Source organism: Hippocampus bargibanti, linkage group LG06, assembly GCF_051943395.1.
Source record: "Hippocampus bargibanti isolate YZ-2025 linkage group LG06, ASM5194339v1, whole genome shotgun sequence".
Lineage (NCBI taxonomy): Eukaryota > Metazoa > Chordata > Actinopteri > Syngnathiformes > Syngnathidae > Hippocampus > Hippocampus bargibanti.
This window is the reverse complement of record NC_142739.1, coordinates 25826644-25887627: the sequence shown is the minus strand read 5'-3', so window position 1 is coordinate 25887627 and position 60984 is coordinate 25826644. Positions and strand designations below refer to the sequence as shown.

The 60984-nt window shown below is 39.1% G+C and overlaps 3 protein-coding genes across 3 annotated transcripts in view; 1 reads left to right on the top strand and 2 right to left on the bottom strand.

Annotated features, from left to right (window-relative positions):
• Positions 1 to 2685: 2685 nt before the first annotated feature.
• Positions 2686 to 18319, bottom strand: otud7b (OTU deubiquitinase 7B). Its single transcript, XM_088998996.1, has 11 exons — positions 18138 to 18319; positions 13714 to 13795; positions 12607 to 12819; positions 11552 to 11653; positions 10451 to 10578; positions 9542 to 9648; positions 9339 to 9466; positions 8620 to 8769; positions 8160 to 8274; positions 6312 to 6390; positions 2686 to 5122 (listed from the first exon to the last, which is right to left on the bottom strand). Exons 1-11 carry the CDS (start codon positions 18162 to 18164, stop codon positions 3785 to 3787), a joined length of 2469 nt encoding a protein of 822 aa, XP_088855122.1. The 5' UTR covers positions 18165 to 18319; the 3' UTR covers positions 2686 to 3784.
• Positions 18320 to 19423: 1104 nt separating this feature from the next.
• rbm8a (RNA binding motif protein 8A) lies at positions 19424 to 22324 on the bottom strand. The gene is made up of 6 exons (XM_088998407.1): positions 22207 to 22324; positions 21813 to 21872; positions 21666 to 21743; positions 21322 to 21458; positions 19755 to 19891; positions 19424 to 19673 (listed from the first exon to the last, which is right to left on the bottom strand). Exons 1-6 carry the CDS (start codon positions 22307 to 22309, stop codon positions 19625 to 19627), a joined length of 564 nt encoding a protein of 187 aa, XP_088854533.1. The 5' UTR covers positions 22310 to 22324; the 3' UTR covers positions 19424 to 19624.
• Positions 22325 to 54345: 32021 nt separating this feature from the next.
• ntrk1 (neurotrophic tyrosine kinase, receptor, type 1) overlaps positions 54346 to 60984 on the top strand; it is a 37604-nt gene continuing 30965 nt past the window's right edge. Inside the window, exons 1-2 of the mRNA XM_088998979.1 lie at positions 54346 to 54539; positions 60407 to 60481. Of these exons, the coding sequence (XP_088855105.1) occupies positions 54346 to 54539; positions 60407 to 60481 (269 nt within the window). The remainder of the gene's footprint in view (positions 54540 to 60406; positions 60482 to 60984) is intronic.

The following is a 60984-nucleotide window of genomic DNA, read 5'->3' as shown; positions in this document are numbered from 1 at the left end:
ATGTACATCATTATGTTGTGTTGTGCAACATATGCGCTTATATATCAACATAAGTTGTATGAATCCTCAATATATTTCTTAATACATATAATGGGTCAATCATTTTGACTTGGTCATTTCAAAAGTAGCAAAAAAGTGTAAGCGCTCCTCGCTTTGGCCATACCACACTCGAAGGTACACACAGCATATTTTAAATACAATGAGAATTTATTCAAATGGTGCAAAACAAACAAACCAAAAATAAAAAGAATGTCAGAATTACAATAACAACCTCTTCAAAAATAATTAATCATTATTATACCAAATCAAATGCTCTTTCTGTTAACATTGCAAAGTCAAAAGCTTTTCGGGGACTTTGAAAAGCAGTAAAAATAATAACATTACACAAAAAAGGAAACGTAATAATGCATACATTTGGTTTCAGATGGGTCGTTTTCATGCACAGTCCCATGCGGTTTGTCCATTCTGCTGTAGAAAAATAAAGTATAAACAATTATTAGGCGGTTTTTTTTGTGGGGTTGTAGAAAAGAAGCAATAGACAAGTTGGGAAGGCGAGGCAGGGCAGGGGTAGCGACGTATTTGACTGGCTAACTTCGGTGGAGCATTCCAAGCAAACATTTGGGACTTTTAACAAAAGTATAAAAAATAACTCTACAATCTCTGTTTTGCCATTTTAGCTTGAAATCCAAAACAAGAGCATCGTCATGGCGACACCCCTGCTTTATCGTTCAAACGTCAGTTCGTTCTTAGGAGGATTCACAAAAGATAACAGCTGGGATCACTTTTATGGGAAGTGACTGGTCGCATAGATTTGTTTTCATACGCTAAAGCGGGCATAAGAAACATACACAAGGAGCTAATGCTAATGTTAGTTTTTTTAAAGCAAAATATATGTACCGTTGACCCTGCACACTGGTAGATTGGCACCCACATTCGTAGACTTTTGTCCAATTTTTGATTTTTAATATTTTTGGGATAGGGGGGGTCTCAATTGTTTTTTGGGTGGCATATAAATTGATTTTTTTTTGTGTTTTTGGAAGAATTGGTTTGCATCCATTTTCTGATTACTCATTAGTGTTGCGCGTATGTTGAAGACTATCGCAGCCATCTTTGGGCAGTAGGCGAAGGACACCCTGAACCGGTTACCAGCTAATCATAGGACACATAGACAAACATTTCGTGTTCCAAGGGGAATTTTTGGAGCGTTCAATCAGCCTCAATCGTGAGTTCATGACCCGGTTCGGCCTCCCTGTGTGGAGTTTGTATGTTCTTCCTGGGCCCCGCGTGGGTTTTCTCCAGGTCCTCCGGTCCAAATTGGACCGAGGTGTGAGTGTGAGAGTGAATGGTTGCTTGTGCTCTGCGATTGGCTGGCAACCAATTTAGACCACGACCCCAATAAGGATGAAGCAGTCTGGAAAATGGATGGATGGGAGGGAGGGAGGAAACCACAGTACCCGAAGAAAACCCACGCAGGGATGGGGTGAATTTGCAAACTGCGTACAGGAAGCCCGGAACCGGAATAAAATCCTTCACAGCTCGGGTCTGTGAGGCGGATTTGCGAACCAGTCACCAAAGTGTCTACCTCAATGTATTTCAATGGTGGGGGTCCATTGTACTGTCCCTTTAAAAAATAAAACAGTAGTCATCCACCCCTGATGGTACTCTTCTGCTCTTTGTCCACACTTGTCGGACATGTTTTGGCATACTAGTACTGTTTTTTTTTTTCACTTTGGAGAATTGATTTATCATCCAGCATAGACTCCCAAATACAGTGAGACCTCAACTTACAAACTTTTTGTCTTACAAACGTCAAATTTATGAAAATTAAACCTTATAATAAGCACTATTTTCATAATACACACCCACCACGGCTCGCGGAGTGATCTTCGGCGGAAGCACACGACCGAACAGCACCAGAGGTTAAGTTACCAACAGTCCTTATCGAAGGTGACTCTCCTTCCATAAGCCATCAACGACCATCAAAAAGGTAAATTAAACTATTTTACAGCACAGTTTATTTCTTTAATTACAGTCCTTATGGAATGTGACTCTTTCCAAACAGCAATTCCCTTTGACCTCGGACCTCCAACGCCATTCCATCAAGCCATAAATGACCATCACAAATGTAAATAAAGTGACTTTATGATACAATGCAGTGTATTTCTTTCATTACAATACAATAGCACATTTATTATACACAGAATAAGGTATGTTGTGTGTAGTTTTAAGGCTTATTCAGTTGAAAAGTATATTTTATGGAAACCCGGGAACGGATTATTCCCATTTTAATGGTTTCCTATGGGAAAAATATTTTTGAGATACACACTTTTCGCCTTACACACTCTGTCTGGGAACCAATTAAGTTCGTAAGTTGAGGTCTCACTGTATCGTCTTTGGGGTCACGATCAAGACATTTGAACGCCCAAAGACATTAATAGTAAGACAGTTGTGCTACGGGTGTGGTGACTTGTCTTAATCGTGATGAAAAGAGCATATTAGTATAAGGAGCTTACGCTGGATATAACACGGAAGTATGAAACGGAACGCTAGGGTGTGGGGGAATCCCATTTGAGACGAGCACCAAAGCCTTGGGGAGGAGGTCCTGACCAAAAAGTGCTTGGATTTGTGCAGAGAAGACGGGAAAGTGGCCATGGTGCCTTTAGAACTTTCCGAATGAAGCAGGACAAAAGACACACACACACACACACACACACACACACACACACACACACACACACACACACACACACACACACACACACACACACACACACACACACACACACACACACACACACGAAAACAAAAATAAAATTAAACAAAACCCTGGTGAGCCTTGGAGGAGGTCATGGTCCTCAAGAGTTGAGACACTGTCAGTGCTTAGATGTTAGTTGGAGCCTCATTTCCATCAAGTGGTATGGTTTCACTTGGGTAACCCATTTGGACTTATTCTTGACCCCCCCTTATACACACATACAATCACACTCAATCACGTACACACACACACACACACATTCCTGTTTCAATGGTTTTGTGAGGTGCGGATAACTCCAGATAAGGAGGACCACGGATTGCTGATAAGTTTAGAGAAGAACTAGGGTTACATTTGAACACTAAATGTCACCCCATTTCCCACGTCAACTTCTTTAAAGACAAAGAAATAAAAAAATCGACTTGAAACTGAAATTACAGCTGGAGTGAGGTTTCTGAATGGGTACATTCAAAGTCCTCACCCCTGTATAATTTGGTTAAAATAACGTTTTACTTCTTGTGGTATGAACTTTTTCCTCTCATTAACCACGCACACACACACACACACAGACACAAACACACATAAACACACACAGTGAGTCAAAAGTGTGTGTATTCAAGTGAACTGAAAATACACACCAAAAAAAAAATCATTTTGGGTGAATTTGTGAGGACCTCTCTGAAACTTTAACAGATGCATATATAGAGCCTCGAGAAGCCTTTAGAATGAAAAACCTATGAAGACTGGCCAAAAGGTCCTCACTTGTCAAAAATGTCCTCACTACGTATGGTATAAAATGTTAGTGGTCCTCACAAGAATAGTCATACAAACCCACACACACACACACACACACACGGACAACCGCATTAGAGCCGCAGCAAAAAAAGATTGTAACATAAGTGCAGTTTTCCAGGGATGAGAGACCACCCGGTTTGAGTCTAGGGACCATGTCTCTTCCCCGAACTAGGACCCCGAAGCCAATCGTGCTCAAACTGAACTAAAGAAGGCCACTCATTACGAGGGAAAATCGGGTCAGAACCTCTGGATGACCGACTCCGTGTCCTTGTTATTGCGATAGCAGGACGAGCAGTAGTTCCCTGTCTCGGGTAGTCCGTAGTACACACAGTTGGGGGTCCGACAAAGACTGGAAGGCAGGCTGGGAAGAGCGCCCATGCTGCCCAGGGAGTAGTGGCGCTCCGTTGGAAGCGCACGACCCGGTTCCAGGAAACCGTTGGTGGGGCAGAATCTGGTATAGTCCGGCGGGATGAGCTCTGGGCGGTACGAGGACACCGCGTGGTTAGGGTACTGAGAGTTCGGTGTGTGAGGGGTGCCGCCCTGCGCACCGGCGGAGCAGTGCCTCGGGAGGGTGATGTACGACGGGTAGGAGGGCGCCGGCGAACCGCCGGCCAATTGCCGTCGGGTGTCAACATAGTGCATGCGGAGGTGCGCCGTAGAGGGCGTGTCGTCCGTCAGGGAGGGTCTGGGGATGGGCACCGCGCTGGAGTACATGTTTGGGCTAAGGAGCGACGTCTTGAGCTGGTTGAACGACGGCGACGAATTGTCACCAGGGTTAACCGTCAGCGGTCCGTTTTTGGGTGGGGCTACAGCGTAGGCCACGCCCTTGCGTTCGGCCTCGCGTCGTTGCTCCTGTTCAGCCCGGGAGCGTTCTTCTACCTCGGTGAGGTAGCGCTGAATCCTCTGCTTCCGTAGCGGGTGCTGGTTGTCGGTGGTTAGCATGCCGGCGAAAACGAACTTCCTTTCGCCGTGCATGGCCGCCTTGATGATGCCCAGGCTGACTTTGACGTCGGCGCCGTACTTGTAGGTCTCGCCTTCCGTGACGCTTCCGCTGCTGCCCGTACCGTTCAGACGCTCGCTGCCCGATGAGGGCGAACCTTTGGCGGAATCTTCCGACGCGTTGGGGGTAGCCGGCGAACCGTCCTTAAAGTTCTTCTCTGCTTCCGTCGAGCCCTTCTTTTTATGTCCGCTCTCCTTCTTGCTTTGTCCGACACCCCCGTTTTTTCCCGTCATGAGACCGCCCACGTTGCGCTTGAACTTACTGCCTAGCGTCTTCCCGAAGCTACCCAGTTTATTAGCGACCGACTCCGCCCTCTTTTTCTCCTTCTCCTTCTTCGCTTTATCTTTTTGTCCCATCGTGGGCGTACCTCCGTTGGAGGACGAGGACGAAGCGGACGAGTTGTTCTTGGCCGAGGCGCCGCCGCCGTTCACCGTGGATCCCACGGGGGCAGCGTCTCCGTTGCCGTTGGAACTACTGCTGACGGATTCCTTGTCCGACTCGCCCGAGTCCGGAGGCGTGCGGACGTCGTCTCCGGCTGACGCGGTGGGCGACTCCGGTTGGGCCAGCGGCGCTTGCTAGAATGAAAGCAAATACCGTTAAGGGCCAGAATACACGCGGAGGACCCCAGAGCAATCAATAAACAATGACACCAAACTCTCGTATGTCCTATGTAGTAAGACTGACTGCAGGCTCTGCCTATACCACTTCCTGCTTCCGTGGCTATTTTATTGCTCTGGTGTAACATCACGGCAGCGTGACCTTTGAGTAGGGTTGGACCGTCAGGGCCTGCAAGACCTTCTCCGCTTACCTAAAAATATCTGAATCACAGACTGATGTTAATTATATTTTGTCCATGAATTCTTGTGAGATAATTTCAAATTGTCTTTCAGCTTCCTGTCATTAGTTTTCCTCTGTTGCGCTGCTTCCTGATGCGTGTTTTCGTATTTAAGCATATAACCAATCACATTTTAGCCATTATTTGTTAACACGGTCAGAAATCGACCTGGACGCCTTCACAATCAGTTCTGCAGGCCGTGGAGCATAAAATAAGAGTCGATGAATCTGTTGCTTTAACCGATTCGAACAGATTCGAGTTGCACTGGCAAAGTCAAATTTTGATTGGTGACTAAAATGATTGGCTAGTCACTAACCAATAATAGTATCACGAGCTCCTCGTGATAAGCGCATACTGGCCAGAACTAGCACAATGTATCTGAAGCGAGCTGCATCAGCAAATATATTATTGTGTTGATTTAATAGCAGTTTTGTCAACCCATAATGGCTGAAGGAGGAGAAGAAATAGATTTGGAGTTGGAGATTTACTGTCAATTTTCAAGACAAACTTTTCAAGAAAAAATGGCCATCATTAACAAAGGTCGGATAGTTATTTCCAGGCTAATGGTCCCCTAGAGTGGACTAGTACTAAATCACACCACACTTTTTTCAATCGCAGCTATGGATTGATTCAGACATAGCACTAGTGAAGGCCTAGCGATGAAATCCACAGCTCGCCACTGCCGTCTAGTAGATTCCGCCGTAACCCTTTCCAAACCCATAGAGATTTTAATTGATGTTTAAATCTATTTGAACTTTGGATGTGTATAATCTGTTATTAAAAGTCATTAAGCGTCTACTCCTGTGGTTTGGTGTACTCCAATTGGGTTTCATTCACTCCCTCTGATTCTATTATGTTTGTTGATTATCTTCAAGTATCTCAACAAGAACTGGTGTAAATTGGAAGAGTGTCCTGCAAGTTGTCCTCACCTCGCAGGGCAGCGGCAGCCAGTTGACAGTCATGTAGCTGTGAAGCATCTGGAGCTTCGCTTCCAACGAGAGAGTCACACTAAGAGGAGGAATGGTTTGTTGTTATATACACTGAGACCTCAACTTACGAACTTAATTGGTTCCCAGACAGAGTGTGTAAGGCGAAAAGTGTGTATCTCAAAAATATTTTTCCCATAGGAAACCATTAAAATGGGAATAATCTGTTCCCGGGTTACCATAAAATATACTTTTCAACTAAATAAGCCTTAAAACTACACACAACATACCTTAATCTATGTATAATAAATATGCTATTGCATTGCAAAGAAAGAAATACACTGCATTGTATCATAAAGTCACTTTATTTACATTTGTGATGGTCATTTATGGCTTGATGGAATGGCGTTGGAGGTCGAAGGTCAAAGGGAATTGCATGAGGACTGTAATTAAAGAAATAAACTGTGCTGTAAAATAAGGGTTTATTTATCTTTTTGATGGTCGTTGATGGCTTATGGAAGGAGAGTCACCTTCCATAAGGACTGTTGGTGCTGTTCGGTCGTGTGCTTCCGCCGAAGATCACTCCACCAGCCGTGGTGGGTGTGTATTATGAAAATAGTGCTTATTATAAGGTTTAATTTTCATAAATTTGACGTTTGTAAGACGAAAAGTTTGTAAATTAAGGTGTTTGTAAGTTGAGGTCTCACTGTATTGCTTTGAATTGTGTGGTCAAGCCAGCGGCTTGTGTCATTCAATTGAAAACGCATGCTTTCAAAATTGAGCGAGATGGGCGGCCTACTCCATTTTTAGGGAAACAAAATCAATCGAATAAATGCGGGCAATAAATAAATCAAAACCAATTACAGTAAAAAATAAAAAATAATCATAAAAATCATCAGAATAAAAACTGCTTTGGCCCCGTCTTGTTTAAACTTTACCAAAACAATACTAATACTAATACTAATACTAATACTAATACTTTCTAAAACCCAACGAGGGTGGTCTCAGGAACAGGAAAAAAGTCAGTTTCTCCACTCCATTCATAGAAACTACTTAGAGCTAATCACTGTTGAGCAAATGTTGCTAATCTGGAGTCACGGCTCAATCCCGAAATAGAGACACAGTACGTAAATACTTAAAAGGGCGGCGCGGAAGCTACATGTTTACGTTTTCCAACCAGAATATGGAAAGCTAGAGAAATGAAGACATATATTTTGCAGCCACAAAAATAAATACAGAAATAAATAAATGGGTGAATAAAGAAGTGAACAAATAAATGCACAAATAAATAAATATATATACATAAATAAATACACTATACTATAGATGAAGACAGAGTGACAGAGACAGCTAGCTATCTGTCTCTATCTCTCTAGCTAGATAGTAGCTATAAAGTAGCTAGATAGATAGTAGCTAGAAGGTAGCAAGCTAGATAGCTAGCCAGCTCTCTGTCTCTCTAGCTAGAAAGTAGCTAGCTAGATAGTAGCTAGTAGCTAGACGGCAGCTTGCTAGCTCGCTAGAGAGCTAGATAGCTAGCTAGATAGCTGGATAGATATGTTAACTGTCTATAAGAGTTGTGAATAGTGCTTACAAATTAAATGTATTATTTTTATTATAAATCAATAGATAAATAAATAAAGTATGCATTCCAAATAACTACATCAAAGGTAGTAAAATAAAGTTACATTAAAAAAAATGATTGTGATCATCATGGAAAAATAACATGGACGCGAACATGGCTCACTGAGGTGAAACCTGTATACTTTTTAGGTTATAAAAAGCAAAAAAAAAGAGGGATAATTTGAAAGAGATAATGATGAACAAAATATAAAATGAGAGTAAAGTCAGCACCTGCCAAGCTTTTTGTTGTTGGTGTCATCCTTCCCCCATTCCCAGTCTTGTCCTGGATCCACGGCAAAGTGCAAAGGCAGCATTTTGTGCTCTGAGTCAGTCAGCGGGATGACCACTGCCAAAAAAAAAACAACAAAAAAAAAAAAGCAAATTCAACACAAAAGACACAGATAATCCAATCTTTAGCATTTTCTGCACCCTCTTTGTTGTATGAAGCAATTCTAGATGAAAAAGGAGATGATCCAAGCGTCCTTTTCACCAGTGGATCAGGGACGTCATGGTGAAAGGTGCACGTTTGCTACAAACTAAATGTTGAAAGCAAACATGAACCAGTAGTATCCATTAACAAAAAGAGATTGTCTCATATCTCCTGTCCTACGTAAATCCGCTTCAATTCCAAGCCGCGAAATGGAATGCTAAATAAATAAATACTAAATAAATAAATAAATAAATGAGCCACCTTGCTCGACCACGCCGTCCTTCTGCTCCATGGGCACCAGCGCCGAAAAGTGAGCCTGGTCGTAGGCCAGCACCAGCGGCGAGCGATGACACACGGTGGACGCCACCTCCAAGGGGAGGAAGATGCCCCCGAACGGAATGGGGGCAAAGGCTGTGATGGGACAAACGAGGATGTGACTTTAAGAACACGAAAAAGTGGCCATAACATTCCATAACAATCCGTAAGAATCGAATTATCCAATCGTTGGTGAGAAAAATGGAGTAATAATAATAATACATTTCATTTTGAAGCGCTTTTCAAAACTCTCAAGGTCACGTTACAGTCACAGGATATGTTTTTCTGTGGTTGAGCAGCGCGCTCAACCACGGCTACGTTCACTCAACCCAGAAGTAACTCAAATAGATATAGAGCTAGCTAGCTAATATATAGCTATCTATATAGCTAATCGATAGCTAGCTAGATAGCCAGCACGCCAGCTAGATAGCTAATAGATAGCAAACAGGTAGCTAATAGATGGGAAATAGATAGATAGCTAGTTAGATAGCTAGCGAGATAGCTAGCTAGCTAGATCGCTATCGAGTAAGCCATTATGGCGTCACTTGTCAGTGTTTAAGACTGACACAACTTGATGGGCAAGACCAGGGTAAAATATGAACCAATCTTTGATCTTTTCTTCGCATTTTGTGTCGCTAAAATAAACAAAAAAAAATATTGCCAACCTTCTCCCCCAGAGTCCCTCAGCATGGTGTCGGCCACCACCACGATGGGTCGCTTCAGAATGTGGGCCAAGACAAACACATGGAACTCCTCCAGGCTCTCATACACGGGCTCGTCCGAGGATTCCCCCCTGGAGGGGGACATTGTAAGTTAGTGTCAAGCCGTGCCATAAAACGTCATGGAGATTCCGCTCGTCCTTGCTCACCTGCTGTTGACGTGGTTATTGTAGTTGACCCTGGGCTCGCTGGAGGCCAGTTTCAGCAGCTCGTTCCACTCCTTCTGCCATTCCTCCTCGCTATAGACCAGGCCCGACTGCAAAAGAGACATTTGCGTTTTTCCAGCATACATTAGCGTTTGTAGTGCTGTTACCTGCGTGTGCTAATCGCTGCCATCTAATAAGTGAGTAAGATTTATTCATATAGCACTTTTCACAGGTAAAACCACAAAGTGCTTCACAAAATTTAAAACAGTCATAATAAAAACAATACACAAAAAAAGCATGAAAAGTACAGTGATACCTTGGCTTACGAACTTAATTGGTTCAGGCGAAAAGTGTGTATCCCAAAAATTAAATTCCCATAGGAAACCATTATTAATTATTATTATTATTATTATTATTATTATTATTATTATTATTATAACCATCTATTTGAGTGTGACGCTCATAAAATGTTGTAATATTGAAATCACATTTTAGGAAACAACATTTCCTTTTTACCTCATTCGCAGCCAGACAATGTGCAATAATCTGTCCCCTCCAGTGCCAGGGTTTTTGTCATTTTCACCCAAATTCCAGAACCCACGGAATATTGAGTTTTGGGACTACATAAACATTCAATTCAGCGTAAGAAACCTTAGATTCTCTTCTTTCATCAGAAAAAAAAGTTAATTCCTAAGTTATATGGATCTGGAGTTATATGAGCTTGAAATGAGGGCGGTTGTCCAAAATACAATACAATACAATACAATACAATACAATACAATACAATACAATACAATACATCTTGATTTATATGGCGCCTTAACAACAGCTGAAGCTGTAACAAAGCGCTAACATGGTAAAAAAAAAAAAGGCAAATGCTACCCCTATGCATGGTGGACAGGTTGGACTGACCTCTTTGTTCTGCTGGGTCAGCTGCCACCTCCAGCGACGCATGAGGGCCTCCTGTTTGTCGCCGTGATCCATCTGCTCGTGCAGCGCCTTGCGTAGTGAAAGGTCACGGTCGTGACAGCCCCACATGCCTGTGCCCACCCCCAAAAAAAAAAAAAAAAAAAGAAAGAAAAAGTGCTCACTCAGACATGCAGCTGTTGCAGAGGATGAGGACAAATGTGCAACTATGTCGAGTGGGCCTTTGAGATAACAAGCATATTGGGGGTGGTGCGTAATTATACGATCAAGCAGACACAAACAAAGTTACACAACTACTGTGATCGACTCTGTGCACTGCAATAATAGTTGTCTAGAGGATAAAAAAAATATCTCTATATCTACCTGTAGATATTGCTATGTTGTCTATCTACGTGTGTTGCTCTACCATTTGTGTTCAAACACCCACGACTAACACAAGTGTCATTACTTATGATCTTTGTTTCAACTCATTCGCTGCCATTTCCGAATTTATTCGGGAATTGAAAAGCATGATGTGAAGTGCCGTTCCCCAATTTGTTTGGGTTTTGGTTTTTCTTGCGGGGGGTGCCGATAAAGCGCTGGGCGGACCTCTGGCAATATTTTTCCATTCCACGAGGGTGAAGCATTTGCCTTTTGTCCATGATAGCTTTGTTACAGTTTGAGCTGTTGTTCACGCGCTATATAAATCAATATGTATTGTATTCTGTACAGCTGCCCCCATTTCAAGATCAGATAACCCCCAACCCATATAGCTTAGGAATTAACTGTTTTTATCTGATGAATGAAGAAAGTCTTAAGTTTCTTACACTCAATTGAATGTTTATGTAGTCCTAAAACTAAAAGTATTCTGTGGGTCCTGCAATTTGAGTGAAAAATGACAAAAACCCTGGCACTGGAGTGGACACATTTTTGCACATCGACGAGCATTGAACGAGTTAAGTAAAATATGAGGCAACCTCATCTAGGAGTGTGAAAAAAATAAACAGATTGAAGACTTTAACCTTTACAGGGGCAGCAAATGAATCGAATGTGCAATATGTGCAATGTATGCCAAATTTGGACTGTAAGGTTACAATGAGAGCTGACCTAGCGAGGCGGCGTGCAACAGGCAGTTTCCGTCTCCGGTTGTTGTCAAGGGAAGCAAGCTCTGACAGTTTGGAACTACTTTGGTCCACCAGTTTAGGCGTCCTGCGGAAAATATATGTATATATAAATAAACACATCTTATAATAATAATAATAATTATAATATATTTCATTTATAAGAGCGTTTCAAAACTCTCAAGGACACTTTACAGTCACGGGATATTTTTTCTGCAGGTGAGCAGCGGTAGCCACACGTACCAGCGTACACTCAACCTGGAAGTAATGTGGTCATTACAAGAAAACCTTTATTTGTCTTACCCAATGACACAGTTTACAGCAGCAAAATAATCCACATATAAAATTTTGAAAATTAGAAAAATCCCTGAAAAATGATTTGCCAAAATTTTGAACATTAGAAAAATCCCTGAAAAATTATTAGCCAAAATTGTGACAATTAGAAAAATGCCTGGAAAAATATTTGCCAAAATTTAGAAAATTAGAAAAATCCCTGAAAAATGATTTGCCAAAATTTTGAACATTAGAAAAATCCTGAAAAAAATATTTATCAAAATTTTGAAAATTAGAAAAATCCCAGAAAAATTATTTATCAAAATTTTGAAAATTACAAAAATCCCTGAAAAATTATTTGCCAAAATTGTGACAATTAGAAAAATGCCTGGAAAAATATTTGTCAAAATTTTCAAAATTAGAAAAATCCCTGAAAAATTATTTTTCAAAATGTTGAAAATTAGAAAAATCCCAGAAAAATGATTTGCCAAAATTTTGAAAATTTGAAAAATTCCTGAAAAATTATTTGCCAAAATGTTGACAATTACAAAAATCCCAGACAAAATATTTGCCAACATTTAGAACATTTGAAAAATCCCTAATAACAACAGCAATAATAATAATCATCATCATAATCATAATAATAGTAATGAAAAAAGTATTTAGTAGTAGTGAGGCAAAATGATAATCGTACAATCATACATCTTACGTGTAGTTGTGCCGGATACATTTCCGGTCAGCATGAAACGTTCGCGTAGGCGTTATTACCGGCATGTTCCAGGGCGACCATCATGGACTTCTCGATCAGGTCCCTCTCGCTGACCTGGAAGTCGTCCTGGTACATACTGAGGTCGGGCAGCTGGAAGGTGAACTCGGGCGTATTCAGGAGTTGCTCGTCACTGCCCCCCGCGGGGCCGGAGGCGTGCGCTAGGGAAGTTGCTGCGGGCGAGGCATCGCGGGCTGCTTGACGCCCTTCGGCAGCTGAAGAAAATTTTGAAAAACACACACATAGTGGTTTAATAGAAATAATAATAATAATAATAATAATAATAATAATAAATTTCATTTATAAGCACCTTTCAAAACTCTCAAGGTCACTTTACAGTCACAGGATAAGTTTTTCTGTGGGTGAGAAGCGGTTGCCACACGCGCCAGCGTTCACTCAACCCAGAAGTAATTCAAATACATAGAAAGCTAGCTAGCTAATAGATAGGCAGCTAAACAACTTGATGATGATACTCGTACAGCGTGTTCGACCGGAAACAAATTCCTTGTGTGTTCTACATACTTGGCAATAAAGATGATTCAGATTCTGAAATACCCAGCCAGATAGTTAGCTAGCCGGACTGTTAGCTAATAGATAGCAAATAGATCGCTAAAAGACAGTTAATGGATAGCAAATAGATAGCCAGCTAAATGAACTCTAGCATATGAAAAAAACAAACTTATTAACTTGTTAGTTCCTGTTTTCCAAATAGGAGGCACCGTGTGCTTGTTTTGAGCCATTTGTCTCTCCCAATTGAGGTTCAGTGTAAATTGGCACATTCTGTAAAACAATGATTTTGCAAGCTATATTTTTTATTTTTTGGCCGATTGTCACGGTAGGTTATTTGAATACCCGAAATTGTTCCTAGGTGTAAGCAGATTATGTCTAGATGTCTGTTTAATGTGTTTTTTTTTTTATTTTACATTGGACATGCCAGACTTCAGAGGTGTAGTACCACATTCCGCCACAACATCCCAGGCAGCACTGAGCTAGAATGGGAGTTATGCTGTGTAAATTAACAAAGGAAGTCATTCCGTCAACACCGATGGAAGCCTTTTAATCTATGGTGGTAAAATGTACCACATTTCTGAAATTAGCCATTTCCTCACCTTGGGTCACGTCGTCTTGTCTCTGAAGTACAGGCCGTCCGAGTCGGGCCATTTCTTTATCCGGGGGCAGGTATGTTCTCTCCTGGGGCGAGAAAGACATCGGGTTTAAGTCAGGTTATCAAGTGTGATTGCGATTGTGTTGCAGATAATATAAAACTTAACTTATTCGCTGCCATTCCCGAATTTATTTGGGAATTGAATTCCCCAATTTGTTCGGGTTTTGTTTTTTCTTGCGGGAGGTACCGATAAAGCGCTGATCAGACCTCTGGTAATGTTTTTTCCTTCCACGAGGGGGCAGAATTTGCCTTTCGTCCATCTTAGCGCTTTGTTACAGCTTTAGCTGTTGTTAAAGCTCTATATAAATCAATATGTATGTATTGTATTTGTATAGCTTCCCCATTTCAAGATCAGATAACTCCAGACCCATATAACTTAGGAATTAATTTTTTTTCTGATGAAAGAAGAATTTCTAAGGTTTGTAACGCTGCATTGAATAGTTATGTAATCCTAAAACTCAATATTCTGCAGGTTCTGGTATTCGAGGACAATGACAAAAACCCTGGCACTGGAGTGGACCACCTTTTTTTGCACATAGTCTGGCAGTGAACGAGTTAAATAAGGTCAACATGACAATTCATCGATTGTTGATGAAATAAATATATGTAATGCTTTAAAAAAGGGGGTGGCTATTTGCTGGGAATGGAACAATATCATTTCAATCTAAAAACTTGCACATTAATTGAGTTTTGAGCATGAGGGTGGAACCAACTAAAGTCGTATATATATATTTTTTTGTCTTTAATATTTTATATCGGTAGACAGACAGACAGACAGACAGACAGATAGATAGATAGATAGATAGATAGATAGATAGATAGATAGATAGATAGATAGATAGATAGATAGATAGATAGATAGATAGATAGATAGATAGATAGATAGAGATATTTTTTTAATTTTAGTTTATTTCCTATTTTTTTTCAATTTTGTGTATTATATTTAGATACATATTTTTTATTATTTTTTTTTAATCTGAGGTGACATGCTAACAAGCTAGTGGACTGTGGCAATCAATCCATTGACATAGCCCAACAAAGAATCAATTTGCAGTCCACGCGTCATTCCCCTCCGCCTATCTTGATGAATCACATTTTCTGTCTGTGGCGATGTGACCGAGAGAGCGTGGAGAATTCCTCCTCTGGCAAATACACACACTCGCCTAACCGGGCTGATGTCAGATATTCCGCACACACCCACCCGCCGCATGCCAGCGAGGCTTCGCCGCATGCCAGAGAGGCTTCATTTGGGTCACAACACAACAATTTGCCAAGCGACACTTTTCTCTACAAGTATAGCCGCCCCCATTTCAAGCTCAGATAATGCCATATAAATTAAGAATTACGATTTTATCTGATGAAAGAAGAGAGTCCAAGGTTTCTTTCAATAAGTTTAATGTTTATGTCGTCGTTTACGCGGTGTTTAAATTTATCTCCATGGACGGAGCGGGCAGCCGCAAACAGCTGCTGGCCCGGCGATCCTGTTAGCGTTGTCGTCCGAGGTTTGCAGCGTCACTTGCAGAGTTGGGGCCTATTCCGTCAAACGCGGTCACATTAATAAGTAAGCGGCCAAGTCGCTCGGGTTAGTGGGACACACACACGTGTAGCTCCTGTGTGTGTACTGTAAACACCCCTTGCGAGTCGCAAAGGCAATAAACCAAACCGCAAGTCTGCAAGGCGCAGAAAAGTTGCACCTGACAAACAAGGGCTTTCCCGTAATTTTTCTATTTTCTTCATTAAAGGTCATGGGTGCGGTCACATTTGGGTGTGACTTCATTATCAGCATGGCAGCAAAAATATCCAGTTGAACGTGTGGAAATTACCTGACGCGGCGAGGAAAGTAGATGACGTGATGAGCGACGGATTAATGTGTTCATACAGACGCTCCCCAATTTACGAACGAGATATGTGCCGAACAGTCGTTCGTAAGGTGAATTTGTTTGTAAGTTGCTTCAGTAACAAATACAAAGTGCCTCGTGATGTCATGTTTTGTTAGCATGCCAGTCATTTCACCCGCGCATTCTGTTCCCGGTACTAGTTGCATTTGTTGTGAGAATGTCAATGACAAAAGATCTGTTTTTTTTTTTAGTTTTTTTTTTTACATTTTTACACACATTCAAAAATAGGACACATTTCACATAATCAGGGCAGAAAATAGAGAATCATGATATCATTATGATTCAATTACTGGCGCTTTGGTCTGTAACGTGTAAAAAAAAAAATGGACAAAAATTCTTCCAGACAGCCAATGCAGAATTCTACAGCCCGGATCATCACCAGAACCTCATCCTTTCACCACGTCATCCCTGTCCTTCAAGATCTCCACTGGCTTCCGGTCAAATATAGAATCAACTTTAAAATTCTTCTTCATACATTTAAAGCTATCCATAACCTTACCCCCATACCTTTCAGACCATCTTCAAATTTCTATTCCATCTCGTTTGATCAGATCCTTTTCCTCCCTCCACCTCTGTGTACCTCCCTGCCCGTCTCAGCACGATGGGGGACAGAGCTTTCAGCTGCTCTGCCTCCAAACTCTGGAACTCACTTCCTCCCAACATGCGTAACAACAATTCTCTTCCCACCTTCAAATCCCATCTCAAAACCCACCTATTTAAAATTGCATTTTCTGTGTAGCTCACTGGTGTCAGAGTCAAGGCCCGCGGGCCAAATCCGGCCCGCCACATCATTTTTTTCGGCCCGCGAAAGCAAATCAAACTTGTTAAATTCCATGATGATTGCTAAAATCTGAGCCGAAATTTCATATTTTTGGATGTCAACCACAATAAAAGTCATTATTCTTCATTTCATATTTGAAAACTAGTTATTCATTAATTTGCTGTGTGCTCTATATGTAATATTTGAAGGGATTTAAACATTCTAATGTGTTCCCCAAATTCATAACGGCCCTCGAGAGGAAACCATAACTACAATGTGGCCCGTGGCAAAAAATGACTTTGACACCCCTGGTGTAGCTCTTTCCCTTGTTTCTATTTTTAATTGCATTTTATTTATTGGATTATATTTGGGATTGTATTTTATTTATTGTAGTACCTATGCTTGTCTGTGACTGTAAAGTGTCCTTGAGAGCTTTGAAAGGTGTTTGACACAAAATGTATATTATTATAAAAACAATCAAATAGGATATGAAAACAAATGTTTCAAACCTGTCAAATTGGGCTCATCGCTGCCCTTATAAATGGTTGCAATTCCCGTATCAAAGTTGTACTATGCCGTACATTATTTGAAATGATAAAAAAATGCTAACAGGCGGAAATGCAGACAGTTTACCGCACATGTGCACGTGATGCTTTTATCAATCCAATCGTACGCAGCGATTAAAAACATATGCGATTGAGGATTACTTTTGTTGGTTTGCCGTGTCAATAGTAGCTCGGCGGCAGCATTATCGTGAGCTACTGGCAGTTGAGAGCAACTGAATTTGGTCTTAGTAAACAGATGTAGTATGCTGTACATTATTTGAAATGATAAAAAAGCGTATAAAATACGGGTAAAATGTATAAGTTGTTTTGTTGTTTAATTTTAGTATATGACGACAACAGAATGGGAGAGGGTGATTAGAATGTGTTCTCGATTATCGACATTTTTGATGACTTGATTAACTATCAGCAAACTCAATGTTAACCCCAAACACACACATACACGCACTCACGCACGCAGGGATCCAACTTGTCAATAATTTAAGAGTGTAACACGGCCTTGATAAGCAAAGAAGGCTGCACTTGTTTTTAATTGCTTGGAGCCGAAAAACAAACAGCTAAGACGTCAAAAAAAAAGAGCGTTAAGACAAGTGAAGCTTCGACGGTCGCCTCCTTAAATCTGGATTACATCACCGGCAGACTTGTGTGTGTCTGTCCACTCATGGTGACATATCCCAGTCAGACCAGTCCACTTGGATTTAGGGGACATTTTTAAAAACACCACTACAGCTGATACACACGGAAGACAATTGAGCGCAAACACAAGCGGTTATCGTCTAAAGTACCGCAACGTGCGATGTGTTTACATTGTGTCTTTGCGGATAAGTTCTTGTTGGAAGAGTAGTTGGAAAGAATCAACATGCTTACATAAAAAGAGGCGTTGGGGCGCATGTGCTGCATGCGGCTTTTCCCAGACGAGTCGTACAACTTTACCAACGCGCGGTAAACACCGCTGAACACGTCAATAAGCCCCGATAATTTTTTAACCAATATTTTTTTATCCTGGATATTGAACATGGCTGTTTTGGTGGCTAGTTGAAGATGAAGCGAATAGGCAGCTAGCCTTTAGCTGTTAGCTAAAAGAGAGCTTGTGCTCCACCCACCCCCAACCCTCCCGCTTTACCGCTTCCATCAAATTGCTTCTTACCTTGAGCAGCCCCGCGGATGTTTTCATCCTTCCCGTCCTCCGACTTTCGCCCACTCGGTGAAAATGGACAGCGGTTAACTTTGGAGCATCTTTCTCGTGGCGTAACTAAACGTCAAATCCTCAAGCCGGACCATCAGCCACAAAGTAATTTCCACTCCACTTTCGACAACAACGTCAACCGAGTGTAAAAGCCCACCCATGTCGCAAAAGGACAAATCAAAAACGAGAATAACTTCCGGGGACACCGATTTGAACCAGTCATGATAACTAGTGTTTTGACGGGCATTGCAGTTGTCCAATGGAGGTGGGACTAACCCGAAGAAGTGCCAGCTGATTGGCTTGCAGCGAAAAAGAGGGCAAGAGGGCGTTTCTTCCGGGGCAGCCTATGAACCCGTTCCTTCGGGCAGAGTGACAGATGCGTCACAGCATTTGAATGATGAGATCATCCTGTCCTGCTAGATGAAAATTGGACTAAAAAAAAAACGACGAAAGAAAATGTATCCTCCACAAAACCTTTATATTTTAGTGAGTTCTAAAAATAATATTTTTATTCTAAAAATAATGAAATAAAATGTTATATAAAATACATTGAAAAAAACTACTCTAAAAAAACAATATTTTGTGCTTTGGATTGGATATGCCTTTATTAGTCTCACAGTGGAGAAATTTACATTTTACTTTGTGTTGACATATCATTGTTTTTTTTGTTTTACTTTGTTACTTCCGGGTTGAGTGAACGCTGGCACATGTGGCTGCCGCTACTCACCCGTAGAAAAAAATATCCTGTGACTGTAAAGTGTCCTCGAGAGTTTTGAATGGCATTTATAAATAAAATGTATTATTACTATTATTAGGTAAACTTATGAAAACACAAAGCATCCAATAAAATTGCATTTAAAATATCCAAGTACTAATAAAATGAAAGGCAAAAAGCTAGCTAAAAAAAATCTTTAGCTAGCTATATTGGCTAGCCGGCTAGTTATCTATTAGCTATCGGACTAGCTATATAGCTATCTAGCTCACTGGCTACCTATCTAGCTCGCTGGCTATTGGCTATCAATTAGCTCGCTGGCTAGCTTTCTATCTATTTGAGTTACTTCCGTGTTGAGTGAACGATGGTGCGTGTGGCTGCCGCTGCTCACCCACAGAAAAAAATATCCTGTGACTGTAAAGTGACCTTGAGAGTTTTGAAAGGCGCTTATAAATGAAAGGTATTGTTATTATTATTATAAAATAGACCCAGATTCCAAGGAACCATAAATACGCGTGTGCACAATGATTCAAAAAAAAAATCTTTGTCCTTTTTAAAACTTTAATGTTTTTTGTAAGTCACACAAAACAAAAGCACTTACAATAAAATGGAAATAAAAATGTTATCAGATTTCTAGGGACGATACTAACCCGCAAATTGTATACAAAAAGAAAAAGGGAGAGAAATTTTTCGCAAAGTTGCTATCATCCTTTTAGCACGCCGCCAATTTGCTTATTTAACGCCGTCTCCTGTCAGGACTTCGGCTACGTCGCCGCCCCCCAGTCCTAAAAAGAACACGCGTGGATTAGCAAAACGGGGCCCGGCGTGTTTGCGCAAGGGCCCGGCCGGTCGTAGTCAAGACTGACCTGCGTCTGCTCTTGGGGGGTCCACGGACAAAGCCCCAGTCCACGCTGATGGGCTGGCCCATCATGTCTTGCGCATTGAGGCCCTCCATGGCGGCCTGCGCCTCTTTGTAGGTCTCGTACTCCACGAGAGCGTAACCCTGACGATAGTATACAGCAGTTATCCTTCAAACTAACACAAAAATACATATTGTTTACAAACTTTAATAAAAAAAAACATATACAGTGATACCTTGGCTTACGAACGTAATTGGTTCCCAGAAAGTGTGTGTAAGGTGAAAGGTGTGTATTCCAAACATTAATTCCCCATAGGAAATCACTAAAATGAAAACAATCCGTTCCCAGGTCCCTATAAACAATAATTTTCAACTAAATAAGCCTTAAAACTACACACAATATACCTTATTTTATGTGTAATAAATGTGCTATCATATTGTAATTAAAGAAATAAACTATACTGTATAATAAAGTCATTTTATTTACCTTTGTGATGGTCGTTGATGGCTTGATAGAATGGATAGCTTTTTGCATAGTGTCTCAAGGAGCTTTGGGTCGTACATCTTAGAAGTTGTGATATTGCAACAGCAACAGTTGCAGGCAGACACACTAGAAACATTAATAGCTGGTTCCCTTGCTTTTCTTTTCATTTCAAATTGAACTGATGGCTAGTGCGGGTTATTTGTGGAGCCTGATTGATGGGAACTTCAACCTTGCAGTCTACACTTGGCCTTTGAACTATTAAAGTTGAAACGAGTCCAAATTTCACTGTGTTTTCTGTCCATGCTTTCAACTTTTATTTTTTGTTTCAAGCTCTGTCGTCTCCCTTTTGTGTGTGTGTTTCTGTAACGCCGTCCCCCGCTCACTGCTGCGTGTCCTGGTGCGTGCGTTTCCTCCCTCCTCTACCACAGATCTTGACCAATCGAACCGAAAACTGGGGGCGGGGAATAGAGGGGAAAAAAAGCCGGCTGCCATTTTCAGCTCCATGTTATGAGCTCCAAGAACTGACTCGTTCTGGAATACCACATCACTCGGTGTGGCGCTCCGTGTGTTTGCCGAAATATAGTTTGTATGCCAAGATTATATTCTCGCGAATTTAACGTTCGTAAGGGGAAAAGTTCGTGAGCTAAAGCGTTTGTAAGCCGAGGTATCACTGCCGTTAGGAATTAGCTGTGGATGACTTCCACAATGATCAAAAGTTTAGCAGTGAGGCCACACTGACATATCAGAGGCCATGTTGGATTGTTTACGAAATACGCTGCCATCTTACGTTTGAAAATTGAAGTCCACTCTGAAACATTTTTCTTAAATTTGACTGTTGACTGACATTGTATTGACAAAAACCACAAAGGAGAATTTAAATTGACTTAAAATCTATAAAAGTTATCATACAAACAGGAGGTCAGACGGAAATGACAAATGAACAATTGGATTGGATGTACCTTGATTTGTCTCGCAGTGGAGAAATTTACATTTCACAGCAGCAAATATATGAAAGGAAGAGGAAAGGAAAGAAAGAAGTAGAAAAACAAAATACAGGAGCTGCTGGAAAGGCAGCCACAAGTAGTCTCACCTTGAGATATCCTGTCCTACGATCCAAGTTGAGGTGCAGGTTCTTGATCTCACCAAACTCGGAGAACTTGTCGTGGATGTCCTCCTCTGTGGCCTCCTCGTGGACGCCGGTTACAAATAGAATCCACCCTTCCACGGCTAGTGCACAAGTGTAATATTTTTCACAATTTAAGACAATCTGTAACCCGTTATTGTTTGGGGTAAAAATATCCCATTTATCAACCACTACTGGCAATTTAGCAGTTGATTCAACCTCATTGCTTTGCCTTCTGTTAGCAAATTGATCACAGCAGTTGTGAGATCTTTGAAATCCGGTTTTTGTTATTCTAACCCAAAAGCACTCACATCGCTGAGGGCCTGGCTCATCTCCATCCTGCTCCACCGTGTCATAATCTTCTTTCATGCGGGACCTGGTGCCGTCATCTACAAACACAAGTATGAGCACTCATTCCAAAACAACTGCATGACTGTCAGCTAGAAGTGCTTCCTCACCAGAGACGAAACCTCGTCCTTTCCTCTTCTTAGCTTTCTCCTTCAGCTTGTGGATGCTTTCTGGGGATGTAAACGTAACACTTTTACGTTAACTTACTGTGATTCATATGTTCGCTCTTAATAAAGCCGAACTTCTATAACATTTAATCATATTCTCCTTTTGTCGAACCAATGAATAAAAAGTGTGGCCGAGCCAGGGAGTTTTGAATGAAAAGTCGGCGGCGCGTTGTTAGCATTTTAGCATGTTAGCTCAATGCCACCATCGTGGCTTCGACGTGTCCTTTTTTCATTCTCGGCTACTTTTCGCGACCCAACACCTACATATTAACGTACCGATCGACGAATGATTTACTCCCCTCTCGGGGCCACGCAGAAATCCAAAAGCTACTCTCACCATCCTCATCCATAGGAAAATCCTCGCCGCCAGCTTCATGAAGCTCCAAAACGTCCGCCATGTTGACTGAGAGTGGTGTAGCGACGGGAGAGTCAATGCGCATGCGCTTTGGAGGACACCAAGTGGCGTCTTGGGAGAGAGGCAATGAGCATGCGCACTGTGACGTTTTGGGAGACGTCATAGGCGTCTTTCCGTTTTAAAAAAGTCATCGCCTTTTACTGAGCGAGTTACTTTTTCTGTAGCCACAAAGGGACATAAGTTTTCTTGTGCCGGTCCCAAGCCCGGATAAATACAGAGGGTTGTGTCAGGAAGGGCATCTGACGTAAAAGCTTGGCCAAAACAAACATGCGGATCAAACCTCTAAAGATGGAGGACACTGATTTGCTGTGGCGACCCCTTGAAGCGAAAAGCCGAAAGGAAAAAAAGAAGATCGATGTGAAATAAACGTTCTTTTCTGTGGATGTCTACAAAGTGACTCTTTTATTTTGGAATTGCCCCGTTGGATAAAGCGGTTTGATATATATACTTAACGTCTGTGTAAGCTCTCAGTCGTACAGGAGTGGTCCATCGATGAGAAGGTTTCTTCAGCCGTCATCTGTACAAATTTGAAGGTTTCGGACGTTTCGCCTCATATCCAAGAGGCTTCGTCAGCGAACTGTAGATATACTTAAATATAATTGCGACCAATATTTCTAAACATGGGCCGTATATATTTTGTAATTGAATTTAAAAACAAATAAATAAAAATGTCGTATAATAATTAAGACAAAACGTGATTTCATCGTATAATTCATATGTACAAGTCTGTTAAATAGACGCATCCCAAAGTGACTGGATGTAATATAATTTCATTCCAGCAGGAAGCAGTCTGCCATCATAAATGGACGCAGTGGTTCAACCGACTGATCGATGATTCCATTTGTTCTACTGCTGTCGATCACTTATGATATTTTAAGGATTTAGACTTGCATCACATCATCACAATCGTCTCCCTCAATGAGAAAATTTCAAATTTCGATAATTTAGTGTGACTCATTTATCCGTTTCCATATACTGTACACGTGTTGGATGTGGTTAAAAAAAAGTTTGAGGATAACTGAATGAGACGAATGAATCACACAAGGTGACATTGTTTTTATTTCAGCAGCAGTTTTGAATTCTCAGCTGGCTGGATATCCCATGTTTCATTTTATATTGTGACATTTTATTTTTGCATTCGAAATACAGTAAAGTCTCGTTATATCGATATTCTCGGGAGCCGGAAAAAATATCGATATAACCGGACTATCGATATATCCGATCCTGCGGCATGTAAATTTTCTCCTTGCGTTCATAGAAATAGTATCGTAATAAGCAGTACTATCGATATAACCAATATCGATATAATGAGACTTTACTGTAATTCACTCATTGCACACTCCCTCGTCTCACTTCAGTAACTTCACACCAGAGTGCAGCAACACACACAAACAGTATCAGCCATCTGATTTACAGCGAACCTTTGCTGTATCCAATTTTCTGGTGAGTGTGCGATGAATTAATAATATGGCCAAATGAGGTCTCAAAAGACTCATCGAGGTTGTCAACCACACACACATACACACTTATACACACAAAGTGGACTTAGAGTAAGTCCCATGTCAACAACCAAACATCAAGGTTGAGCCAACAGGATGATTGCACTCGGACCACCAGAGAGGTCATCAGGTCACGTTTGTAGTGGTGACGGCTTGCTGATTAGCAGTGATTCACTTGTCCTCTGGGAACTGTAAAAGTCCCCGACCTGCCAACACTAGGTACCGTTAAGTCCAGGAAGAACCCTGACTCACATTTGGACGATTATCATCACCCCGCTCCCCCACCTCGCCCCACAACAACCAACACAGCAGTCATGAAATTCACTATTGTCACTCTTGAGATCATCCAATAGAAGTGTACAATCAATGGGACAATTCATTAGGTAAACCCAGTGGTGGGCCGTCAGGGCCTGCAAGGCCTTTTTTGGTAGCCTAAAAATATCTGAATCATACACTAATGTTGAATTATATTTTGTCCATGAATTCTTATTAAATAATTCCAAATTGTCTTTCAGCTTCCTTTACTTACATTCCGTATTTAAGCATTTAACCAATCACATTTCAGCCATCATTTGTGACCAGGGTCAGAAATCTACCTGGACGCCTTCACAATCAGTTCTGCAGGCCCTAGAGCAGGGGTGTCAAAGTCATTTTTTGCCGCGGGCCACATTGTAGTTATGGTTTCCTCTCGAGGGCCGTTATGAATTTGGGGAACCCATTAGAATGTTTAAATCCCTTCAAATATTACATATAGAGCACGCAGCAAATTAATGAACAACTCGTTTTCAAATCAGAAGTCAAGAATAATGACTTTTATTGCGGTTGACATCCAAAAATATGAAATTTTGGCTCAGATTTCAGCAATCATCATACAATTTAACAAGTTTGATTTGCTTTCGCGGGCCAAAAAAAATGATGTGGCGGGCCGGATTTGGCCCGCGGGCCTTGACTTTGACACCTGTGCCCTAGAGTATAAAATAAATGTCGATGAATTTGTTGCTTTCACCAATCAAATTTCGAGCTGGCAACCCAAAGGCGCTGGCAATGTTAGTTTTCGCAAATTATGATTGGCCAATCATAGTATCACTAGCCGCTACTGATAAGTGCATACTGGCCAGAGCTAGCACACCGTATCTGTAGCAAGCTGCATTAGAAAATATATTGTTGTGTTGATTTAATCGCGATTTTTGTCAACCCACAATGGCTGAACGAGTACGAGTTTACTATTAAAGCCATTCTCAAGGCGGACCGGACTTTTCTATATTAGCTGGACATCATTAAGGTTGGACAGTTCCGAAGCTAGCAAAAATAGCAAATAATATTGCAATTTTATGAAGTTATCATGAATTTAATGACAGTATTTGTTAAGTGTCTCCAAGTCACCAGTTATTTCCTGGTTAACGGCACCCTCTGGTGGACGTGAACTAATATCACACTACACTTGCAGCTGACATAGCACTATTGAAGGCCTAGGAGTGACATGCACGACACCGCCACTGGGTAAACTTGTACCTGCCAAGACAATTCAGGATGTTACACATATTTTACTGAAGAAATAATGACAAAAGCATCGTAACTATAAGTACAAATATAATTTATTGTTATTAATATGAGAAAACAATAAATAAAAATGCAGTAAGGATTTTCTATGGCAACACTGTACCTAGAGAGCAATAAAAAAGTACATTTGAGAACACACAGCAAGCCCCCCCCAAAAAATGTAAGCACCCCCAAAAAGAAAAATAGAATAACAATAATAATATTAAGAATCAAATAATAATAATAATAATAAAAATAATTGTTCAATGCACTTATAATGGCTGTTAGTTATTGATGGATTTTCACTATTCATGGACTAACCTCGGCCCTCCCCCATGCATTTTTGTTGCTATTAAAAAAGGACAAAAAATCCAAATCATTTCAAAGTTGTGTAATACGTGCACGTATAAAAAGCACAACAAAAGAAAAACCACAATTAGCACAAACAAGTGTCGCCAGTGGATCAATAGGCAGGCGGGCTCCATATTTTTATTGATCCGAAATGAAAAAAAAAAGTAGTAAAAACCTGATGAAAATGATGTTGGGGCTGGTGTTGTCTCCACGATAGCGGTGCGGGAGACAATGATTTGCTGTCCTTTCTGAGACAAAACAACAAAATCACTAGTCTTCCACGCCGCCGCTGGACGCGAGACCGAGGTCTTCCACTGTCTCGTTGAAAATTCGCCTTTCAACAGCCTCTCTCCCGCTTTTGGTTTAGTATCATAAAATATGTGATGTCACCATAACGGGGGGTTGTATTTGAATCCAGCAATATAATATTTCACCATGCTTGATTACAAATGCACATTAGTGCGAATAAGGGAAGAGGCTGTTATTCAATACATCATGCATGTATGCCGTTTACAATCCCACGACAGATACAGTAAAGTCTCATTATATCGATATCGGTTATATCGATAGTACCGCTTATTACGATACTATTTCTATGACCGCAAGGAGAAAATTACATGCGCGCAGGGTCGGATATATCGATAGTCCCGGTTATATCGATATTTTTTCGGACTCCCGAGAATATCGATATAACGAGACTTTACTGTATTTCACAAGTGATGATTTTTAACGATGAAATATGATTTTTTTTTTACATCCAAGTAAGCACTTACTTTAAAAATTACACTTAGTTACGACACGTCCGCTTGGCCATCATTGGCTGAAGATGAACACGACATTTCTTGTCCAATCAGTGCTGCAGGAAATGTAGTTGGCTCAGTTGTCACCGTGTGACTGTTGTGATAGTACATGATACAATTAAAACAAAATCTATCTATCTATCTATCTATCTATCTATCTATCTATCTATCTATCTATCTATCTATCTATCTATCTATCTATCTATCTATCTATCTATATATATCTAGCAAGCTAGCTATCTTGGTATCTATCTATCTATCTATCTATCTATCTATCTATCTATCTATCTATCTATCTATCTATCTATCTATCTATCTATCTATCTATCTATCTATCTATCTATCTATCTATCTATCTATCTATCTATCTATCTATCTCTCTTTATATATATATATCTAGCAAGCTAGCTATCTTGGTATCTATCTATCTATCTATCTATCTATCTATCTATCTATCTATCTATCTATCTATCTATCTATCTATCTATCTATCTATCTATCTATCTATCTATCTATCTATCTATCTATCTATCTATCTATCTATCTATATATATCTAGCAAGCTAGCTATCTTGGTATCTATCTATCTATCTTGGTATCTATCTATCTATCTATCTATCTATCTATCTATCTATCTATCTATCTATCTATCTATCTATCTATCTATCTATCTATCTATCTATCTATCTATCTATCTATCTATCTATCTATCTATCTATCTCTCTATATATATATATATCTAGCAAGCTAGCTATCTTGGTATCTATCTATCTATCTATCTATCTATCTATCTATCTATCTATCTATCTATCTATCTATCTATCTATCTATCTATCTATCTATCTATCTAGCAATCTATCTATCTATCTATCTATCTATCTATCTATCTATCTATCTATCTATCTATCTATCTATCTATCTATCTATCTATCTATCTATCTATCTATATATATATATCTAGCAAGCTAGCTATCTTGGTATCTATCTATCTATCTATCTATCTATCTATCTATCTATCTATCTATCTATCTATCTATCTATCTATCTATCTATCTATCTATCTATCTATCTCTCTTTATATATATATATCTAGCAAGCTAGCTATCTTGGTATCTATCTATCTATCTATCTATCTATCTATCTATCTATCTATCTATCTATCTATCTATCTATCTATCTATCTATCTATCTATCTATCTATCTATCTCTATATATTTATATCTAGCAAGCTAGCTATCTTGGTATCTATCTATCTATCTATCTATCTATCTATCTATCTATCTATCTATCTATCTATCTATCTATCTATCTATATATCTAGCAATCTATCTATCTATCTATCTATCTATCTATCTATCTATCTATCTATCTATCTATCTATCTATCTATCTATCTATCTATCTATCTATCTATCTATATATATATATATATATATATATATATATATCTAGCAAGCTAGCTATCTTGGTCTCTCTATCTATCTATCTATCTATCTATCTATCTATCTATCTATCTATCTATCTATCTATCTATCTATCTATCTATCTATCTATCTATCTATCTATCACACACACACACACACACACACACACACACACACACACACACACACACACACACACACACACACACACACGCACACGCACACGCACACATACACACACGCATATATATGTATACATATTAAAAAATATTTAAAATTTGTAAAAAAACGTCAAATTAAAAATAAATCCAATGTTTATTTTTCACTAGTGAAGGGTTCAGTGAACGTTTATACATCAATAGTCGACGAGCGGTGAGCCTTTTGTAAAATTGAAACCATTTCCTATTTTCCTTTTGAACTGCTATCTTGGAAATTGCATCATATGAAGTCCAACTCGCTGTTAAATAGCAGCAACCACTGTTTGTCAGTGAACTTATTCTCCACAGGAACTGCCACCTGTTGACAAATTCACTCCACAAGTGGACAAAAACGCTCAATTATGATCAATAATTGAAGGAGAATAAAAAAAAAAAATGTCTATATTAACAGCGGTGAAGACGAGGAGCAAGCCGGGTAGCTGCTTGGCTCTCTGCCATTCTTGTTAATGCTCGCACGCGTTCAAGTGATGGATGCAGCGTATTACATGCCAAGTCGACGGGTGCCATCGGAAGGCACGCCTGTACCAATCTCATCGGGTTTCTGCAACGGCTCGAAATGATTGCCATGAGACCGGGGGAGGATTAGGTGCACCTAATGAAGTGTCCGGTGGCCAACATACTAAGAAGCCAACGACTTGACGTCTCAGTCGCCAGGCCAGTTCATTAGGTACCCCCCTTCCTCGTCCAATGAGATGGTAGAAATGGTTAGTTTATGAACAAATCAATTATTTCATTAAAAGATTACAGTAAAGTCTCGTTATATCGATATTCAAGGGAGTCCGAAAAAATATCGATATAACCGGGACTATCGATATATCCGGGAGTCCGAAAAAATATCGATATAACCGGGACTATCGCTATATCCGATATCGATATAACGAGACTTTACTGTATTTCAGAGATTCAAGTGTCAATCAAAATCATTATATGAGATGATTCACTTATTCACAAATTTCATTCGGGAATTGAAAATAGGACTTTGAGTGTCATTCCCAAATTTGATCGGGTTTTATAATAATACATTTTATTTTAAGCGACTTTCAAAGCTCTCAAGGACACTTTACAGTCACAAACAAGCATAGATACCATTATAAATAAAATACAATTACAAATAGTAAAAATAAAAATTGTAAAAGTTTTGTTTTTTTCTTATTTGGGTGCCGATAAAGCGCTGGCCATGGCCTCTGGCAAATTTTTTTTTCTTTCCCTTTTATTCCATGTTAGCATTTTGTTCCAGCTTCAGCTGTTGTTAAAGCACTGTATAAATCAAATATGTATTGTATTGTATTGTATTACATACAGCCACCCCCATTTCAAGCTCATATAACTCCAGACCCATATCATTTAGGATTTTTTTTTTCTGATAAAAGAAGAGAGTCTAAGGTTTCTAACGCTGGTTTGAATATTTATGTAGTCCTAAAACTTAATATTCAGTGGGTCCTGGAATTCGAGTGACAATGACAAAAACCCTGGCACTGTAGTGGACACATTTTTATAAATGAAATGTATTACTATTATTATTATTATTGCATAAAATTATCCCGTGACTGTAAAGTGACCTTGAGAGTTTTGAAAGGCGCTTATAAATGAAATGTATTATTAATTATTATTATTATTATTATTATTATTATTATTAAATTAATAGTTGCTGTATTTTGTTTTTTTACTTCTTTCTTTCCTTTCCTCTTCCTTTCATAACTTTGCTGCTGTGAAATGTAAATTTCTCCACTGCGAGACGAATAAGGCTACATCCAATCCAATTATTATTATTATAATTATTATGATTATTATTGCACAAAAATCTGGCAGTGAATGAGTTAAGGTGTATGTGACGAAGTGTCCCATTTAGGAGCACTTGCGTTGAGCCCAAGGATGTTCGGTGTGGGCGGAAACACTTTGAGAAACACAAACGTCCCACCGGCCTTGAACGCAGCCTTAGCCACTTCATTAAGCACACCCCTTGCACCATCTTAGGAGCTGAAATGCACAAATTGGCCTTGGAGGAGGTAATAATGGGGCCATCGCAAGTTGACCGTTGCAGGTGGTGGTTATTTAGAATATTTTGGAAGCTCCCCACGCCCCCAAAAAAAGACTTATTTACCTCTGTTGTGTGAAGTGGATCTCATGAGACGGTGCCAATATAGCGTCTTAGCGACGAGCGCTAGGAATTTTCTTTTCTTGTTGCTTTGTCAAATGTACTGAGAGATCCTACTGGGTGGATATGAAAAAAAAAAAAAAAAAATGTTGCCACTTACCCCGGGTGAAGGGGCGCCCATTGAAGGGCGAGAAGGGGGTTGAAGGTCATCCTCATCAAAAGAGCAATTTTCCTCCGCACCAAAGACAACACGCAGCCTGTAAAAATCAACACAAAAATGACAAAAAAAATACGTGGACCAAGATCTTGGAGGATGTACAACGCGAGATGGGAGACTACATGTGAAAAGAAGAGGAAAGAAGGAGGTAAAGAAGAAGGAAAAGAGGAAGAAGTGGAGGCCGGGTGAGCCAGATGTGTTTGGCGTTTTTTGTGGCGACGGACTGACACATGGACGCAAACGCAGGTGCTGCTCAAGGAGAAAAAGAAGTGCGCAAATGTGACGTCACTAAGAAAGAAAAAAAAAAAGGGGGGGGGGGGACATTAAAAAAAAACCCTTGTGGGCTTTTGCGTGCTCCGCCCACCACATGTTGCTCAATTCAAATTTTTCATTTTTTTTTCTCTTTTGTCTCTCTCTCTCTCTTTTCTACCCCGCTAAGTCGATGTGTGTGTGTGTGTGTGTGTGTGCGTTTCAGCCTTGAGTAATTTTGAGTACATTCGAACAGACTCACTCACACATACATACACGCTTAATAGTAACAACCCCACATCTCACTTTTGATTGACAGCCTGAGTTCCCCCCGTAAATGTTAAATACATTTTGTCTTTTTTTTGGGGGGTTCTCATTGGAAAAAAATACAGTCATTCAGTGCAAATGTAAAAAAATGTAAAAAAAAAAAGATGTATTTGATCTTCTTCTTCTATATTTATTTGATATTTTGATGTATTGATAATAATACTAATAAAATAATAATAATAATAATAATAATAATAATAATAATAATAATAATAATAATAATAATAATAATAATATTGGAGGCGGCCATTTTGAGGAGGAATTCCATGAAAAACCAGAAGCTGGAAAAGACACTTTCTCATAATAACCACGTAAAAAATGATCAACGGTAACTATATTCTTCAATGATGTGATAAAAAAAAAAGGATTCAACAGGACAAAATGGATTCGATAGCCTTTTGCACTTAATTCTCCGGAAACTTGCGCAACAGGTTGGAACGGATGCTGGAATTGTTGATATGTAATAACACAGCAATTAGTTGTTCACTTGTACAGTTCGTACTCCATTCGGAATGTCACTACGGTGGAATCGAAAGCGTCGTTAGAGCGAGGTACACCTGCTGACAATCATAAGATAAGCCTTTAATAATAATAATAATAATAATAATAATAACAATAATACTAATAATGATTATTTGTTATTTAGTTTTTTTTGTTCTTTTGACTTTCCAGCAGCTCATGTATTTTGTTTTTCTACTTTCATTTCTTTCATAACTTTGCTGCTGTGAAATGTAAATTTCTCCACTGTGAGACTAATAAAGGCAAATCCAATCCAATCCAATACTACTACTACTACTACTACTACTACTACTACTACTACTACTACTACTAATAATAATAATAATAATAATAATAATAATAAATTTCATTTATCAGCGCCTTTCAAAACTCTCAAGGTCACTTTACAGTCACAGGATCAGTTTTTCTGTGGGTGAGCAGCGGCAGCCACATGCGCCAGTGTTCACCGTCACAATTTTATTAATTGAAAATGAATGGATTAAAATAACAGAATGTTTATATAGAAAATGAAAGTAGTTTTTTTTTTTAATAGAAAGATGTGTTCATATGTCATATTTTCAATTTCCGAATAAGTTCGGGAATGGCAGTGAATGAGTTAAAGGTTAAATTTACATATTTTTCATTGTTTTATGAATTGAAAATGAATGGATTAAAATAACATTATTTGATTGAAAATGAAAGTATTTTCTTAGAAAGATGTGTTCATCTGAAATAACTGAATAGTTTAATATTGATTGAAATGTTTATTTACTTTAAAATACATTTAATACATCAATTTTATAGTGTAAAAAAAATAAAAAAAAAACAGCTATTGATATTGCAAAATAATAATAATTTCATTTAGAAGCGCCTTTCAGAACACCCAAGGACACTTTACAATTAAAAGAACAATACAGAGAACAATAAAACCATAAATACAGCAACCAAAAAAAAAGCTAAAAAGAAGATAAAAATAATTGCGGGTGAGCAGTGGCAGCCAATGTTTTTATTTTGTAACCTAAAAAAAAAATCATTGGGAAACATTGTCATAAAAAAAAAGAAACTCTATACATGATAAAATTTTGACTTTGCAACATTTTTGGGTGACTTTTTTTGGCAAAATATTAAGAAAACTAAATGACCTGCTTCCCTTGTTTGTTTTCATTTTGTCATCATGCGGCCATCTCATCCTTGTCTCCACCCGTCCATCTTCCCCTCCCGTGCATCCCTCTCAAAAGGGCCAAACGGCACTTTGTGAAATTACAGCACAATTTGGAAAAGTAGAAACAGGCAGCGAGCAATTGAGGCGCTCCACAATAGAGCGCTGGCCTTGGTGACGGTTGCTAGGCGACCGGGGGGGGAAACACAATGGCCACCTCGGAAACCGCAGGCCTTTAAGTGGACTGCGGTGCACGCACACACATGCGCACGTGTGATGCCGAGCGAAGCCCCCCTACCTGCGCGCACACACTTCCGAAATCCTGCGAATGCAAAATCTCTATTTTTTGCTTTTCATGAAGCAAGAACATGGACATTTTGGGGGTTTCATTCAATGTCGTGGTCAAGATGGTCATGTGATGTTATGTCAAATGCGTTTACGCCTTTGACCCCGCTCCATCCCAAAAAAAAGTTGTTTCATTGTGAGACGCTTTCATAAAGAAACAATCGCAATGGCTTGAAATGAATGAAAATAGGGGGAAAAAAATGTATGATTGCAGAATTTGCATGTGGGTATGTTCCTTTAAAGGACAACCGACACCATTTTTTTGTTTTTTGTTTCCTAACTGACATCAGAAAAACGTTTTATAGCATCTAAAATATGAACTTTTCGGTGTGCGAACGTTACATTTATCTCCTGGTGGTGTGGTTTAAACATTAAAGAGACAGGCAGACGACAGTGAGAGAGTTTCAACTTTGATTTGTTCAAAGGCAGAGTGTAGACTGCAAGGTTAAAATATCCCATCAATCAGGCTCCACAAATAACCCGCACAAGCCATCTGTATACACATCTGTGATGCAAAAAGCTATCAACCCAGCTAAACAGAACACAATTGATGAGGAACTAGATAAAATGATCGCAGAGAAAGCACTATAAGGGATCATTCCTCAAGATGGTAAAAGAAGGTTATGTTCCTCATCAAGTGTTTAATGCTGAGGAAACCGGACACTCCATTCCATCAATGACCATCACAAAGGGAAATAAAACGACTTTATTATACAGTAAGTTATTTTTTTTAATTATAATACCATTGCACATTTATTCTACATAAAATATTTTGTGTTGTTATAAGGCTTAGAAAATTAGAAAGTAGAAAATGATGTTTTATGGGAACCTGGGAACGGATTATTCTTATTTTAATGGTTTCCTATGGGAAATTAACTTTTGGGATACACACTTTTCACCTTACACACTCTGTGTCGGAACCAATTAAGTTCGTAAGCCAAGGTATCACTGCAGCCAAAACACGCAGGCTGATATTTTTTTGTCAAATGCAAAACATCAATAAAAATGACTTCAAGTGTCCCAAACTGCCACAAAATGAGCTCGGAACTGGGGAAATTCTGAAAGGCCTCTGGCAATGTTTTTTTTTCCACAAGGGGGCAACATTTCTCTTTTTTCCATGTTAGCGCTTTGTTACAACTTCAGCTATACAAATCAATATGTATTGGATTGTATTTTGTACTGCCGCCCCCATTTCAAGCTCATATAACTCCATACCCATATAATTTAGGAATTAACTTTTTTTTCTGATGAAAGAAGAGAGTCTAAGGTTTCTAACGCTATTTAATGTTTATGTAGTCCTAAAACTCCTGGAATTCAAATAACAATGACAAAAACCCTGGCACTGGAGTGGACACATTTTAGCACGTCTGGCAGTGAATGAGTTAAATGGGTGTGGCCTCGGAAGGAGATGTCAGGAACTTGGGCGAAAGCCACTTGAAAAAGCAAATGTCGCTGCAATCAAAAGTAGCGGGTCATATTGGGTGAGCATTTTGTGACAAAATTGCAGTTTCAAATCATAAATGACACTTTTGGAAATGATGAGGACTCCATTCAGGCTCCATCAGGAAAACAACAGCAATTCGCCATTTTTTTGGATCCGGAAACTGGGTATGATAAGGACTATTCTATTTCATTGACCACTGCTGAATTTCAGTCCGTTACGACTTCTGAGATTGTTCGTGAAAGGAAAATGAAAAAAATCAAGAGACGGAAATATTTGTATATAATAATAATAATAATAATAATAATAATAATAATAATCTATTTCATTTCTAAGTGCCTTTCAAAACTCTCAAAGTCACTTTACAGTCACAGGAGACGTTTTTCTGTGGGTGAGCAGTGGAAGTCACAGCGTTCACTCAACCCGGAAGCAACTCAAATAGATAACTAGCTAGGTAGCTAGCTAGGTAGCCAGCTAGATAGAAAACAGCTATATAGACAGCTGCATAGCCAGATAATAATAATAATAATAATAATAATAATAATAATAATAATAATAATAATAATAACCTATTTCATTTCTAAGTGCCTTTCAAAACTCTCAAGGTAACTTTACAGTCACAGGATAAAGTTTTTCTGTGGGTGAGCAGTGGCAGTCACAGCGTTCACTCAACCCGGAAGCAACTCAAATAGATAACTAGCTAGGTAGCCAGCTAGATAGAAAACAGCTATATAGACAGCTGCATAGCCAGATAATAATAATAATAATAATAATAATAATAATAATAATAATAATAATAATAATAATAACCTATTTCATTTCTAAGTGCCTTTCAAAACTCTCAAGGTAACTTTACAGTCACAGGATAAAGTTTTTGTGTGGGTGAGCAGTGGCAGTCACACGCACCAGTGTTCACGCAACACGGAAGTAACTCAAATAGATAGAAAGCTAGCTAATATATAGCTAATAGCTAGCCAGCTAGATAAATAGCCAGATAGATAACTAACAGCTAACCAATATAGCCAATATATAGCCACCTAGACAGATAGCAAATAGATAGCTAACTAGGTAGCTAGCTGGGTAGCCAGCTAGACAGCAAACAGCTATATAGACAGCTGGATAGCCAGATAATAATAATCATAATAATAATCCATTTCATTTCTAAGCGCCTTTCAAAACTCTCAAGGTCACTTAACAGTCACAAGATAAAGTTTTTCTGTGGCCGAGCAGTGGCAGCCACACGCACCAGCGTTCACTCAACCCGGAAGTAACTCAAATAGATAGAAAGTTAGCTAATATATAGCTAATAGCTGGCAAGTTAAATAGATAGCCAGGTAGATAAATAATAGCTAACTAGATAGTTAATATATAGCCAGCTAGTCAGATAGCAAATAGTACCTAGCTAGATAGCAAATAGATAGCTATATTGTCCAACATAGCCCGGTCGCGAGGCATAAATTATCCTCTGTTTCCCTGAGCGTGTGTGCTGTTTTTGTATGTGATCACGGCAGATCGTGTTCCAAAACAGAGCGACATATTGAGCCCAAGCCCCTCCCCGTCACATGCTTAGCAGCCCCCATTTGACAACATCTGCCTGCGTGTATCAATTCGTAAGTACTCGTTTGACTGAGATAAAAACAAAAGTCTTCAAAATTTACCCTCAGAAATGGATTTGGGGGCAATTCATCCTTTAAATGCGATATTCATCAATTTACCACCGGGATGAGACGTCTCGCCCGAGTCAGATTTGGACCCTGGCACCACTGGTGTGTCAACAAACCACTCACACTTTTTGTGTCAAAATCCCAGTGTACAGATGGCTTGTGCGGGTTATTTGTGGAGCCTGATTGATGGGAATTTTAACCTTGCAGTCTACACTCTGCCTTTGAAGTATCAACGTTGAAACGAGTTCAAATTTCACTGTTTTCTATCCATTTTGTCACTCTCTCACTGTCGTCTGCCTGTCTCTTTAATGTTTAAATCACCTCCCCTCACTGCTGCGTTCTTGACCAATCACGTGGCTTTAACCGAAGACTGGGGGCGGGGAATAGAGGACCAAAAAATGTCGGCAGCCATTTTCTTTTTTGGAGAATAGCTTCACTCTCTCTGTTTCTAAACACCCCCCCCCCCTCACTGCTGCGTTCTTGACCAATCACGTGGCTTTAACCGACGATTGGGGGCGGGGAATAGAGGACCAAAAAAAGCTGAATGCCATTTTCTTTTAGGAGAACGGCTCGTTCGCGAATGACACATAGCTCATTGGGTGTATCCCGAAAAAAAGTTCATATGCCAAGGTAAAATTTTCATAAATTTAACGTTCCGTAAACCAAAAAGTTCGTACGCCAAGAGGTTCGTAAACCGAGGTATCACTGTATTGTGGATTTGTAGCAGGGTTGTTTGTTTCTTTTTCGGCCTCCAGCCTGTACAATGAAGTACTTGAGAAGTGCAGTGAGCGAACGAGCGGCCGTCCTTGCGTACTTATTAGCAAGACGCTACATCGCGTTGAGGGAGCGAGCGCTCGCTCGCTGGAGTAGTGCACTCACTTAGGGGCCGTCTGTAATGCAGATTCCATTTCAGACGCAATTAAGCCTGCCGTGAAGAGGGTCTTCCACCCTTTCTGGGTGCCCCCTCCCTCACCCCTCGACCCTGCACTCATCCTCTCTTCTTCCTGGCCCATCTGTACCACCCCCGTTCTCTCATCACTGGCACCCAGGGGAGCCCTGCAAAATGCTTATTCAACAGCCGGCCGCGATGAAGATATGTAATGACATTTTGGAAGGCAAAGAGGCCTGTGTGGTTTTTAATTCATATTTAATGGCTGCCATGATCCCAAGTGGAGGAAGAAGAGATGAGACGGATGGATGGATGGATGGATGGATGGAATGCTTGAGTGGACCACTTAAAGGGAAAGTCAACCCAAATGTTTTTGGAAGAATAATAGCCCCCCCGCCCCCTTCCGCTTGTCGAAACGCAGCATTTTGATTCCTATTGCATTTCTGGAATATGAGTGAAGCAGTAAAGTCAACTCGTTTTGTAGTCGATTTCGGGGCGGCCATTTTGCCAATTGTCGTCGACTGAAAATGACATCACATGAAAAAAAAAAAAAAAAAAAAAAAAAAAAACTGGACACTTGTATTGTAAATATGGGTTGATGCACTACAGCTAAATAAATCAATATGCCTTTCTTGATACTTGCACTATGTACAGTTTTCTTATGAAACAGTTTTGCACATTTACAGTATACAGTTGACATTTTTATTTTACTATGCTTAGAATATCTTTTTTTAATCTACTTTCTATCCTGTCACCCCCCACCCCCTCATCCCCTTTCAAATTGCTGCTGTGCAATGCAAATTTCCCCATTGTGGGACAAATAAAGTTTTTCTGATACTGATGTCATCAGAATGACTCTGTCTTTGTGTTGTCATATTATTTGTGCTGTGGACTGCAAATTTCCCCATTGTGGGACGAATAAAGTTTTTCTGATTCTGATTCTGATTCTGATTCGTCACCAGAATGACTCTCTGTGTCTATGTGTTGTCATATTATTTGTTATTTAGTTTTTTTTAATTAAATTTATGTTCCTTCCGGGTTGAGTGAACGGTGGCGCGTGTGGATGCCGCTGCTCACCCGCAGAAAAAAAATCCAGTGACTGTAAAGTGTCCATGAGAGTTTTGAAAGGCGCTTATAAATGAATTGTATTATTATTATTATTATTATTATTATTATTATTATTATTATTATCTTTGAAAAACAGGTGAGCTGTGACAAGCACACGGGACAAAAAGAGATAAGGGGGCCACAGGTGCCACAATTGGGGAGGGATTGACAATTAGACTGGCACAGCAGGAAATGTGAAACAAGAGGAGAGTAATTATTTCAAAATAAAAGTTTGACCAAAAAAAAAAAACGCGGGGGTAAGGAGGTGGCATTTGCCGCTTTGTTCATATTTCACAAACATAACATGATTCTGGATTCTCAGTTTGTACAAGCGGAGTTGCACGGAGACAAATCAATGACTGAAAATGAATGAATAAATGAATACACACACACATACACACACACACACACCCACACACACACACACACACACACACACACACACATATACATACACAGACACATAGACACACACACATGCCCACACGCACGCACGCACGCACGCACACACACACACACACACACACACACATAAATACACATAATAAATTAATTAATTAATGAATGAATGAATAAATGAATGAATAAATGAATAAATAAATAAATAAATAAATAAATAAATATTTAAAGAAAGAAATAAATAAAAAATAAAATAAATGAATGAATATATGAATAAACAAATAAAAAATAAATAAATAAATAAATAAATAAATAAATAAATAAATAAATACATGAATGCATAAATAAATAAATAAATAAATAAATTTCAACTCCCATCCCTTCATTCCACTGGACATATTTCAAATAAAATATTATGAATAAAAAAAATAATGATGATTTTATTTGGGTCAATGATATCGTCGTCAATATCAAAACTTCAAGACAGGTTAGCTAGTCAAGGTTTTCAGGCAAGTTTTTGAGAGAATCTCAAGGTTTTCTATTTAAAAAAAAATCCTTTATTCGAGATTAGCATGGGAGGATGATTTTATACTGCTCCCACTCTGCTAAGCATAGGGCAAAAAGGGAGAGAGAGAGAAAAAAAAAAACATGAATGATAGATCGAAGCAAGTTAGTGTTATATTTACCCAGCAGGGGGCCATGCGACATTGGGAACAAAACAAAAAACTGCGCTTTGGAATTGCGAGGTAATGGCACAGCTAAGACGAGGGTGCTGGCTGAAATGCCGTTATTCACTCAATCAGACGGCGTAATGCAATCACGTTGGCCAAATAGCCATTGATTACACGCAGGAGGACGCCAAGATTAAGCCAGACGCTTGCTCTTCTTGTTTTTCACATTGGCCACATTGACAGCAACGACGGGTTGGCCCGTAACTGATTTGTTGAAAAGATGTAGACATCTCAAGCTACATACAGTTCAGGCTTTTTTTTTCCTGAACCCTCTAGTCTGGTGATTGATTGTTAACCCTTTCAACACTCTTCAAGAATTGGGTTGGACTGAATTGGCAGATTCCTGCGGCGTTGTTATTCATAATTCGCTCACTTGTATTAGTGTTTCATATGAATATGTTAGCATTAAGCTAACGTTTTGCTTGAACATTTTGACGCGTGAATATGTGACAGTGCCTTTGCTCCATGACCACATTCGTCCGACATAGCATTTCAAATCATGTTTTCCTATTTAAATGAATGGAAATGCTAACAATCCGTTCTCTATCCCGTATTTGTTTTTCTATTTCTTTCTTTCCTTTCCTCTTCCTTTCAAAACTTTGCTGCTGTGTTATTATTATTATATTATTATTTTACAATTAAGATAATATTTTGCTTGAATATGTGACAGTGCCTTGAGATCCAGGTTTAATCTGCTCCATGACAACATTCGTCCGATGCAACGTTTCAAATCATCTTTTCCTATTAAAATGAATGGAAATTGTAACAATCCGTACTTTATACTGTCATATTTTATATATGATTATTTTAGCATTAAGCTTGCGTTTTGCTTGAACATTTCAGTGTTTGAATGTGTGGCAGTGCCTTGAGATTTGGGTTTAATCTGCTCCAAGAGCACATTCGTCCGATTTAACATTTCAAATCATCTTTTCCTCTTGAAATGAATGGACATGCTAACAATCAGTTCTGTCTACTGTAATATTTCATATGTGATTATTTTAGCATTAATCTAATGTTTTCCTTGAACATTTTGCAGCTTGAACCTGTGACAGTGCCGTAAGATTCGGGTTTCATTTGCTCCATGATCACATTCGTCAGACACAACATTTCAAATCATCTTTTCCTATTGAAATGAATAGAAATGCTAACAATCTGTTCTCTATACGGTAATATTTTATATATGATGATTAAGATAATGTTTTGCTTGAACATTTCCGTGTTTCAATTTGTAGCAGTGCCTTGAGATCCGGGTTTAATTTACTCCATAACCATATTTGTCAGACGTAAGATTTCAAATCATCTTTTCCTATTGAAATGAATGGAAATGGTAACAATCTGTTCTCTATACTGCGATATTTCATATATGCTTATTTTCGCATTAAGCTAATGTTATCCTTCAATATTTCAGCGTTTGACTATATAGCAGTACCTTGAGATTCGGGTTTAATTTGCTCCATGATCACATTTGTCCGACATAAAGTTTCTAATCAACTTTTCCTACTGAAATGAACGGAAATGCTGACAATCCGTTCTCTATCTTGTAATACTTTATATATGCATATTTTAGCATTAAGATTATATTTTGCGTAAACATTTTGCAGCTTGAATATGTGACAGTGCCTTGAGATTCGGGTTTAATTTGCCCCATGACCACATTCGTCAGATGTAACACTTCAAATCCTCTTTTCCTATTGAAATGAATGGAAACGCTGACAATCTGTTCTCTGTATTGTAATATTTCATCATAATTATTTTAGAATTAAGCTTATGTTTTGCTTGAACATTTCAGTGCCTTGAGATTTGTGTTTAATTTGCTCCATGACCACATTTGTCCGACATAAAATTTCGAATCATCCTTTCCTATTGAAATGAATGGAAATGCTAACAATCCGTTCTCTTCCTTCCACCCCAAAAATGTTTAATTAAAATTATTTAATTATCTCAGAAAATAACGATCAGCAAAGCTTATGTAATGCCCTGGATTAACAGGAATTAAACATTTGTAAATGTAAATTGAGTTACACTCTTAGCCACTGAAAAAAATTGTAAGTTAAGGTACCAACGCACCACCTAACTAACCCCTCAACCATTTTGAAACAAGAAGAAAAAAAATCAATTTTTTTGGTTTCCCATGCAGTGCAAACAACTGTTCCAGCTTACCGGTAGACTTGCAAAGACTTGAGCCGAGGTGATTTGTGACTACCCGGCACCTCAGGCGACAGCAGGAAGGTGAGGAAGATGGTGAGGGTGTTGGAGCCAACTCAAGGAAACCTCAAAGAGTGCTGTGTTTACTAGGAGGGACTTGGACCATTAACAGTACTAGCCGTGGCTATCCTTAAGCTAAGTAGGCTGGCTACAACATGACGTCAATACATGACAACAATACTTTTAGAAATGTAACACCGCGATAATTAACGACTTAGGAGCGATTTCGCAGTGTTTTGGTGCACCAGTAGCCAACCGAAGCAGGAGACAGAGAGGAATACCAAAGAGGAGGTTTATGGGTGTTGTCAAAGAGGACACGAAGGTAGCGGGTGTGAGAGAAGAGGATGCACAAAACCGGGTTATATGGAGGACACTGATTCGCTGTGGCGACCCCTGAAGGGAAAAGCCGAAAGGAAAAGAAGATGTATCCAACTGAAGCTTCTAGCTAGGTAGCTAGCGACCCTGTAAGTAGCGCAGAGATTCCCTCAGATTCCGACTAACAGAGTTGACGGCGATTGATTCTCAGTTTTGGTATTTGATGCGTTATATGATGTGTAAAATGTCAATTTTGTCTCAGAAAGTGCAGAGGAAAAAAACACTTTTTTTTTTTTTTTTGGAGCCTTGGAGGCATTGTGAAACTAGTAAAGTCAAACGTGTGTAATAATAATAATAATAATAATAATAATAATAATAATAATAATAATAATAATAAAAATACAATTTATAACTCTCAAGGTCACTTTACAGTCACGGGAAAAGCTTTTTTTGTGGGTGACTAGTGGCAGCCACATGCGCCAGCACTCAAGCCGGAAGTAACTGAAATCGATAGAAAGCTAATAGATACAATAATAATAATAATAACAACACATTTCATTTATAAGCACCTTTCAAAACTCTCGAGGTCACTTTACAGTCGCTAATAGATAGCTATCTAGAACGCTAGATAGCTAAACGATACCTAACTAGATAGCTAGCGAGCTAGCTAGACAGCTAATAGATAGCTAATAGATAGCAAATAGATAGTTAGGTAGCTAGCTTGCTATCGAGCTAGCTAGACTGTCATAAATAGCTTATTTTTATAGTGTGAAAGTTAAGTTTTATTTTAGTAAGGCTACAAACTACTATCATAATATTGTGTTTTTATTTTGTTTATGTTGAAAATTAAGAATGTTTTATTGATTTCTTTACTTGTGCGTCGAACTATATGAATAAACTTCGCGAATGTATTGATAGCTAGTTTGCATGTGGAATGAGGTTAACAATGTGAGGCTTTTCTGAGTCTGTCAGTCAAATCCGGACTCAAATAACTTATTTTGCAAAAATGGCGAGCACGTTTTCTCATAAAAACAGTGACCGGGCATCTTTTTTTGGGTTTGTTTGTTATTGGAGGCAATATTTAACGGCAACAGTAGAACCGTGACGTTATCTTGGAGCAAAATCAATGCCTACCATGGGCCAGTCTGACATTGATCTGACGAGAGGGAGTAGAGGGAAGGAGAGGTGGGCGTGGGGAGGGGGGATTGTGAGACCGTCGGGATGCACTCGTCACGTTTGGACTTCTGAGACCCAAAGTGGGTCGTCCGGGGGTTAACGAGTGCGGGGTAAACAATGACAACGTGATACCGTGAGGAATGGATCGTCCTGGAGATGAATCAATGCATCCTAAATCCATATTCTCCTGCCCCCCCAATCTATAGACCTCAACTTATTTTTACACTTGTAAAATCGAATCACATCAAATAAAATCTGTATTAAATAGATAACTCATTCACTGCCAGACATGTACCAAAAATCCATCCACTCCAGTGCCAGGGTTTTTGTCATTGTCACTCAAATTCCAGGGCCGACAGAATATTGTGATTTAGGACTACATAAAAATTCAATTCATCGTTAAAAAAAACCTTAGACACTCTTTTTTCATCAGAAAATAATAGTTAATTCCTAAATTACATGGGTCTGGAGTTATCTGACCTTGAAATGGGGAATTGATATGTCTCATTGTTATGTTGTACCAAAAATCCATCCACTCCAGTGCCAAGGTTTTTGTCATTGTCACTCAAATTCCAGGACCCACAGAATATTGAGATTTAGGACAAAATAAACATTCAATAAGGCGTTAGAAACTTAGACTGTCTTCTTTCATCAGAAAAAAAGAGTTATTTCCTAAATATATGGCTCTGGAGTTATATGAGCTTGAAATGAGGGGCTGTCCAAAATACAATGCATTTTTATTTATACAGCTAAGTAGTAACTAAGCACTAACATGGAAAAGAAGCAAATACTGTCCCTTGTGGAAAAGAAAAAACATGACCAGATGCCATTGCCAGAGGCCATGGCCAGTGCTTTATCGGCACACGAGCATGAAAAAAACCAAAACCAAACCCCCCCCCCCCCCCAAAAAAAAAAAAACAATCTGGAATGGCGCTCTACGTCATATTTTCATTTCCTGAATAAATTCCTGAATAGACTGTCTTCTTTCATCTGAAAAAAAACTAGTTAATTCCTAAGTTATATGGGTCTGGAGATATCAAAGCTTGAAATGAGGGCGGCTGTCCAAAATACAATGCAATACATACATATTGGTTTACATAGCGCTTCAACAACAGCTGAAGCTGGAAAAAAAGCGCTAGCATGGGAAAAAGGGGAAATAATGCCCTCTTGTGGAAGGGTAAAAACATTGCCAGAGGTCTGGCCAGCGCTTTATCGGCACACAAGCATGAAAAAAAAAAAAAAAAATTCCGGAATTGCGCTCTACGTCCTTTTTTCTTATTTCCCGAATAAATTCGTGAATAGACTGTCTTCTTTCATCGGAAAAAAAAACTAGTTAATTCCTAAGTTATATGGGTCTGGAGATATCAAAGCTTGAAATGAGGGAGGCTGTCCAAAATACAATGCAATACATACATATTGGTTTACATAGCGCTTCAACAACAGCTGAAGCTGGAAAAAAAGTGCTAGCATGGGAAAAAGGGGAAATAATGCCCTCTTGTGGAAGGGTAAAAACATTGCCAGAGGTCTGGCCAGTGCTTTATCGGCACACAAGCATGAAAAAAAAAGAAAAAAAACCGAACAAATTCGGGAATGGCGCTTGACGTCATATTTTCAATTCCGGAATAAATCCGTGAATGGCAGTGAATGAGTTGATGTATATTTCTTTGAAATTGTTTTCCCAAAATATGCATATGAAAAACAGGCGAATAATGACAAAACATGAGCAAAAACGATCAGGAAAATGGAAGAAAACGACAGCTTCTTTTCACGCTTGCACTCTCTGTTGGATTCAATCGTCCCGCCTTATATTTTCCCCTCACTAGCGTCAGAGCAGCAAAGGGTTGGAATGTTCCCACTGTGTATTTATTTCATGATCGACTTTTCCTCGAACTGCAGACAGTCGCGAGTGTGCCTATTCCACGGACAGACTCCACAACGTGCATTAACCCTCCCACATACATAAAAGGGGAACTCTAGCACCACAAGTCGACTCAATTTCTAATCGAGCTTTTCAGTAAATACGTTTTGTCAATGACAAGGTTTTGGGTGAAAATAAAGTCTGGGAATTTGACTGAAAACTCCCAAAAAGTGTATAAAGCAATGGCGTCCATGTTTGGTCCTCGAGGGTCCCGTTTTAGATGCCCGTCCCCCCCCCTTAACACGCCTGATTCAAATCATCACCCGCATCAGCAAGATTTGCAAAAGCCCGAGAACGAATCAGATCATTTTAATAATTTCACTGCGCATAGTTTGAATTTGAGTGACTGTTGACCTCTCCAACATGGCCACCATGTAGCCACGTTGGAAGTTTCATTTTAAAAGATTTGCATTTGCTTTTATTAATTCACAAAATGAATAAAAAAAATCAACAACACTGTCATATCGTTCCTGTGGATGTATTATTTATGATTGGACTTTTAAAGGTTATCTTATCTTCTATTATCATTTGCCGGTGGCCATTTTGGTTTGAGTAACTGTTGACATCTTCAACATGGCCGCCATGTAGCCACGTCGTTTCAACAGGAATTTCTTCATTTTAAAAGATTTGAATTTGCTTTTATTAATCACAAAATGAATTAAAAAAAAGAACAACACTGTCATATCGTTGCTGCTGAATGTATTATTTACAATTGTACTTTTAAAGGTTGTTTTATCTTCTATCACCAATTTCCCGCGGCCATTTTGGTTTGTGTGACTGTTGACCTCTCCAACATGTCCGCCATGAAGCCGCATCGTTTCACCGGTTTCAACAGGTAGTTCTTCATTTTGAAAGCTTTGCATTTGCTTTTATTGATTCACAAAATGAAAAAAAAAAAATCAACAACACTGTCATATCGTTGCTGCTGAATGTATTATTTAAGATTGTACTTTTAAAGACTATCTTATCTTCTATCACCATTTGCCGGCGGCCATTTTGTGATCTTTCAATTGTTTAACAAAAATGTCTTTCAGAACCAAAAGCGGAAAAAATGATGGTGAAAATAATCATATCAGGTAGAGTCAAAACTTGACTTTTGTGACACCAAATGCAACCAAAAAAGTGTTTTTTAAGTTTTAAGGCAAAATAATACATTATGTGTACTGTATAAACATAACATGAGCGATGCTAACCCACAATGAAATGTGGTCATGTCCTTTCGTCATCATTTGTTTTTTTTTTGCATTTTTTTCCTGAATTGATTTGTCTTGGAGAATTTTGTGATCTTTTTTTTAATTGCAGAAAGATGACGTTGGACATCAAAACTAACTCTCCCCGCAAACCCCACTCGGGTCGTTTTTCCTTTGAGTAACGTGAACAACAACAGCCGAACAACACCAACCTGCAAGCTCGGGCTTATCGAGGTGAGACAACAACTTCAAATCAATATGCTTGAAATGTGACATGATGTCACCCGTGGTACTGTTGTAACGGTGTGATTTTATTTTATTTTATTTTTAATCACACTTCAGGGCTTCAGGGTATGTGCGACTTTGCAAGACAACCCCGAAAAACCCACCTATCCTCCACTTTGTATTGGGCAAGCAATTTTTGGGCTTCACAATGAGCTTTATTAGCGTCGTCAAGATACAACATGACGTTAAGCATTTTTAGTTTGTTTCGACAAAAACGCACTTCCGGAAACAAATTCCTTGTGTGTTCTACATACTTGGCAATAAAGATGATTCTGATTCTGATTCTGATAATAAGCAGCAAATTGGCCAACGTCGAAAAAATCTATATTTTTTTGCCATTCTGAGCTCAAGTTAATGCTCCAACTCCACATCAAAAAAATAATCATGACCAGTTGTGTAGTTAAAGCAACCATAAAGCTTTGCCTTGAAGTTCACTAGCTGAGTGCTAACACATAATGGGAAACACCATTGATTGGCTAAGAAAAGTAGCATTTGTGTGGCATTTGATAACCGTGACCCTCAAGTTTGTGACTTCGGCTAAATTTCAAAGACTCGTGCGTTTTGGTTTTTGTCATTGGACATTTTTTTAGCTTTATGAGCGTCGTCGAGATACATGCTGACGTAAAGCTTATTTGTTTCTTTGTTTTCGACTTGCAAAAAAAAAAAAAACTACTTTATTACAGGCAGCAATTTGACAAATGGCGACCCCCCTATTTTTTTCCTATTCCCAGCTCAAGTTAATGCTACAACTCAACATCCATCCAACAAAGCTATGTCTTGAAGTCCGCTAGCTGAGTGCTAACACAAAATGGGAAACACCATAGACTGGCTAACAAAAGTAGCATTTGTCTGGCATTTCATAACCCTGACAAGTGGCCACCATTTTTGTGAGATTCTAAAAAAAAAACCAATATTTTGAGATAATAGTGAAAGGACAACCGACGCCTGCGGTCAAGTTGTGTCCATAATTTGTAAAATCACTTGAAATGACTTCTACTGAGCGTATTTTACCAAGATTCCACGGTATATTGCTATATGTTACGTTTTAAGACTTGCGCTGAATATTCCGGAAGTTTTGTTTTGGAATTGGTGACAATTCCTGACGTGACGTCACGTCAGGAACGCCCCTGACCGAGAAAGCGACACACAATGCATTTTGGGTACTTTGTTCAGTCTGAAAACTTCGTTTTGATCCGTGTTGATGGCGAAATTAGAAGGAAAACACATAAATAACGCGATGGTGAATCGTTTTGTGTTGCACCAAGACCACTATTTGATACTAGCTGAAACAAATTCCCAGCAGACAAATCAGCCCATTTCCAACGGAGCTTGGGCGCCATCTTGTGCATTTTCTGGGTGCTACATTTTGCATTGACGGCTCGAATTGATATGGGAGGACACCTTCAATCAATTGCAAACATTTATGCTTTCCTCATCAGAACAATTTGAATCGTATTCATAACTGGATGAGTAACAACAAAGCATCTTTTCCGAATCACAAGCCATTGTTTTGATTCTAGAGCACGGCAAGACGTCTTGGCGTGACGTCGCGAACAAGGGGGGGGGGGACCTTCAGAAACACACCATTTCCGGGGTCTTTTTGAAGTAGTTTTGGGACACTTTAACTCATTTTTATTAGTGCTTTGCATTTGACTAAAAATATCAGCCTGTGTGTTTTGGGTATTTTAGATGCTATCAAACGTTTTTCTGATGTCATTTAGGAAACAAAAAAAAAAAAAAATGGTGTCGGTTGTCCTTTAAAGCATATCACTACAATTTTTAGATGTTTTTTGCGGGTGGGGTGATCAGATTTTCTGTCATGTAAAAAGAACAACAAACAAATCTAGCTCAACGCTAAATGAGATCAGACCAGAATGCAACAGGAGTATATCGCTTCATGGTAGGTGGGATGTAACTGTGATAGAGAAGCTCTGCCCCGTAACACCCCCCCCCCAAAAAAAAAAAAAAAAAAAAAAAAAAAAAAATCCTCCTCTGGTTTCTCCTCATCTACACGGGCCTCTGGTGTCCACAGACCGGCTGCTAATGACGGTCTGGGAACGGGGTGATCGGGTTTCACACGCGCGCACCTCATTGATTCTGGGTTTGCCCAAAGCGTGATGATCAAACACACACACGGTAATAAACGCAGGCTAATGCGGGCATTAGAGAGGGAGGGTGTGGATTTAGAATGCGATGCCAGGGAAACAATGACGTGCTGGTGTGAATGTCAGAAAAGATGAAGAGGAGGAGCGATGAAGAATCGGAGCCGGGTGCTCGATGAGGAGAAAGTGGGTGGGATGAGGAGGGGTGGGGAGGGGGGGGGGCGGATGAGGCCTTGGAATGGGCAGTGGTGGGGGGCATGTTGAGATGGTGCAGATAAGAAGCCCCAGTGTGGATCTTGTTCCAATAGCTTGTTGTACTTGCGCTTATCTGATAAGCGGCGGTGGCTAACATGTGCTCGCGTGGTCCTAACATGAGGGAGGTCACGCAGCGTCAGGTGCCCCGTTGGTCCAAGAAACTACAGAGTTTTTGACTTGGTTGGATTTTCAAAGTAAAACGTGGAACGGAGTTGAGAAATATTCATCGCGATGTGCTGTGTACAGGTTTACTAGTAGGCTATAAATCAATTTCTGAATTGTTTTTATCGTAATAATACATTTCATTTATCAGCGCCTTTCAAAACTGTCAAGGTCACTTTACAGTCACAGGATCAGTTTTTCTGTGGGTGAGCAGCGGTAGTCACACGCGCCAGCGTTCACTCAACCGGGAATAACTCAAATAGATCAAGTTAGCTAGATAATAGATAACTAATAGCTAGCTAGCTAGTTAGACAGCTAATAAATAGCTAGCTAGGTAGCCAGCAACGGTGACCCAGTTCAACCGGGAATAACTCAAATAGATCACGTTAGCTAGCTAGCAAATAGATGACTAATAGCCAGCTAGCTAGTTAGACAGCTAATAGATAGCTAGCTAGGTAGCCAGCAACGGTGACCTCATTAAACCGGGAATAAATCAAATAGATTAAGTTAGCTAGCTAGCTAATAGATGACTATATAGATATATATAGATGATTATATGAGCTTGAAATGAGGGTGTCTGTCCAAAATACAATGTAATACATACATATTGGTTTATATAGCGCTTAAATAACAGCTGAAGCTGAAACAAAGCGCTAACATGGAAAGAAGGGAAATGCTGCTCCTCGTGGATGAGAAAAACATTGCCAGAGGTCTGGCCAGCTCTTTTTCGGCACCCAAGCAAGAAAAAAACAAAACCCAAATTAATTCGGGAATAGCGCTCTACGTCATATTTTCACTTAAGGAATAAACTCAAAGATGGCAGTGAATGGGTTAAATATTTTTAATTGACTTTTTTTTTGAGGTGGAAGGAAATGAACGGATTGTTAGAATTTGTAGTTATTTCAATGAGAAAGGATGATTTGAAATATTAGGGCTGATAAATGTGGTCATGCAGCGAATTAAACCTGAATATCAAGGCACAGCTACATATTCAAATGCTGAAGTGTTCAAGCAAAACATTATCTTAATGCTAAAATAATCATATATGAAATATTACAGAATAGAGAACGGATTGCGATCATTTCCATTCATTTCAATAGGAAAAGATGATTTGAGATGTTATGTCGGACGAATGTGGTCATAGAGTAGTGAATGTGTTGATGGCCACCTGTAAATATTTACCATACCGCAATTGTAAAAGCCTTCCCTTGTCAAAGATCCAAAAGAGCTTTTACTCACCCGCTTGTCGCTGACGTTATGTCCTGGTTCTGCATTTCTTCCTCCTCCCTTTCCCCTTCCGATCATCAAAATGAAAAATGGAGGCTTGTCGTTGAATGGCAAGACAGAAGAAGAAAAAACAATAAATAAAAATTAATTCTATTCACGTTCAAAACACAGATCAAATCCATTTCATTATCCTGAGCATGTTTGCAACTGGCCTTCCAAGTTTATTCTTTTTTGTTTTGAAATATGGCGCCCCAACAATATTTTTTTGCGTATACATACATGGTAAATATGCAATTGTAAATACAGTAAAGTCTCGTTATATCGATATCGGATATATCGATAGTCCCGGTTATATCGATACTATTTCTATGCACGCACGGAGAAAATTACATGCAAACAGGGTCGGATATATCGATAGTCCCGGTTATATCGATATTTTTTCGGAGTCCCTTGAATATCGATATAACGAGACTTTACTGTATAATAATAATAATAATACATTTCATATATAAGTGTCTTTCAAAACTCAGCGGAAAATACGTTATGTATCTATGTGGAGATGGTCTATTTTATTTGAAACTTCGGGGTAATTACAAGCGCTCTGTAAACGTTGTCCGAGCTCCAGATAAAAGCCGTCCGATTTTTCCTCCCGTATTTAACCAGATTAGCGTTTTTGTGCATGACGATGATTGATGGCCACAGGAGGGGTTAATTACGACACTTGGCTTTTCAATCAATCTCTTGCTGTCAATGCAAAGATAAATAAGCTGCTTGGGACTCCGCTGGCAGGAAACAGACACGCTCATTGTCGTGTCGGCGACCCAACCGGCGTTATCGAGTGTGTTTGCTTGTCGGTAAACAACCCACCCCAACGCGCGTATCATAAGCGAATATGAAACAAACGCGTCGTTGTATTGATGCGCAAATATGAATATGTTGAACCATTACTTTGTTTGTTTTTTTGTTGTCATACCAAGACCACAATTAATAAACAGTATTCTCTTTGTGGCAATATTATTTATGTATGTATTTATTTTTATATTTATTTATTTAGTTATTTGTGTATGTATTTATTATTTTATTTATTAGATTTATGTATTTATTTAAATATGTATTTGTTTTTGTTTAACTACCTATTTGTTTATTCGTTTCTTTATAATAATAATAATAATACATTTAATTTGTAAGCGATTTTCATAGCTCTCAAGGACACTATGTATTTATTAATCCATTTATTTATTTTTGTATTTTTTTATTTGTGTATTTATTCATTTATTTATTCAACTATTTCTTTGTTTATTCTTTTGTTTATATATTTATTAATCAATTTATGTATGTGTGTGTATGTTTATTTATTCGTTTATGTATCAATGAATTTATTTATATATTTATTTATGTATTTTTTAATGTATTTATTTTTTATGTATTGATGTATTTATTTATTTTTAATGTATATATTTTTAATGTATTTATTTTTTATGTATGTCTCTTTTATGTATTTATTTTTTATGTATTTATGTATTTAGGAATTTATTTATTGACTTATTTATTTATTTATATTTCTCGCAACAGAAAGACTGGAAACAAACTGATTCCATTTCTTTCAATGTTACGATCTGCATTTTGTGCATTTTGCCAAATTTTGGCCAGGACTCCCTTGAAGACCTTTATTTTATTTTATTTTAAATCTCAATGGAATTTTTCCTAGTTTAATAAAAAGAAAAAAACAATAAAATCTTAATAAATAAAATCTTTAAATCAATAAAATCTTAAAAATGTCCCCATTGTGGGACTATTAAAGGCTTTCTGATTTCATAAAACAACAAGTGGATACTGAACTTTTAGGGGGTTACAGCAGAGAGACTGGAAGATTCACAGAAAGGCATACAAGCAGAAGGCCTCGGAAATTTGGATGCGTCAAACACCTGTTGTGGGTTTTGCCAATAAGCTCCTTGTCAAATGGAAAATTCTACAAACCAAATTAAGCTAGCTAGCTAGCTATGTAGCTAACAATAACAATAATAATAATAATAATAATAATAATAATAATAACAGTAATAAAAATAATACAATGAAAGCTAGCCAGATAGCCAGCTCGATAGTTAGCTAGATAGCTATCTCGCTAGATACTGAAACGTTTAACCAATGCACACATGCACCTAAATTAATATAAACCATAACAGTGCATTTGCCGGCCATCTCGAAATTCCAATCCGATCGCTCCAATATCTTTTCCCTTTTTGCAAGGGGCGTAAAATATTTCAACATGGTTTTCTACACCCAAACGACAAGCACTGCAGTTTGTTTTATCTTCTTCGTGGTCTCTCACCCTGAACCCTCAACACTTTTGCTGTGAATAAGCACTTTGTCCCGCAGCATTTTGCTGAGCTAAGCCCCAAGAAAAAAAAAAATTAAAAGAAGAAGCGTGTGTAAAAGGAAGACTAATTAAGGCATCAGATAATCTTGATGACAGCAGCAAAAAATAAAAATAAAACTGATTTTTTTAGCACACGGTCTGTAATTGTGGTCGGGACACTGCGACCTCGCTATAGTGAATGGATAGGACTGGGTGGGATAGGGGGTGGGCCAAGACATTTGTCCCCGAGGTAAAAGCGGCCGCCATTTATGGAGACCTTTGAGTGATGGAACTGATTGGCGGTCTGCGGCACTGTGATGGCAAAGGGTTTCTGTTGCCTGGTTCACCTGTTTGATCACATCTGAAGGTGGAGGGAGAGGTGGAGTTAGAGACTCCAAAGGCAACCAACGTTGATGGATAAGATCTACAGCGCCGTCGAGAAAATATTCAAAGGCCATCTGTCACACAGTACGCCTCATGTTTATTGCTCAAATCTCTTGAAACTTGAAACTTATATTGTTTTAGTCGCTACCGTTTAAAAAGTACAGTGATACCTTGGCTTACGAACTTAATTGGTTCCCAGACAGTGTGTAAGGCGAAAAGTGTGTATCCCCAAAATTAATTTCCCAGAGGGAACCATTAAAATGAGAATAATCCGTTCCCAGATCCCCATAAAACATAATTTTCTACTAGCCTTAAAACTGCACAAAATATACCTTATTTTATGTATAATAAATGTGCTATGGTATTATAATGAAATAAATAAACTGTACTGTACAATAAAGTCATTTTATTGACCTTTGCGATGGTCGTTGATGGCTTGATGGATGGAGTGGCCGGTTTCCTCAGCATTCAACATTTGATGAGGAACGTCGCCTTCTTCATTCACCATCTTGAGGAATGATCCCTTGTAGGTGCTTTCTCTGCGATAATTTTACCTAGTTCCTCATCAATTGTGTTCTGTTTAGCTGGGTTGATAGCTGGTTGCATCAAGTGTACAGATGGCTTGTACGGGTTATTTGTGGGGCCTGATTGATGGGATATTTTAACCTTGCAATCTACACTCTGCCTATCAAAGTTGAAACGAGTCCTAATGTCACTGTTTTCTATTCATTTTCTCACTCTCTCTCTGTCGTATGCCTATCTATTTTTATTTGCAGCTCTGTGTTTCTGTAAACCCCCTCTCACAGCTGCGTTCTTGACCAATCAAATGGCTTTAAATAGAGGACAAAAAAAAGTCGGCTGCCATTCTTGTTAGCAGAACGGGCTCGTTTGCGAACGTGACTCCATGTGGCGCTCCGTGTGTATCCTGAAAAATAGTTTGTATGCCAAGGTCAAATTTTCATAAATTTAACGTTTGTACACCGAAAAGTTCGTAAGCCAAGGCGTTCGTAAACCGAGGTATCACAGTATTCATGATCTGGAACAAGCTCTATATGATCTGGAACAAGCATTAGCCTTGATGCTAGTCCCAGCTCACAAGCAATGCGAGACTCAGACTACTTTTGGACTTGACATTCATTCCTACGTTCACATTAGGGGAACATCTCAGCTGGGCATCTTCCACAGATGAGATCTCCACAGCCTCAGCCGTCAACACACCCTGAGCACAAACAAAATAATCCTACCCGTTCATTTTCTAAGGTGTCCCATGACTGTTGCCCCTCCCTTTCTTCCATGGGATGGAGGGAGAAAGAGAGAAGTACCAACCCTCCACCTCCATTGCCACCCCCACCATGTCCCCAGAGGGCCCTTGCACTGCCTCGCCTCGCCTGTCTGGCCGCCTGCCGGCCCCTCCTGCCTCTCAGTACAGCTGCGCCTCTGTCCAGGACCCTTGACCAGGCGGGATCTCCGTTCGTGAGCGCTCATCTTTGGTGACCCTAGAGAGTTAAGACCCACTTTGCCCTTCCCTTGCCCAAAATGGCCATGGCAAAGGGCGCAGCGTGTCTGGTGCTGGCGCTGCCCCTACTTTTGAGCCTGGCACCGGCGCCCACTCTGGAGGGATGCCCGTCGGCTTGCCGTTGCTCTTTCGCGATGCTGCAGTGCCTGGAGCCCAACGGGATCACCGGCGTGCCGGCTCTGGTGGCCCAAGAGAGCGAGAACGTGACGGAGATGTGAGTACAAGGTGGACTACTGACATTCTGAGACCACTGTAATGGAAGCGTTTTTGATCTTGATGCAAAATCCAGTTTGCTTTGGAGTGTTGGTTGAATTTAAAATTAAGCTCTTGGAGTTGGAAGTGGTCACACCAACTTAAGTGTGACAGACTTGTGAGTTTTGCAGATGTGGTTGACAGTCCTGAGATGCACTGGGTTTGTCTTTGAGGACAACATGATTGGATGGTTCGAATCCTTGCTCTACATTCAATAGTACTTTTAAACCGAGTCGAAATTCGGCACTGAGCTTGGGAAATGTTTTTTTTAAAGCAGCCGCTTGTTCATGGAGCAATCTTTGGAAACTGTTGAAAGTGGGATCCGGTCTGATGGTGGACGTTCCGAGGACTTGCAAGAAGCTCGGAGGCCATCCGGGCTTCACTTGTTTTGGTTTGAAAGTGAATGGATGATGATATGGGAAACTGTGACGACTTGTCTTGACTTAGGGCACTTCGGTAAAAGAGATTTTTAGTTGAATTTATTTGGTACAAAACTTGACATTGATTAAAGACCAGAAGAACTGAATTTGAAATGAGGGTTCTCGGTGTTGGGAGTGCCGACTCCAACCTCTTCCAATATGGCGGGCAAAGTCGCTTTGATGCGAATGTTTGTGACAGAAAATGTGAGATTGGTTTTCATCGGATGTGTTTCGAAGTGACTGATGAGTTTGAAATGAAAGTTTTGAGTTCGGGGTTAGACTCCAACAGTCTCAAATTATGATGTCATCGATGTTAAATGGGACTTCCAAGGTACTTCAAATGCTCCAACATCGACTGTCTCCTCATTCCGCAATCTGTGACACGACATCAGGAGTAACAGGGTGCTCAGTATCTTGCTCAGGGACACTTTGACACTGTCTCAAGCATTTAGGATCGAGCTCTCAACCTTCTGGTTCGGAGACGATCGCTTGAGCATTTTGATCCATGTGTGGTCACCACAGAACAAGAATATCGCCGGTGTTATTCCAATTTGGTATTTCTTGGATTTCTTCTTTGGCTTGGAGGACACCATGCCCATAAAAAAGTGGTCTCATCAGACCACAGACGTTGGTTTTCTGAAGTGATTCGAAGCCTATGTAATGATATCCTACCTCTACATTTTGACGCAGTGCCGCCAGAGGGATTGAAAATCATGGGTAGTCGATGTTGGGGTTTGCCCTTTTCTCACAGTCGCTCACTAAGAGGTGAACCTTGGTCCAATTGTGTTTAGTCAATGCCTGGGAAGCTCCTATTAGCAACAATCGTCACCTACTCTGCCGCTGCCTGTAAGTCCGTCCACCTGTGGAATGTTCCAAGCAGGTGTTTGATGAGCATTCCACTACTTTTTCAGCTTTTTAGGAAAAAAGTTTCAGCCAAAACATTTTCCTTCTTCTTTTCTGTTATTTTGCAAGATGTGGTTGGACTGATAGCAAGAAATGGAGTCCCCCTCCCCCCAAATTGAGAAGACAGCAACAGGATTTGTTTGTTTGTCGTCTACTTGGAGATTGCAATTGCAAGAGTGCTCTGGCGGTCTCTGATGAAAGCATCGACAAGGTGGAAATGGAAATGTTCTTCTCGTCTAAGTGACTCGTACTTTCGCATTGTTCTGCTGGATGTTTTTGATTTAACAAAATAAGAGATAATTTCTAAAAATGGTTTTGCGGGGGTGTCGAGGGGTGATTTGTTGTTTCCCCCTCACACAATGACGTTTTTTTGTATCTACCTATTCTAATGCTAATAGCAATTTGAAGATTTTGAGTTAATTATCACAGGAATTTTTACTTAAAAGTAAAAGCGGAGAAGCTGGCTGGTCAAATGTCCATCGGGGCCCTGTTAACCTGTTCGACGCACCATTTATTTTTGGGATCATATTTGATGATTTTTTTTTTCAGTTGAGTACTTGGATTTTTTTTTTTTTTTTTTTTACTCCGAATTTTTTTGGGACGTTTTGTCAAAATAAAATCAATTACTTACTTATTCAAAAAATAAATATTTTTTTTCTGACAAAAAGCTAACTTAAAAATATATATATTTACAAAAAACACTTGTAGATATAGTGTTTTGATTTTTTTTCTTTACTTTGAAAGTTTTTTTTGATGTTTCATCAAAATAAAATCAGACAGTTACTTTAATGAAATTTTTCCAAAAATTAACTATTTTTTTCTTTCAGAAATATCTCAGTTAAAAATATATTTACATAAAACATATTTATATATTCTGAAAACAATCATTTTTATCGCAATTTTTGGGGGGTTTTGCCTTCAAAAAAATACGAGTAGCTACACATAAAAAATGGTGTAAAAAAATTGTATTAAAAAATAATAATAAATAAATAAATAAAATGGACCTCAGAAATTTCTCAGTAAAATGAGAATCAAGTCATTTCAACATATTTTATTTTATATGTAGATACACTTATATTTTTATACCATTTTTATGCATGTGGCTACTCGTATTTTTTGAAGGCAAAAAAAAAAAAAATTGCCATGAAAATGATTGTGTTTTTGGAATATGTAAATATATATATATTTGTACGTGAGATATTTCTCAAGGAATCTTTTTTTTTTAAATAATTTTGTTAAAGGAACTGTATATATATATATATATATATATATATTTTTTTTAAATATATATATAATATATATATAAAAGATTTTATTTTCACTCCAAGTTTTTTTTACGTTTCTTCAAAATAAAATCAGACAGTTACTTTAACAAAATTATTAAAAAAAATCATTGAGAAATATTTCACATACAAATATATATATTTACATATTCCAAAAACACAATCATTTCCATTGCAATTTTTTTGTTTAGTAGTCACATGCATAAAAATGGTATAAAAATATACGTGTATCTAGACATAAAATAAAAAAAATATGTTGAAATGACTTGATTCTCATTTTACTGAGAATTTTCTGAGTGACGGTCCATTTTTGTAAGAAATTTTATTTTTCTAACACCCCCCTCACCCCATCCTCTCCAAACAGCATTATTTATGAAAAATGCCCCTTTCAACGCTTTACCTGCAAGAGGGAATCAACAGGTGTTGTTTTTGGAGACGCCGAAAGGTGTACTTTGATGATTGCGGGAGGGCTTTATTGCGATATTGTTCTGAAAGCGGCGATTCGCATGGTAAATGTCGCTGCCTGCAACGCCACGCTGCTTTTTCGCTTTGTTCGCCGCAATTAGCTGGCCGAGAAATTGTCAAGAACTTTTCTGGAAAGCTATTTGAGTAGAGTGAGTGCATTACTCACACTTCCATCATCGCCATCAATGTGAGCCACCCACAGCCATCTTGGCTGCCAACCCCCCTATACCCCCACCCCCCAACCTCGGACTTGCTAGCGCACGCTACAGTAAACGCTCGGCTTTGGAAATCAATAAGCGTGCATTTTCAAAAACAATGGCGGCCGCTGTATTACGCGCCGGACAAAAAGGAGAGGCCATTAACGGCATGGCGAGATTCATCATATTTTTATGAATATGAGTTATGAATTCAATTTTGTGAATTGCCGGTCAATGCGCACCCGCCCTCCCCCGGGAACAATAGATGATATACAAGCCAATTGGCTCAATCAAATAAGTAAAGGCGATGGGCGGGCCCACCTGCCCCTCTAATCACATTACGGCTGCGTGGGCTGATCAAACAGGAACATGCACGCGCACACACGCATGCAGAGTAAGTTTGGCCTACTGAAAAGTAGGACGCCCGAAAGTATGCCATACACTGACTGCAGGTATTTGTCTGCATTTTTTTAGTTCCTTTTTGGATTACCGAACGGTCTCGATGTTGCTCACGATGGAAATGGGTGATGACACGGTGAGGCAGGGAGAGGGAAGGAGGAGAGAGAGAGAAAGAGAGGGGGGGGAGAGAGAGTGAGAGAAGGAGAGAGAAAACGTGAGAGAGGGAGGGAGAAAAGAGAGAGGGAGGAAAGAGAGGGAGAGAGAGAAAGGAGAGAGAAAGAACGAAAGAGAGAAAGAGAGGGAGAAAAGATAAAGAGAGAAAGTGAGAGAGAGAAAGGAAGAGAGAGAGAAATGGAGGGAAAGAGAGAGAGAGAAAGTGTGTGTGTGAGAGAGAGAGAGGGGGAGAGAGAAGTAAAGACGGAGAGGGGAAGAGAGAGAAATGGAGAGAGAGGGAGAGGGGGAATTGAGGGAGAGAGGGAGAGGGATAAAAGGAGAATGAGGGAGAAAAGGAGAGAAAGAGACAGAAAGTGTGAGAGAGATACAGAGAGAGAGAAAGGGATGGAAAGAGGGAGAGAAAAGGAGAGAAGGGGAGAGAGGACGACAGAGAGAGAGGAAGACAGAGAGAGAGAGGAAGACCGAGACAGAAAGAAAGAAAGAAAGAAAGAAAGAAAGAAAGAAAGAAAGAAAGAAAGAAAGAAAGAAAGAAAGAAAGAAAGAAAGAAAGAAAGAAAGAAAGAAAGAAAGCTGGCTCCAAAATGTTCAACAACCTGTCAGATTCCGTGCAAGTCACGTTAAGCACGACAAAAAGCACAATGATTCAACCAGCGCTTCATCCAAGTTGTGTCCATAATTTGTAAAATGGCTTCAAATGACTTCTACTGAGCGTATTTTACAAAGATTCCACCACATATAGCTATATTTTACGTTTTAAGACTCGCGCTGAATATTCAGGAAGTCTTGTTTTTGAGTTTGTGACAAGTCCGTACGTGACGTCACTAAAGGAACGCCCCTGACCGAAAAAAAAGGACACATTGTAGCAGTCCTTCCATCACGTCAATGTATTTTGCTGTACTTGTTTGGTCTGAAAACCTCACGTTGCACCCAAAAGCCGCCAGAAGAGGGCGTCCAAGCTCCGTGGAAGGAATTTATCAGCCTGTGGAAATGGGCTGATTCATTCCTCACAACAGCTCGGTGGCCATTTTGTGCCTCTTTTTGGGTGAGACATTTCCCCCCAATGTTGCCTCATAATGGCGCAAATAAATTCTTTAATCGATTGCAAACAAGCTTTCCTCTTCAGAACTATTTGAATCATATTAATGACTGGATGTGTAACAAGAAAGCATATTCTCTGAATCTGAAGCCATTGTTTTGATTCACAAGCAATGCAAGACGTCTTGGCATGACGTCACGAACTGGGGGCGGGACTTTCTGAAAATGCCCAATTCGCAGCTCAATTTTTTGCAGATTTTGGACACTAAGTCATTTTCATTGGTGTTTTGCATTTGAATAAAAATATCATACTGCGTGTTTTGGGTATTTTAGAGGCTATAAAACGTTTTTCTGATGTCAGTTAAGAAACAAAAAAGTGACATCGGTTGTCCTTTAATGGTCCTTTAAATGAACTGTATTTTTATTTGTTTTCATTGTTTGATTGTTTTTTTTATCTTCTTCATTGAGTGTGGGCAGCATGTCACCATGTCACAGAATGGATATTGCTTCAGTTACTGCTTAGTCCATAACTGTCAGAAAAACCCGCATTTAATAAATAAATAAATACATAATACATAAATACATACATACATACATACATACATACATAATTTACCTGCGTACAAAAAAATCCAACCAAAGTATTCAATTCAGCAAGTTTCATTTTGATTTATTTATTTATTATATCTATATTATATATATATATTGGATTGGATTGGATATGCCTTTATTAGTCTCACTTCTCACAGCCAAGGTTATATATATATATATATATATATATATATATATATATATATATATCGATATATATATATATATATATATATATATCGATATATATCGATATTTTTATATATATATAACGAGACTTTACTGTATATATATATATATATATATATATATATATCACCCCCTCCCCCACTCAGCAAATTACATTTTGTACTTTCTCCGCAGCTACATTGAAAACCAAGCGGGCCTGGAAAATCTAACGCAAGCGGAGCTGATGAACTATAAAGAGCTAAAAAATCTGTAAGTATCATCATCCATCATCATTTTCTAATCAACATCATTGATATCTGATTGGACCCATGTCCATTGGGGTTTTGATTACTGTATTTTATTGTAGTTGGGTAAATCTGGCTGGCTATCTATTAACTAACTAGCTACCTATCTAGATGGCTTAGCTATCTGGCTGGCTAGCTATCTATCTATCTGGCTATCTGTTGGCTATATGGCTGGGTGTCTAGCTGCCTAATTATTTGCTATCTATTGACTATCTACTAGCTAGCTAGCTTTGTATCTATTTGAGTTAATTCTGGGTTGAGTGAACGCTGGCGCGTGTGGCTGCCACTGCTCACCCACAGAAAAACTGATCCAGTGACTGTAAAGTGACCATGAGAGTTTTGAAAGGCGCTTCGAAATCAAATGGATTATTATTATTATTATTATTATTATGAGTATTATTATTATTATTAATATTATTATTATCATTATTATTATTATTCTTATTATTATTATTAGCAGTAGTAGTA

Coding starts and splice junctions, on each gene's coding strand:
- otud7b (XM_088998996.1), bottom strand. CDS start 18,164: ATGAAAACATCCGCGGGGCTGCTCAAG. Junction 9,649..10,450: donor TGACCCAGCAGAACAAAGAG/GTCAGTCCAACC, acceptor TCTCTTTTGCAG/TCGGGCCTGGTCTATAGCGA. Junction 8,770..9,338: donor GAGGGACTCTGGGGGAGAAG/GTTGGCAATATT, acceptor GTCCCATCACAG/CCTTTGCCCCCATTCCGTTC.
- rbm8a (XM_088998407.1), bottom strand. CDS start 22,309: ATGCGCATTGACTCTCCCGTCGCTACACCACTCTCAGTCAACATGGCG. Junction 21,459..21,665: donor TGAGCCAGGCCCTCAGCGAT/GTGAGTGCTTTT, acceptor CTTGTGCACTAG/CCGTGGAAGGGTGGATTCTA. Junction 19,892..21,321: donor GTAGGACAGGATATCTCAAG/GTGAGACTACTT, acceptor TACTATCGTCAG/GGTTACGCTCTCGTGGAGTA.